This window comes from Pyrgilauda ruficollis, unplaced genomic scaffold (genome assembly GCF_017590135.1).
Source record: "Pyrgilauda ruficollis isolate IOZ18807 unplaced genomic scaffold, ASM1759013v1 scaffold122, whole genome shotgun sequence".
Lineage (NCBI taxonomy): Eukaryota > Metazoa > Chordata > Aves > Passeriformes > Passeridae > Pyrgilauda > Pyrgilauda ruficollis.
The window spans coordinates 4,378-69,867 of record NW_024510544.1 but is presented as its reverse complement, the minus strand read 5'-3'; the positions used below and the strand labels follow the sequence as shown (position 1 = coordinate 69,867).

The window sequence follows — 65,490 nt, the reverse complement described above, 5'->3', positions numbered from 1 at the left end:
GCTCGCTGTCCAGGGGACAGTCCCGAGGGGGCTCCTTCTCCGTGACCTCCACGTCCTGTAGAGGGACAGAGGGCTGTGAGGGGACACTGGGGTGGATGGGGAAACAGCCCTTTTGCGTTGGGCGGGAAGGTGAGATTGGGGAACAGGTCCTTCATATCCTTTCTGAGAACATGGCAGAGCCTCCTCACACCTTCTGAGGGGACATGGCAGCGCCCCCTCACACCCTCTGTGGGGACAAGGAAAAGACCCTTTCACACCCTCAGGGGACATGGCAGAGCTCCCCTTACACCGTCTGTAGGTCAAGGCAAGGACCTTTCACACCCTCAGGGGACATGGCAGAGCCCCCCTCACACCCTCAGCGGGAGCAATGGCAGAGCCCCTCATCCCCAGGGAGAAGATGGGGACCCCCTTCCCATTCCCACCGAAGGGAACCCTGTCCCCGGCTCCTTCACACCCTGAAGGGAACACGCAGCCTCGTCCCACTTGAGGGGGCAGGATGGAGGACGGAGGGAGCGCTACAGGAACTGGGGGTCGCTAGGGGCTCCAGGGAGGGCTCCCGCCGCGCCTCACCGCGCTGCCCGGGGCCGTCTGCTTCTTCTGGTCGCGGAACCAGCTCTTGAAATCCGTGCAGGCTCGGCATGGCTTCTTGGATGGCTCCCCCGTCGTACTGTGCGGGACGGAGAAAGGGAAGGAGCCGCTGTCGGTGCCCGGGAAGGGCGCGTAGCCCCGACCCGCACGGCCCTCGCTGGGCGCCGCCATGCTGGCGCCGCGGTGCAGGACGGGCCGGGGCGGCGCCATTCGCGCCCGGGCGGCGTGAGGGGGCTGGGACCCGGCACGCATCCAAGTGCCATTCCTGGTGTATTTTTACCGAAACACAGCAGCAAATTCTGTGTTTAAATATCGTGTGTGAGGAGAACGCGACACTCCCGTGTGTGCATCCTTGATTTTTCGCTTCACATCGCCCTTGGGATGTGGTGGAGCTGTGCTCACCAGCACAGCGGGAGGCTGAAGGGGGTCTCCTTCCTCTCTGTGTGAGGGGGCTCCGCCATGATCCCATCGCCCTTGGGATGTGGTGGAGCTGTGCTCACCAGCACAGCGGGAGGCTGAAGGGGGTCTCCTTCCTCTCTGTGTGAGGGGGCTCCGCCATGATCCGCCCGAGGGTGTGAGGGGCTCTGCCATGATCCTCCCCGAGGGTGTGAGGGGCTCTGCCATGATCCTCCCCGAGGGTGTGAGGGGCTCTGCCATGATCCTCCCTGAGGATGTGAGGGACTCGGCCATGATCCTCCCTGAGGATGTGAGGGACTCGGCCATGATCCTCCCTGAGGATGTGAGGGGCTCTGCCATGATCCCCCCCGAGGGTGCGAGGTGACTCGGCCATGATCCCCCCCGAGGGTGTGAGGGGCTCTGCCATGATCCTCCCCCGAGGGTGTGAGGGGCTCTGCCATGATCCCCCCCGAGGGTGCGAGGTGACTCGGCCATGATCCTCCCCGAGGGTGTGAGGGGCTCTGCCATGATCCTCCCCGAGGGTGTGAGGGGCTCTGCCATGATCCCCCCCGAGGGTGCGAGGGGACTCGGCCATGATCCCACCTGAGGGTGTGAGGGGCTCTGCCATGATCCCCCCGAGGGTGTGAGGGGCTCTGCCATGTCCCACCCGAGGGTTCCATCCGTGGGTGTCATGTTCCCTCAGTGAGTGTCCCCTCATTGGCTCCCAAATGAGCACAAAAAATATGTATAAATATGTGTTCCTGTGAGGTCTGGAGTGTCTCTGTGATGAGGAGAGACTGCAGGAGCTGGGCCTGGTCAGTCTGGAGAAGGGAAGGCTGAGAGGGATCCATCAATCCATACCAATCCCTCCCAGGGGTGTCAGAGGATGGTGTCAGACTCTGTTCAATGACAGGATGAGGAGCAATGGCCACAAACTAAAACACAACAAGTTCCACCTGACAGGAGGAAGAATCTCTTTCCGTGACAGGGGAAAGAGCAGAGCCCTGACATGGCAGAGCCTGGAACAGCTGCCCAGGGAGGGCGTGGAGTCTCCCTCAGGAGCCATCCCAAACCCACCCAGACACGGTCCGGTGTCACCTGCTCCAGGTGACCCTGCCTGGGCAGGGGCTGCCCTGGATGAGCTCTTCCAAACGGAACAATTCTGGGATTCCAGGATGTGTAGATACTGTGTGTGGCAGAGCCCATGGCACACAGCAGCTCTTCTTCGTGCCAGCAGTGCTGGCAGGCACCTCAGCCTTATCTCCAGCAGGGTCATACAATCAACAGGGTGATTTTATGGACAAACAAGTGGATAACTCCATTCAACTCATGCTCGTTTATAGCAGCACGCCCATATGAAGTTCTCCATGTTTTTAACACCTGTCACATGCTTGTAAATCCATACTGAGGGAGGATTTTCCTCTTTCTGGGAGTGTTGGCACATGTCACACCAGGGCAGGCACTGCCTGGGAGTGGCTGGGCTCCTTGGGGTGATGGAGAGCCAGACCTGGTCCCAGGGCCTTGGTCTTGAGTGGATATTTAGCATTTTTTCTTTTATTCCCAGAGAGCCACAGGCTTGTGAGCACGTGAGGGTGGTGACCTGGGCAACTGTCCAGCCTGGCATCAGACTTTGGAGCTTGCTCTTTCAGCCCTTGGAAATGTTAATTAGCTGTGGCCTTACAGAATTCTTAATAGAGGTCAAAGAATGAAAACTTGGAGAGCAGCACAGACTTGCTCTCATCCTTCTTTTTGGCTTGATTCTGTCATGCTCTTAAAGGTTTGAGAGTATTTATTTGCAATTTCTTAGGAATATTTATGTGCTGATTTTTGTTAGGAAGGGAGAATGAGTACATGAGTAACTGGTAGGAACTGCTGGAATGGCTTTGTCTAAAGTTGTAGACAACTATAAAGATAAATTTCACACGCAAAGGGAAGATCAAGTAGGGACAGCAACGTTTTTATGTCTGTTTTCCTTGCCCACCAATAAATGTTTTAACTGATGCTCATGACCTCATTAATTTTTGTGAAGTCAGGAAAAAAGAGAATGAGATACTGAGGGAATTTCCTCTAGAGCTTTATTGTTTGGTCTTCAAGCAATTAAACAGGTGCAGAGATGTTTCCAAGACACAGCAATCTCCTGGTTTGGTTGTTAGCAGACTTTGCTTCCTTGATTGTGATTTAATTTGTGGATTCAGTTAAAATATCATCATTTTTATTGAAAAGGAAAAGCTTTGAAGGAGGCTGTTGGTTACAGAGATTTGTGCTCCACGTTGATCCCCTCGCCCCTTTCCTGCTCAGCTCTAGGAGCAGAGCTGCCTCTTTAGGAAAAGGTCCTCCCAATTTTCTCCACTTGCCTTCAGGTCCAGCATCAGCTTGGATTTCAAAGTTAAAAAATGGAGAAATGCTCCAATTCAAGTCAGAGCAAGGAAATTCACTTTACTGTCTCTAAATGATTCTAAGTGCGGAGCCAAATTATTTCCATCCAAAGGAAGGAATGTGGTGCAGAGCCGAGGAAGGATGAGGGAACATTCCCTCCTGCTCCCCCTTGGACAGCCCTAACCCACCCAGCCCTCTGCTCCCAGCACTGATTTAGGAGCTGGAGTGTGCTAGAGCCTGTTACCAAACAAACTCCTCACATAAATTCAATTTTGGGGAGGAATCCTTCCCCGTGAGGGTGGGCAGGCCCTGGCACAGGGTGCCCAGAGAAGCTGTGGCTGCCCCTGGATCCCTGGCAATGCCCAAGGCCAGCGTGGACAGGGCTTGGAGCACCTTGGGATGGTGGAGCACCCTGGATTGTACTCCTGCAATACAGCAGGAAGCTGGGTTGTATTTACATGTAAGAACGTGAGCCTAAAGTCTGACCAGTGATAAATCAGCAGCAGGAATTAGTCATAGAGTTGTTTGAGAAATTACAGCCAACTAGGAAATAGCAATAACAAAAAAAAAGATGTTCATTTCTAGGTAAGTGAATCATATTGATCCTCTCTGCCTGTGTATAAGAACTTTACCACCTGTAAAATTTCCCAAAAGTATGAATTTATCCCCCAGATAGCAGGAAGAAGCCTGCAGCCCCCCTGGCAGGGAATTGGTGAGATGTCTCAGTTCAGATCCATCCAGAACTGTTGAAATGTGTTCAGAACAGTCTGAAGTGTAGGACAGCACAAGGCACTGCCTTGCTCAAATCTGGGCACCTACACCTGACACTGAGTTTGTTCTTTTAAAGTTGGTGCCATTTTTATGTGTGGATCCTCTTGCTGATTAAAATGAGAATCCATGAGTAATGGTGATGGCAGGGGCAGGGAGAAAACCAAATTATTTCTGCAGATTGGTTTAGGTGGCCCTGCTTGTGTTGTGCTCCAATCTATCTCCTCCTTCCCAGACCCACTCCGAGCATCCCTGGAACAGTTCTTCCATTCTGAGGACAAACACAGCAAAATTGGGGGTTCCTATTGTCCTCTTGAAAAACAAGAGTCTTCAGTGAGCAGCTCCTGTTGCCCTTGGCTTTGCAAAAGGGGAGTTGCCCCTGATTTGGGCCAATTCCTTTTTTCCAGAAGGAGATCTAAGGAATTTAACAGGAAGTCTCCTTCAGTAGAAGAGGTTTTCCTCAGGCAACAGCTGCTATGTTTGGACTCATTAAGAATTAAACCCAAATGAAAGAACAATTACTTCTACATTGCTCTTCTCCCACCAGGCTTTTGAGTGAAGGTCTGGTTTTCCCTGCTTTCTGAAGGGGCCAAGGGACACAAGTTGCTGTCTTTGCTCTGAAATACGGGTGGACTTTTAGCCAGAGCTCCTGGTGCTGGTGGAATCCCCAGGAGAGATAAGGCTTTGCATCTCTGCTCCTCGATGGCCGTGGGGAATGAGGAAAGGGAAAGAGTGGGATGAGCATCTCTGACTAATCTGGAAGGAACACAACGGTCTTGTCTCCGATCAATTTACTATATTTAGCATGATGTAAGAACAGATTTTCCCCAAGTGAAAGCAGTATTTCTCCATGTTCGCTGGTGCTTGCTGCACTTGCTGTTGGCTGTACTGGTGTTGCTGGGATTTTCTCCCACCAGATTTTGGAATGTGGGCAGGCTGAGCAGTGCAGAGCCTCAAACCCCCTTGGAAACTCCACCCTCCTTTTCTTCTGCCTTCACATCTCATTCCTGGGTCACAGCACGTCCACAAAACACTGGCCTCATGCCATGCACTCATCAAACACCGTGTTTTCCTGAGAAAATAATTCAGGGAACCTCCTCTTCTTGAAGCAGCTTAAGTTACATTCTCACCCTTTCTGGAAGATTCCTTCATGAATCACACTTTTGTATTTTGCATAACCTTAGGAAAACATGTCACTTTTATACAAGAACTGTGAAATTATTTCAACAAGTGCTTGGTAAACAAGAGCCCGTCTGCTGTGCGTGCCCCAGGCAGCGAGCAAAGCTCCTGAGACAGGCAGAGCTCTCCCTGGGCTGGCCGGGGCCACCCCAGGGGCTTTGCAAAGAAAATGACACCTCGGGAGTGAGGTTTGAGAGACTTTGATGCAATGCTGTGATTTTCAATCCTGAAATAAAGCTGCCTGTGAGGAGTGAGTGCCCCCCTGCACTGAAGAGGGATGTGATGGAGTGGGAAAGGGCTGAGCTGCTGCCTGGGCTCAAAGAGCTCCTGAATTGGGTCTGCCACAGAGAAATGCTTTACTGCCTGCAGCAGCTGCTGGAATTAGGATAAAATGAAATACTTTCTTCTGGATTAGTTACTGCAAAATCTCTCATCCCAGCCTGTGTGAAAGTTCAACTGCTTCCTTTGTTCATGAGGTGAAGGAGACTTTTGTCAACTCCAGTGTCTGGGTTTTCATTATTCTTTTTAAATAAAGGTCTGTGTCTCTATTTATTAAAAGTCTAAAACCTCTTTGTACTTTTAAAATCGGCTTTTAGCATCTGGGCTTTTCATTAAAGGTGCTGATAGGTCATGTGTCATCACAGGTGACCTTCAAGAACAGTAAAGGGCAGGTTTTGATCCTGAAGGTGAGCAAGGGAAAGATGAAGCTTTTCCCCCAGCTTTGTTCCAGGCCCCCCTTGGCTGTGCCCACAGCTCCTTTCTGTCTCTCTTCCTCGCGGCTGCAGTGTCCTGAGGGTAGTTTGAGGACTTTTCCTCTCTTTGCCTTTCCTGTGGCGGCCACAGAAGGAGAAATCCCTGATGCAGAGTCCCATACATAGTCAGCCATGAGGGGCACAGGTCACTCAGCAGCCCAGACACGACTTGTGTGTGGGAAAGATGTTCAGAACACAGCTGCTCCTCTCCAAGCATTTGAGACATGGCTGTTTCTTGTTGGACCTGGAAAATGGCTCAAGAGGAGCTGGAGAGGAGCTGCCTTTGGCTGCCCCTGAGCATCTGTGCACTCAGATTCTGCTTCTACTGAAATTACTCCTCATCCACACTGAAATGAATAGAAAAGCAGAGCATCAGTCTTTATTTGTCATGGAAGAGAGGCTGATCTTGGCATGGAAGTACTCAGTGGGACAGCCCTGGTGTCTGTGGGGCCTTCCTGCACCTCTGGCTGACCTACTTCATCTTCCCAGCCATGGGCAGTCTGGGGCAGGCAGCCTGGTGTGACTCCCTGTGACAGTGCCTTAGTCACCTGCCGTGACACAAACGTGTTTCTGTCCCCAGAGGAGCAGTTTGTGGCTGGAGTGATGCTCCTTGAGCAGCAGAGCTGCTCCTTGGTGGGGTGCAGGAGGCTCTCTTGGAGCAGACTGCAAAATTATGGGAGTCTTTATGGAAAAATCCGTGTTTCCTGCATCTTGGCAAAGCTGGGCAGGGCAATCTTACATATTGCCTGTTAATTTACGATCTCTTTGGCACCTTGTAAAACAACCAAAGGAAAATTAACTGCTGCCCTCAGAGCTGTGTAAATAAATATAGATTATAAAGCAGCAGCGTCCAGTAATTCTTGCTGAGTATCACTTTTTCTGAGCAGAACCCTCCTCTTCTGCCATTAATTATTACCCATGAGGAGGCACTGATTTATAGCAGGATGACATGGAAACTGTAGAAGATACAAAGTAAACTTGATAATGCTGGAAAAACAATGTTTGTCTTGTTTTTTATAAGCGAGTCCAAATGCATCCAGCAGAGAAGAGGAGTTATGGGTTACCCATCCTTGCTGACAGGAATGGCCCCGCCATGGCTGGGAGTTGTGGAGAGCTTTGAGGAGCACTTTACCCTTCCAAGGGCCATCTGGCCCAGCCTCCTTCTGGTTTCGTAGGCGGTGTCACTGCAGATGTGACGTGGCTCCTGAGGTCATTCTGGAGCAGGCAGTTTCGTGACATCACATTTGACACCGCCAGGACACCGATACTGCTGTGACAGCTGCAGAGCCTGACCTGAGCCCTCCAGGTGACTGCAGAGGTGTTGGTATGTCAGAGGAGTGGCAGGCTTTTCCCCTCCCTCCCTGCACCTCAGTTCTGTGTCACAGAGTCCTTCACTTCCACAAAACTTTTTCTCAATAACCAATTATTGAGTTTTGAGCAGTTTTGCTCATATTTGGTTTTATACAACACCACTATCACCAGCAATCTCCCAGTCAGTCCAATCTTTTCCAGAAGATCAGCTCTGCGAGCTGCAGGGCTGGTCCTTCTGCCTCGGGTGACTTGTAAACCCCTGTGTAGCTTCACCTTCCTGTTGTAACATTCCATTAGATGTTTTCCACACCTCCCTTTCTGCTTGAATTCCCTGAGAATGATGAAACACAGAAAAACCAAGGCTGTTTCCTACTCCTCTGGTTTTTATGGCATCCTCAGATCAAGGTGCTCTCTGTGCCTCCCCAGCTATCTCCTCATCCTGCAGTTTCTCCAAAGCTTTCCTTGTCTTTGGCTTTTTCCAGTCAGGATAAACGTGTTTAAACCTTTACGTTCTTGGAAATACGTTGTCATTTGTGTTTGCTCTGAGACAGGAAACCAAGCCAAGGTGCTTCATTGGGAGTCTTGGTCCCAGATATTTCCAAGAGCCACATGAGGATGAGCTTGGCCCTGGCTTGGCTGCCAAGGAGAAGCCAGTGAGTGCAGGTTTGAGAACATGGAGTCAGCAAAGGGTTTTGACACCTCAGAGACTGGAACTTTCTAAATAAATCTGCTGGATGAAGTGATTTCCTCTCACTCCATAAAATCCTCACTCTTTGATCTGGGGAGACTCACCAGCACGTGGTTTGGCTGGAGGATTTATAAGAGAGAGATGGAGGGTCTGATTCCAGGGCTGTGGAGGGCAGGGAGCTGCTCCACATCTCTTTTCCACAGGGCAGCTCCTGTGCAGCTTCCTGAGCCAGAAAATGCCTTGGAGAAGCTGTTGGAGAGCTCTTCTCTCCAAAATTCACACTGGACCAAAGTGCTCTTTGGATAACTTTCCCCTTTTTAATGCAGGACAGATATCCAGCAGCAATAAACCCAAGTGCAATAAACCTGCTTTCATTGTCTCCACAAGCTGCCGCCCTGCTGTGTGAGAGCAGCCTCCCGTGCTCCTGGATCACAAACCAAGACCCTCCTGATTGTACATTCCAGAAGGAATCTGGTTTGGCTCCCTGTTCCAGCTCTGGGGGTTTTTTTTGGTAGATGAAAAATCACCTGCAGCCATTGCTGAGGGTTTGAGACACCAGGTGTAGCTGGGAAATGAAAGGGAGGCACGGCTGAGCCCCTCAGTTTGGGTTCCAATAATTATAATGATAATGATAAAGATAATTATAGTGATAATGGTTCAATTGAGGGTTTATCAAAGAAGAGGCGGTTTGATCACACAGTGCCCATCAGCCCTGGGGTTCAGGGAGAGGACAGGCTGGCCAAGGCTGGAATTATCTCTCCTGCTGTGCCTCTGGGCAGTGGAGCTGCTCCTTAGGAAGAGCTGCTGGCTGCCCTGGGAGGGTGTGGACGCCTGGCCGGACACAGGGCAGAGCACTCAGAGCTCAATTTCCATCACATATTTACACCTGAGGAGCTTTCAGTCTTTTAGTTACATCCTGGGGATGTGTCTGTTCATTACATCAGCATCTCAATGGAGATATTGATAAAACAGAAATCTATTTAACAAGACCCTCCTGATTGTACATTCCAGAAGGAATCTGGTTTGGCTCCCTGTTCCAGCTCTGGGGGTTTTTTTTGGTAGATGAAAAATCACCTGCAGCCATTGCTGAGGGTTTGAGGCACCAGGTGTAGCTGGGAAATGAAAGGGAGGCACGGCTGAGCCTCTCAGTTTGGGTTCCAATAATGATAATGATAAAGATAATTATAGTGATAATGGTTCAATTGAGGGTTTATCAAAGAAGAGGCGGTTTGATCACACAGTGCCCACCAGCCCTGGGGTTCAGGGAGAGGACAGGCTGGCCAAGGCTGGAATTATCTCTCCTGCTGTGCCTCTGGGCAGTGGAGCTGCTCCTTAGGAAGAGCTGCTGGCTGCCCTGGGAGGGTGTGGACGCCTGGCCGGACACAGGGCAGAGCACTCAGAGCTCAATTTCCATCACATATTTACACCTGAGGAGCTTTCAGTCTTTTAGTTACATCCTGGGGATGTGTCTGTTCATTACATCAGCATCTCAATGGAGATATTGATAAAACTGTCAGAAATCTATTTAAAGTAACTCGGCAGGTGGGACAAAGCAGGAAAAAAAATATTTGCAACAAATATTACTCACGTTTAATGGTGCCTGTCTGTGTTTTACAACCCACGTTCTAAATCAGTCTGAGCTCAGCCCGAGCTGCAGGTCCGTGTGATACAGCCATAAAAACCTCACCTGTCTCCCGGAAATATCTCGGGGCAGGTGCTGCAGCCCCTGTGACCTTCTCTAACCCAGCGCTGGCAAACAGCTCCGCTCCCTTCCCTTCCCTTCCTTCCCGGCACTGGTTAGTAAGGATCTGATAAAAGACTCTGTTTTTCCTCCCCGGCTACCTGAACTATGTCCCGCCTGCACCCGGCAGCATTTGCATGTTAAAAGCGGGGGGAAAGGTAAAAGGCACGCGGCAGTTTGGCAAATCGCGGAATTTCTGCCCGGGCGCTGGGCGGAGGAGGAAGCTCGGGAACACCTCTGCCCTGCCTCCTGCTCCGGGCTATTTAAACTCGGCAGTCGGACTAGAGCCGCATCTCTGCTCCCTCCAGCTCTCATCCCTCCCTCTCGCATCCCTCTGGATCCCTGCGAAGGAGGAGCAGCAGCCGTGGGGAAGATGAGCTGCAACAGGTATCCCGTGGATGTGAAGGCTGTCGGCTTCATGCAGTGCAGGAAACAGAAGGTACTTTAATTTTTATTCTTTTTTTGGGGCTTTGTTTTCTTCCTTAAATATAATTTACAAATTAGGAGACTAGAGGATTTTGAGTTACTCTTCCAGGGATATGTTTGCTCATTCCCCATAGTATTGGGATTGGAGCCTAGGGGTCTGGGATAAGGGGACTTGTTTTTTAATGAGCTTAATGTCTTGGGGTTTGCTCTCTTTTTGTCACAGCACCATAAGATTCTCCTGGTTTCAGCAATGATTACCCATTTGGGACTATGAAATTAAAGACATATTTTTGTAGGTTTAATGTTTTATTTAATTTTTTAATGTGATATTAAAAGCCTCAACTAAACCACAGCAAATGCTGATTGTCTGGAAGCATTCGAAATTGAACATTATGATTAAACTGCTTTTCTTTTCCTTTTCTTTTCCCAGAACTACATGATATTTGTGTCCTGGTCAGATCAGAACAACATTCTTATCTACAGGACGTTTGAAGACTTTAAGAAATTCCATGTAAGTGAATTTTCAATTCCTGAAATTTCAAGGTTCCTGTCCTGGGGAGGGGAAGGAGCCTGGCCACGTGTCAGCTGTGAGGAATCACTGTTCTCTCCTTCTCCCTGCTTTTAGAAAGAGCTGAAGAGAAAATTCCCCACTGAGAGTGGGTCACTGAGGAGTTTGCCCAGGTTTAAAGGTAAGGACAAATCTCTGATGAACCAACAAACACAAGAGTGATCAGGGACAGCCATAATCCATGACAGAGACTGAAGCCTCTGAGCCTGACCTTCCTCTGGAACAGATCAGGGGCTCACTCCTGCTCCTGCCATGGCACCACTGGGTCACATCAGCTTGTTTGGGTCTAGTACTGACTTAAAATGACCCAGAAAGGCTTTTTTAATAGATAGCTGCACTTGGCAAATTAATGCTACACTTCAAATATTGATCTAGAGCTTCTTGAAACTTCACATGTGAAAAAAAGAGACATTTTAGATGTTAAAAAATCCTATCAGGAGCTGGTAAAAATGACAGGGAGGCAGGGACAATGACTTTGTACAGTTTGGGCTTGGGCAGGAAGGGTGGGAGGTGAGGGCACCTGCTGTTCAGGGAAAAGATGCTGCTCCCAGGGATCCAGATCCATTGCTGTCCTATCCCAACTGTGCCCTTGTTATTTTGAAGGAATAACTATGCAGCAGAAAAAGGGTGGGAAGCTGAACAGGTGCCTGGAGATCCTGAAACTGCTGGAAACGTATTCCCAGGAGCTGCTGAAAACAGATGTGAAAATCTCCCGGGGTGAAGAGGTGAATCAGTTTTTCAAGGCACAGACTCAAGACCTCGATCCCTCCTTCCCTGAAAACAGGTATGAAACATGAATTGTATTTTTTTGTTTGTTGGTGAAACAGAAATGTTATGGATATGGATAGAAGGGAAACACCAGTTACACTCCAGGGCAGCTCAGCTGGGTGCTTTTAATTTTGTTTCTGATGCCTGAAGCTGTTCTCAGCCTACTGCAGAAATGATTTTACCAAAATCAATACTAAACTCAACCTCTCATGTGAGTTTTTGACATGCACCTTTACTTTCCAGTGTGGTGATCATGCCATCAGTGTTCAGAAGGGAGAAGAGCCCCCAGCCCCTCTCCATCACCCTCCCTCAGGCGTCGCAGAGCTACCGCTGCATCGAGGCCTTTGAAACCAAAGACACAAAGAACAAACCCTTCACAGTGGCTCAGAAGGAGATTGTGGAAGTGCTCATCAAGGACATGACTGGTAGGTTTGAGAGGATTCAGTGCTGGGGTGGATGGGCAGATGGATTCATAGTTAGGCAAATGCTGAGGTAGTTTCAGAGGTTCAGGTGTTTGCACTTGTGTGATAGTGAATGTCCCTCCTGTCTCTTGTGTCCCCTACACAGGGATTACTGTCATGTCTTGACCTGCAGGCTGTTACAATCTGGGTATTTTTCCTCTTTGTAGGCTGGTGGCTGGTGGAGAATGCAGACAAACAGATAGCCTGGTTCCCAGCCTCGTACCTGGAAGAGCTTGATGCCTGTGAGGACATCCAGAATGCCTTCAGCTCGGACGAGGAGGGTAAGTCTGTTCCTCCTTCAAAACATGAGTTCTGCAAATCCCCACCATTTTACCCACTGCCTGGAGTCCCTGCCTGGACCTCTGACTTTTCTGGTTGGCTCTGCCACCACCTGTGGGTCATGGAACCATGGAGTGGTTTGGGTTGGAAGACACCTTAAAGCCCATCCAGTTCCAACCCCAACACCTTCCACTGTCCTAGGTTGCTCCAAGCCCTGTCCAACCTGGCCTTAAACACTCCCAGGGATCCAGGGGCAGCCACAGCTTCTCTGGGCAACCTCTTTCAGGGCCACTACACCCTTTTTGTAAAAAACTTCTTCTTTATATCCAACTTAAATGGATCAGACTGGGGTTCCTGAGCAAACCAGTCACTCTCAGGGACAGCTGCCTTGCAGCTGGGCTGGTCTCTCACAGGGATCAGAGGATTTTCTCCACAAGGCAGATCTGACCTCTCCCTCTCTCTGCAGGCAGCCTGTACTTTGTGGTGCAGGCCTACGAGGCTCAGAAGGCAGACGAGCTCTCGCTGAACCAGGGGGTGGTCGTGGAGGTGCTCAGGACATCCCACAACGGCTGGTGGCTGATCCGGTGAGGAGGCTTTCCCAAAGCCCTGGCTGCCCGAGGGAGCTGCTTGCTGTTCTCCCCGAGTGGGATGCACAGGAGCTCCCTGAGCTGGATGTCCTTGGCTGGGGATGCTTTCCCTGTCCTCACACCCCGTGTACAGCACGGACCTGCTCCCCAAGTGCTCCCTCCCCTTGGCCCGAGGTGCTGGAAGGGTTTTCTCAGTGTCGTTTCCATCCCTGCCCTCAGGTACAACGGCTGCACCGGCTACATGCCCTCGCTGTGCCTCCGGCCCTACCAGAACCCTCACCACAAGCTGCAGACCATGCTGAGCTGCGGCCTCCCCGCCTGCACCCCGGGCCTCAGCTCCCCTCAGCCGCGGGGCCCGGCCCGGGCGGAGCACGGCGGCTCTCCCAGCAGCAGATCCCGCTCTCTGCCGCGGGCCAGCTCCACCCCGGAGCTGGATTTGGGTTCGGACAGCTCCTCGCTGAGCTCGGCGAGCAGCAGCGCCTGGAAAACCGACTTGTCTCGGTCCCTGCCCGAGGTGGAGCCGGCCAAGAGCTCTCCTGGCCCGAGCCGCGGGCCGGCCACGCACAGCGGCAAATCCCCACACCTCAGCGCCAGGGACAGGAACGACTCCGGCTTCGTGGAGTCCTCCGCAGCCGAGCTGCCCCTCGCCGACCCTGGGCTGGCCGCGGGTGTCCCCAAGGTGCCAGCCCGTCCCTCCGCCCAGGAGATCCTGCAGCGGTGCAGCACCGTCACCAAGCGCGCCGTGCAGCAGTCGGCTCCCCGGCCGGCCCTGCCGCTCCCCAGCCGGCATTAGTGGCCCTGGGCAGGGGACACGGGGACAGCGCTGACACCCCGCTCGCTGGAGTCCCCTGCGAGCCGTGGGCAGCGGCTCCGGAGCGTCAGGGCTTGGGGCTGTCCCTTCCCGAGGGACACACACACCTCCACCACCTCCGGAGTGTCAGGGCTTGGGACTGTCCCTTCCCGAGGGACACACACACCTCCATCACCTCCGGAGTGTCAGGGCTTGGGACTGTCCCTTCCCGAGGGACACACACACCTCCATCACCTCCGGAGTGTCAGGGCTTGAGACTGTCCCTTCCCGAGGGACACACACACACCTCCATCACCTCCGGAGTGTCAGGGCTTGGGACTGTCCCTTCCCGAGGGACACACACACCTCCATCACCTCCGGAGTGTCAGGGCTTGGGACTGTCCCTTCCCGAGGGACACACACACCTCCATCACCTCCGGAGTGTCAGGGCTTGGGACTGTCCCTTCCCGAGGGACACACACACCTCCATCACCTCCCTGGGCAGCTGCAGCTTGCCCAGGGACCAGGGAGTTACTGGGACAGGGCTGAGTGGGGTCACAGCCAGCAGCTCCAGAGCTGGAGGTCACTCGGAGCTCCGGGAGCTCTCCCCAGGCAGTGTTTCTCCTCCCTGCAGTACAGCTGGGTTATTCCCCAAGCCAGGATCAGCTGGCACAGGAGTGGCACCAGTGCCTCAGTGCCACCAGAGTGCCTCAGTGCCCCCTGGCACCCTGAGCTAGTCACGGGACTGGGGAGGGATGGGATGGGGCACCTGTGTGATGGTACTTACTGAACTCCCTATTTTATAGACTTTTTTTTACTTTTTGACTTTTGGTGTTGGTTTGGGATTTTTTAATAGGTTAGTGGAGAGGCCATGAAATATAGGGATGGACTGGATCTGCTGAATGGTTGAGAATAAAAAACCTGCTGGGGAGAAAGCTCATCCCTGCTCTCTCCAGCCAGGTCTGTGCAGGCACAGGAACACAAGCAGGGGAGCCACAGCTGGTGTCCCACCTGGGGATGGGAACAGAGGTCACTTTTATGGACAAAACATTCCTCTTCACAGGGGACTGGCTAGTTACTGAAACTCACAACAATTCTAATCCTAAACTCATTTGCTAGAAATGAGTTAGAAAAAGAGTTATAGGAAAATTAAGACTTTTCTCTACACTGATGGCTTTAATTGTACTTATTCTCCCAGGTATCTGTTATATTTTTATAAAGAACTTGAAATTTGTTTATGTTGTTTGAATTTTATACATTTTTGTCTATGAAATAAAATACATGTAAATATCTCTGAAGCCTGCTTGTGTTTTATGCTTTAAAAATTTGCTCTTTGGGGAATTTAAATTGTGCTTCTCTTCCTCCCTGGTGCTAAATTTTGGGTGGGCACGGGTGAGACCCCTGCCTTGGTCCAGGCTGCTTTGCCCAAGCAAGATCCCAGCTCCATGAACCCTTTAAATCCCAATTGCTTGTTGGGATTCTGCCCTTTTTTAATCCCAAACTACCTGCTGTTTGTGAGTCTGAAAATTCAGGGTGTGAAAACACAAACCCCAGCTTGGCCAAAGAAATTACCATTTCTATTGTGTTTTCCTTTCATTCATCCCTGAGGAGATTAGATGTTAAGACTTTTTTTAGAAATTAAAACATTTATTATAAAATACAGGAACTAAAAATCCTGGTGAGAAAGAGCTCTTTGGAAAGAGCAGTTGGTGGCAGGTGGGTCACAGAGTGCCCTGGTCCTGCTGGGCCACCTCTGCCAGCCTCATGTTGTGCCACATGAACTCGACGAAGGTGGAGGCCTGGAGCAGGCGGCTCAGCCTCTGGAAGTGGCGCTCTGCAGGGAGGCAGGGCTCGGGTCACAGCGGAGCCACCAGAGCCCGGCCTCGAACGTGGAGCCAGGCTGGGAGAGCTGGGAATGCCCAGCCTGGAGAAGGGAACACGCCAGGGATACCTCCAGGGCCTGAAGGGGCTCCAGGAGACAAGGGATGGAGGGACAGGACACAGGGAATGGCTCCCACTGCCAGAGGGCAGGAATAGTGGGATACTGGGCAGGAATTGTTCCCTGGGAGGGTGGCAGGCCCTGGCACAGGGTGCCCAGAGCAGCTGTGGCTGCCCCTGGATCCCTGGCAGTGCCCAAGGCCAGGCTGGACATTGAGGCTTGGGATGGGGATCCCACCCTGGGATGGTGGAAGGTGTCCCTGCCATGGCAGGGGTGGATTACCCGACCTGTCCCTTCCACCCCAAACCATTCCACAATCCCTGATCCAAGCCAGCCCCCCCAGGCCACGCCTGTCCCCACAGGGCCTCACCCGTGTAGGGCAGCAGGGACTCCACGGCGGATTTAATCCCCGAGAACTGCAGGAGGGTGTCGGGCGCCTCGTGCTTCAGGAGCGTCTCCATGACGGCCTGGGCCTCGTGGCAGTTCCGGGAGTTGGTGTTCCACGTCACCAGGAACGCCAGCACGGCCTCTGTGGGGGAAGGAAGCCTGGCCAGGCTGGCACACAGCAGAGCCCGCACTGGGAAACATCCCGGGGCTCTCACAGAGGTTCAGGTGCCACACGGACATTCCCCATCCCTGCAAGTGCCCAACACCAGGTCCTGGTCTACTGGAAGGTGTCCCTGCCCACGGCAGAGGGTGGAACTGGACAATCTCCCAACCCAAACCGTTCCAGGATTGTAGGATTCTGATTTCAGCCTGTGACCTGAAAGCTTTCAGCGCTTCAGTCGTGCCACAAACCTTTCTGATCCTTGCGGAGCCGAACAATGTTCTCCTCCAGGTGCCTCCTCCCCTCAGGCTCCTTGAGGATGGCTGGAGAGAGAAACGACAGCAGGGACACCCTGGGTGATGGCACTCAGGGAAAACTCAGGCTTTCAGACTAATTACTGGACTTTGAAGCCTTGAACTAGCTGGAAGAGGTGTCCAGGAAAGGAGAGAGGGCAGGAAATGCCTTCAGAGCACGCCCTGGACTCACCCTTGACCACGGTCAACACCGTGTGAGGCCGGTCCAGGGAGATGGCCAGGCCCAGAGCTTTGAGGTATCTTTTCTCATGGAGAAGGTTAGAAAGCTCTTGCTCTCTGGAAAACAAATCAGGGGTGAGAGTGAGACCAATCTTTGGGTGCTGAAAAAACCAAAACTACAGAAAAAGCAGCAGATTTGGCAATAACAGTTAAGAAGTTTGTGGTGCTCGTCAATAAATGCCCTCACGCCAATATTGGGATCAGGTGGAGCTGGATGGCTCCAGGTGTGGACAGTTCCACTGCACAGTTTGCCTTTCACAGCTCTTTATGGCACAAGATCAACTCACTTCATAATCTGCTCCTCCTGTTTAGCCTGTGCTTCTTTCTCCTCAATTTCAGTCACATCCTGTTAAAAAAAAACAGGATAGAACTTTATCAAATCCTGCTTTAATATACAAGGGTTTTGATTTAGCCATCAAGTGATGTTTGACATCACTTGTCTTTTGTGAGACAAGTTTCTGCAGCAAAATCTCAGGGTCAAGTAATTTAAATGTTAAATCCAGCAATTCCCAACTTCCGTCCAAAGCTCCAGTGCTGGGGAAATACAGGATGGCCAAAAAAACACCCCCAAACCCCAATTAGGTCAGCAAGGCTGACCTAATTTCAAACTGCAGACAAGGAGAACACAAGAAAAACAAGCCACGAGACCCTGAGCTCTCCAATTACCCCGATTATTAACCCAGGGAGGAACCAGCCCCCTGCTGTACCTGCCACAGGGTGATGCAGGAGTCACTGGAGGCTGTCACAACCATGTCATCTTTCTTGTTGGAGTGAAGGCCCCAGATTTTATCCTCATGGCCATCTAATGTTTTCACACACTCGTTTGTTTTAATTGTCCAGAGTTTTAAGAGACCATCGGATCCACTTTTGGAAGAGAAACACAACAGAAAGAATCACTGGACAGATCCGTTCTTACTCTGTCCCACCTCACATATCAGATGGACTTGTCCCATCCCAATTCCTTCCAAAGAGGAGCAGAGTTAACCAAAAATGTGGAGGGCAAGATGCACCCTTAGCTTTGTCTACTGAGTTTGTCCCAACCCAGCAGTGCCACAGCAGCCACATGCAACCCACGGGACACCTGGAGAGGAGGAAGATTAAAAGAAAGCCTGGCCTAAACATGGTATCTTCCTATAAATCTGTCCAAAGATTCTTTGGACACAAGAGTCATTCCTCTTGGTGCTGAGGATGAGCTCAGACATTCCCTTAACTCTGAAACCAGGCACAAACCTGCTGAGCAGCTGAGCCCCTCGGCTCACAAAGATGATCTTCAGCACTGAGGCATCGTGGCCTTCAAAGGTCTGCAAAACAGAAAGGAAGCTCAGCAGTGCCAGGCCTTTGGAGAGACCCCAAGGATCCCATTTACTCACAAAGCCCAAAGGAATAAGCCCCAAGTTTTGGAAGGATCTTTAAGGAACCCCAAGGTTTTGCCCAGGGCAAGAGGCAAAGTTCTCATCACCTTCAGACAGCTGAAGTCCCGAAGTCCCCAGAGCTTCAGGGTCCCATCAGCCGAGGAGGTGGCCAGCACCTGGTCCACAGGGGAGAACTGCACACACCAGATGCCACGTTTGTGCCCAGAGAAAACCCCCAGGAGGGAGCAGTCGGAGCAGGACCAGAGCTTGGCCAGGCGGTCCTGCGAGCCCGTGGCCAGCAGTTTGTCATTGGGGGACACTGCCACGCTGTTGATGTCCTGGGGAAGCCACAAGAGGAGGAGGAAGAGGGTCAGGCCTTGGCTGTGGGACATGGAACAGAGGAAGCAGTGCAGGAGGGAAGCTGAAGCACTGAAAGATCAGGTGGAGCTGTACCTTGTCATGGCCCCTCTCAGTGACCCTGGCATGGAGGGGCTCTGGACTGGAGATCAAGGCTGCTTTTGCTTTGGAAGTGAGGGATTCCGGGATGTTCCAGATCTTGATGGTGCAGTCCTGGCTGCTGGTCACTACAAAGCTTTCCTTCAGCCTGAGAGCAATGAAACCATCAAGGGCAGGGAAACAATTCCGTGGTTTCTCCTCCCCGACTGGGATCTCCACACTCAGCCACTGCTGGGTGTGGAAAAGTGGTTTCATGGCTTTCCAAGTTCTTTCATTTCAGAGACTCCCCCATCCCTGGGATATCCAAGGCCAGGTTGGACAGTGGAAATGTCCCTGCCCGTGGCAGGGGGTGGCACTGGATGACATCTGAGGCCCCTTCCAACCCAAACCATCCCATGACCCCTTCACACTCAGGCACCACGAGAAGCTGGGAGCAGGGATGAGAAGCAGCCCAGCTGGGAGGGGGCAGCACCCACCAGGACGTTCCCCTCCCTCCCTCCCTGCCCAGTCTGTGTTACCTGGAGCAGGCGACAGCGCCCACGCCATGGGCATGGCCCAGGCCCTGTGCCACACAGGTCACCCTGCCAGCCCTGCCCATGCGCCACACCCGCAGGCTTCTGTCCTGGGGGAAGGACAGAAATGCCTCAGCTTTCTGGGGAGGCAGCAGGTCCCTGTGCTTTCACCACATCCCTCAGCCCCACTGGTCACTGGTGTTCCAGCCTGAATTCATCTCTGTCATGGCAGGTGGCAAGATCAGCCCCCACTCTGGGGCTCCAGCATGGAGGTTTATCTCTGGTTGTCTCAGAGCTTTGGTTTTTGGGTCTGTCAGGGCTCTTGGAACCTTTTCCCTCATCAATCTCACAGTAACAACTTTTCTGTACTCTAACACCAGACCAGGATGTTTAGAGAAGGAAACATCTCCTTCAGGCCAATAAAACACAACCAATTTTCCCAGGGACAATGTTAAAAAGGGATAGAGGGAGAACCCATTTGGAGCATGCAGCAGGGATTGTATGAACAAAAAGCCCTTTCTGGAGTTCCTAAAAAACCACAATTTTGCCCACAAGGATCACTAGGAATGCAGAGTTTCAATAAATGGAGAACAGTGACACACCTTGGCACAGGTGACAAACATCAGGCCTTTCCTGAAGACGTCCAAAGCCAGGATTGTCTCTAAAAAGAAGAAATAAAAGCTGGTGGGTGCAGAGCAACGCTGAGATGGGACAACAGAAAGGGGTGAGTTAATGAGCCCAGTTAATGAGCCAGGGGACAGGTCTGGGACACGGGTGGTCCCTAAGGACTGAGCCTGTCACACCCCTGCACCTTCAGCTCCAGTTTAAACTGATCTCACTGCCAGGGACAGGGACAAAGGGACACATCCTCTCTCCACACAACTCCCAAACCTGCTGTGATGCTGCTCCACCAAGAACTCAGGGACTGCTCTGCACCAGAGCTCCAGGAGAAGCTGGATAAAGGAAGAGCTGCCCATGTCCCCCAGGGCAGCGCTGTCACCCACCTGTGTGGCCGTACAGGATCTGGCAGTGGGACGTTGCCAGCTCAAACACTTTCAGCTGGGGGCTGTTGGTGGCCACAACGATGTGAGAGTCACCAGGGCCCAGGAACTTCACATCCAGCACCTCCTCGTTGTATCCTGCGAGCTGCAACGGAAACAGCCCAGGAGGGAAAAGGCAGCTGAAGGAGAGGTGGGAGTGCCTGGTTTTCATTTCATACTGGGTGTAATTTCTACACACAGGAGGCATTTCTGGCTAAGTCTGCTCTGTTTTGTTGTTCCTGTGTCAGTCTCTCGCAACATTCCCCCAAAACCAGTGGAATTCTGTGGCCCCATGGAACAATCCCAGAACAGGCTGGAGCCGAGGCACCCTCGGTGCTTCTTCCAGCAGCACAGCTGGTCCTGGAGCACGGACAAAGGGACAGGGAGGCTGAGGGCTGTCACCTGCTTCCTGAGCTGGAGGCTTTGAGCATCATAGAAGACGATGTTGTGCTCCATGGACACGGTGAGGATCTCGTTCCTGGCGGGCACAAACTGGCACTGGGAGAGGCTGCGCTCGCTCGGCTCCTCCCGCAGCGCGAAGGGCACGGCCTGGCTGTGCACACAGGCACCCGTGGCCACCTCCCACACCCTCAGGATGCCTGGGAAAACAGGAGAAACTGTGGCACAGCCACTGCTTCACACAGTGGATGTCCAGGGAACATCATCCAAAGCACGGTGGGAAAAGCCATGCAGCCCCAAAGGCGAGACTGGGCAAGATGCAGTGGCTGGAAAAGCCTCGAGGTTTTGCTTCTTCAATCAAACTCATCGAGTTTGAAAAGAGAGATAAATGTGTTTGAGTAGTAAATGGATCTGTGCCTGCTCTATCCTGCTCAGCCACCCTGCCAAGGAATTCAGGAGCAGGCTCTGCTCTCCACCCAAGGTTCCTGCCACATGGAGAACACACAGCCTGGGAATAACAGCACTGAAGTGACTGAGTGCCACCCTTCAGGCTCCAAAAGTGACACTCACCTTTGCTGCCAGCTGTGACAAAGTGCAGCCCTTGTTTCTTCACGCCCAGCTGAGAGAAATCTCCCTCCTCAGGCAACAACACAGCAGCTTCCACGGTCTGCAAGAGTCAGAGAGGCACAGACCCAGAGCTGAAACCCCTGGGAAGGGGAGAAACCTGATTTCACAACATACAGACCCTGAACAGGGAGACCATGGCCGAGAAATGACAGAGGGCCTCAAAGGAAGGAACAAAAAGCAGTTTCACCTCGTAGACAGGGACGGTTCGTTTGCTCTGCCTGCTCTCCAGGTCCCAGACCATGCAGATCTTGTCACGGCCAGAGCTGCAAACAAAAAGCTCAGTTTTAGTGCTAAACCTGTTCAGCGTGGCTCTGGGTGCAAATTTGGCACTGTGGGAGCTCAACACCTCTCTGGAGAGGCCATGAGAGAGAGCAGCAGCATTCCCTGTGCCAGCAGATGATACTCCCAGGAACAAAGGCAGGTTGGATGGGGCTTGGAGCACCTGGCACAGTGGAAGCTGTCCCTGCCATGGCAGGGTGGCACTGGATGGGATTTAAGGTCCCTTCCAACCCAAACCATTCCATGATTCCAATGCACACCCACTGAGCACTTGCACCACCCCTTCCCCTCTCAGCAGAACCCACCAGACCCTCCAGCATCCCCCAGCGCTGCAGGAGATGAATGGATGGAGGTCCCAGCCCTGCCAGGAGGTACCTGAGCAGGCTGTTCCCATCTGCAAAGGCCAGCGAGGTGACAGCACTGAAGTGTCCCTCCAGCACTGCCACACACTTGCTGGAGCTCAGGTCCCAGATGCGGATCTTGTAATCGATGCAGGAGGAGAAGAGCTGCAGGCGGGAGGCGTCAGGGTGGAACTCCACCAGGCTGGGCAGGAGCAGAGGACAGCACAGGAATAAACCCCCGACCTTTGAGTAATGCCCACCCCACAGCAGGACAGCTTGGGTGGGCCCAGAGCATCCTGGTCTAGGGGGAGGTGTCCCTGCCCAACAATTCGGTGATTCCTTGAAAATTCTTGAGCAAACTGTTTCCTCTCTGGGCAGAATCAGCCATAACCCTGCTCTCAAGAGCCAGGAAGAGCCCAGAACCTGCTGGGAATGTTGCATTAACTCAAGAACTGCACCTCAATCCCAGTATCCCAGCACAGCCAAGGACTGACAAACAGCACTGCTCCTTACTGAACCACTCCAGAGGATCCTTTCAGGTTGTGTGTGCAGTAGTGTTTGACCATATCCCAGACCTTGATGGTGCTGTCACAGCCCCCTGGGAAGAGAAGGACACCTGGGACTGAGCTCTGGAGGACAGAGCCGTGGGAATCCAGCAGAAATCCCGGCTGGACACGGCTCTGGGCCTCAACCTCTGCTGGCCGTGCCCTGGGAGCTCTGCAGGAGCAGGAAACGCCCTCTGTGACAGATGTGGCTCGTACCTGTGGCCAGCAGGGTGGCCGTGGGGTCGAAGGCCATGGTGGCCACGGGCGCGGTGTGCACGGCTCGCCACGAGCGCTCACAGCTGGGCTCCCGCCAGCGCCAGCGGCGCAGCAGCAGCGCCCGGCTGCCTGTCACCAGCACCTGGGACATGGGACAGGGGACAGCCTGAGCACAGGGACAAGGGACACAGGGACAAGGGATAGCCTGAGCACAGGGACAAGGGACACAGGGACAAGGGACACAGGGACAAGGGATAGCCTGAGCACAGGGACAAGGGACACAGGGACAAGGGACACAGGGACAAGGGATAGCCTGAGCACAGGGACAAGGGACACAGGGACAAGGGATAGCCTGAGCACAGGGACAAGGGACACAGGGACAAGGGACAGCCTGAGCACGGGCTGGGTTTGGGCTCCTGTCAGTGCCACGTGGCACAGGGAGCTGCTGGGGAGCTCAGGCTCTGGGCAGGCATGAGTGTGACCCACAGGGGTGAGTGTGACCCAGGGCTCTGAGTGTGACCCACAGGGGTGAGTGTGACCCCCTGAGAAGGCTCCCAGGGGATCTCAGGAAGCACACAGGGCACGGAATGGAACCATGGAATATCCCCAGCTGGAAGGGATGCACAAGGATCATCGAGTCCAAGCCCTGGCCCTGCACAGACACCCCAAAATCCCCCCCCGTTCCTGGCTCAGCCTGTCCCAGGTGCTCAACCCACCTCATCATCAGGGCTCAGCACGAATGCTGTGACATCCTCTTCCTCATCCTGGCAAAACAGAGGGGAATGCCACAGTGAAACCATCCCTGCAGAGATCTCAGAGCTCCCTTCTCTGAGGGCTCTGCTGACCCTGAGCACAGCTCGGGACCACCCGAAACCTGTGCTTGGGCCGTTCCCACCCTCCCTGCACTCCTCGCTCCTGGGAGCTTTGTATCCACAGGGAGAAAACCCTCCGGGAGCCTCGCAGACCGCTCGGGAGAGGCCGGTCCCGGTCACCTGCTGGAGGCTGTGCAGGAGCGCTCCGGTTTCCACATCGATCACGTTGACTTTGCTCCCACAGGGGCAGAACATGAACTTCCCATCCCGGCTAATCTGGGGAAAAGGGATCGGGAACGTTAGAGCCAGGAGGCGCGGCATTGCCAGATGTCCCTCCAGAGCCGGGATTACCTGGATTCGCCCTCCTTTGTAGAACGGCTCGATCTTCCGCGTCGCGGCGTAGCTGGAAGGGAAAGAAACGCGCGGAGAGGCTCCGTTAAAGCGGAGCGGCGGCGGCCGGGGGGCTCCGGTCGCGAGGCGAGGCGAGGCCCGGCCCGGCCGCTCGCTCGCCCTCGCAGCCCCAGCCCTGTCCCGCCGGTCCCTCACTTGCTCTTGAAGCGCACGGGAACGGCGGCGGCCGGGTCCGTGTCCGCCATGGCCGCGGCCCACGTGCTTCCGGGAAGTGAGGGAACACTTCCGGCCCCTCCAGTGACGTCACGAGGGGCGCCACCAGCGCCACGCGGGGAGCGGCTCCGGAGAACGGGATGGAAATTCCCCGTTCCTCCGAGAAAGCGGCCACAGCGCGGCCCCGAGCAGCTCCTCCGCCATCCGGAGCGTTCTCCAGCACAACCGCCCCAAGGAAGCGTAAAATAGAACTCCCTGACCACAGCGAGAAGTAGAACTCTTGACAATCAGAAACAAGCGAGACGCTCCATCTTTTAAGCACTTCATCTTTATTGCACATCAAAACACAAAACCGAATCGTTCCCAGCTGTGACTCCCGCGTCGCCGTCCATCGCGGCAGCCCCGAGCTCTTCACAGCTCCTCGGGGACGGGCTGGCCGCGCAGTGTCAGCAGCGCACGGCGGGGCGCGGCTCCGGCGGCCCGGAACGGCACCTGGGGCGGAGAACAAAACTGAGACCCGGCCCCGGAACCCGCCGCGCCGCTACCCGCCGGCACGGCGCTTATGGGAACATGGGTTTCATTCCCCACACACAGCCGTGGGCAATAAGCTTAATGTTCCCGATGCTCTGGGCGCCGTTATCTCACCCGGGGCCACAGCAGACCCCGACTGATTTTCAGACCGCGCCGGGCGCTACCGCGTCCCCCGGAGCGCCTTCCCGGGACGCTCCCTGCACCCCACCGGCCGGGCCGCGGTTCGGGCGGCACCACAACCATGTCCCGGCAGAGTTTTACAGCGGCTGAAGGCGCAGGGGAGGAGGGAGATGCGGCAGTGCCGGCCCGCCCGCCCGCACCCGCAGCTCCTCACCGCTCGCCGCCGCGCCGCGCTCTGCGCGCTCCGCCCGCGCGCGCCCGGAGTGCCCCGCGAGCCGCGCCCGCCCCGCGCGCTGTATAAACAACACAAACTGCCCGCTCCGCCCCGCGGTGTATTCCTCATCCAGCGCGCAGGGCCCGCGCGGCTCTCGCGAGATGCCCGCGCGGTATAAATAGCGCGCGCCGCCGCAGCGCGGCCTTCTACGCTGAGGGATCACGTAAGTATGGCGGGAGCGGCGGCGGCACCGGGCGGCCCGGCCCGGCCCATCCGGCCCCATCCGCGCCCGCCGCCGCCCGCCTGATGTACAGCTTTGTTCCAGCAAATGGCGGACGACGCCGGTGCTGCGGGAGGAGCGGGAGCGGCCCGCGGGGGCTTCCGCGGTGGATTCGGGACCGGGCTGCGGGGCCGCGGGCGCGGCCGCGGGAGGGGCCGCGGGAGAGGCCGCGGGGCCCGCGGAGGTAAAGCCGAGGATAAGGAGGTGAGTGGGGAGCGGGGACGGGGGCGCTGCCAGCCCCCAGGACGGGGCAGCAGAGCCGCGTCCCGGCGGGTGCTGGCCCCCGGTGACTCTTGCCCGCTGATTTCTCTGCCAGTGGATTCCTGTCACCAAACTCGGTCGCCTGGTCAAGGATATGAAGATCAAGTCTCTCGAGGAGATTTATCTCTTCTCGCTTCCCATCAAGGTGAGTTGCTATGAATATAGAAGTGAAGGGTCAGGGAGATGCTCCAAGGGGTGGAGCCAAGCAGGGGTTGTTCATCTGGGGAAGGGAAGGCTCCGGGGACACCTCAGAGCCTAAAGGGGCTCCAGGAGAGCTGGAGAGGGACTTGGGACGGCATCAGATAGGAAACTGGGAAGGAGTTGTTTCCTGTAAAGGTGGTGAGGCCCTGGCACAGATTCCCAGAGAAGCTGTGGCTGCCCCTGGATCCCTGGCAGTGTCCAAGGCCAGGCTGGATGGGGCTGGGAGCAGCCTGGGACAGTGGCAGGTGTCCCTGCCCTTGGGAGGGGGTTGGATTAGCTGACCTGTGACCCCAAACCATCGCAGGATTCCGTGATTTCTGTGTGCTCAGTGCTGACTCTTGCAGGAGTCGGAGATCATCGATTTCTTCCTGGGCTCCTCGCTGAAGGATGAGGTGCTGAAGATCATGCCTGTGCAGAAACAGACCCGTGCTGGGCAGCGCACCAGGTTCAAGGTAACCCCCTTTCTCTGGATCTTCCTGTTCACAACTTCCCTTTCTGCACTTCCAGAGTCACTTTAATCACTCCAAATGTCTTCTACTGTCACATCTAGTAAATAATTATTTTGTTGTGAGGATCATTAGTAGCTTGTTAAATGTATTAAATTTAAAACATCAGTGATGTTTGCAGATGTTCCTTGAAGCAGCACTGGCCCAAAAGTTGGGCTGCAGGACTTTGAAACTTTTTAAGAAAATTTTTCTGACGCTGCCAAATTCTTGCACAGCAGCATCGGGTTTTCAGGGAAAAGTCTGGGGTATAAGCAGGGAATGTTGTTGTGAAATCGTGGGGAATTCTGACCAGAGTGAGGCTGCAGCAGGGAACTGAATCCCAGTGCCTGGCTGGTTCTGCCTGAAGGATGAACTCTGAGGGCAAAAGCGGGTTTTTGAGAACTGTGTGTAAGGTTTGGGGTGAGCTGTGAGCTCCTGCTGAGCACACCCCACCCTGGCCAGAGCGGTGAAAACTCTTCTGCTGCAGGCCTTCGTCGCCATCGGGGACTACAACGGCCACGTGGGGCTGGGGGTGAAGTGCTCCAAGGAGGTGGCCACGGCCATCCGCGGGGCCATCATCCTGGCCAAGCTGTCCATCGTGCCCGTGCGGCGCGGCTACTGGGGCAACAAGATCGGCAAGCCGCACACGGTGCCCTGCAAGGTGAGCGTCCCGCTGGCCCGGCCCGGCCCGGCCCGGGGCTGCGCTCGGGGCTGTGACCCAACGTGTCCCCGCAGGTCACCGGGCGCTGCGGCTCCGTGCTGGTGCGCCTGATCCCGGCCCCCCGCGGCACCGGGATCGTGTCCGCTCCTGTCCCCAAGAAGCTGCTGATGATGGCTGGCATCGATGACTGCTACACGTCAGCGCGGGGCTGCACGGCCACACTCGGCAACTTCGGTGAGCTCCGGGGCTGCCACGGCTGGGGCACAGCAGCTCCGTGTGACAGTGGGTCGTGACTTGTGCTGACAGCATGGTCAGTCCTGCTGCAGGGTCTGTCAGTTAGTTACAGAACTGGGGTTCAACACTCCTGAATCTCCCAATCTGCGCGGTTGCACCTGTGTGCCGTGGTGTAATTGTCGTAACTGGAGAGAGAGAGCAACCTGAGCTTTGTGGGTTCATCAGAGGGGCCCTCCCTGGTCTCCCTGATCCTTGCAAAATTCCACATTTTCGTAACTGGGGGATACTGGAGCTGTGGGTTGATCAGCGGGCTGGTTCTGCAGCCATTGAGTGGCAGTGTGTGACTGTGTGACATCTCTCTGCAGCTAAAGCCACCTTCGATGCCATCTCCAAGACCTACAGCTACCTGACTCCTGACCTCTGGAAGGAGACTGTCTTCACCAAGTCTCCCTACCAGGTAAGAGCATTTGGGTAACTTAGAGCTCAAACCTTCCTGCCCCTAAAATTTAAATTTCTGTACCCAAAGCCAAAGGTTTGGTAGCTCTAAAGCAGAGCCACCCCAGCCCCAGTGCACACGAGGGATGGAAGGGAGGGGTGCTGAGGAACCCGTGAGGGGCTGGAGGGAATAACCCCGTTGTTCTTTGCAGGAGTTCACTGATCATCTGGCCAAGACCCACACCAGAGTGTCGGTGCAGAGGACCCAGGCAGCCGCTGTGGCCACCACCTGAAGGGTTTTGTAGCAGAATAAAGTGATCAGAGAACCAGGAATCCGTGCTTCCTGTGATGGGGGTGGTGCTCGGGGCAGGTGGGTTAAACCATGGAATGGGAGGGTTGGAAAGGACCTGGAAGCTCCTCCAGTCCAGCTCCTGCCATGGGACACCTTGCAGTGAACAACGCTGCTCTGAGCTCTGTCCAGCCTGGCCTTGGGCACTTGGAATTCAGAGCCAGGGCAGAGCAGCACACGGAGTGTTCTGGAGACTCGTGGAGGAGAGGGCAAACCCCAGCAGTGGCAGCCCCAAGAGCCTGGAGCTGAGCAGAGCTCTTCCAAGAATGAATACAGAGCCCAGCTGTACAGATGTCTGTTTATTGTGGAGGCCAAGGAAGCAGCATGCACTCGGATACCAGCACCGTGGAGGGAGGAACTGTTGTAGCTCTACTGATTCTCTTGAGCTGCTTTCCTCTCCTCCATCATCCTGTGCTTCTGCTTCATCAGGCATGTCCGTGCATTGCCATGGTAACCCAGATCACCGTCTGAAAAAGAAAGGAGATGCCTGAGCAGTGCCTCCCACTGTTCCATGCAGTGGGATGTGCTTCCAGAGCCCCTTCCCTGGGTTTAGAGCCCTTGCCCCGTGTGCTGCTGCCACACTCACATCTGTCCTGGTAGGCCTTGGTGACCTGTGCCAGCAGCTCCATCTCCTTGGCACAGTTCTGGAACTGGTTGGGCCCTTCCCTCTGCTTGCACGCAGCCATCCTTTCCCGGACTATCTCCACGATTTCCTGATCAACCATCCTGGGGAGAGATGGTGAGGAATGCAACAGCAGACACGAGAAAAGCTGAACCGAGGGCTGAGGACACCCTGTGCAATGTCAGCTCTGGGACTTCCAGCATCCTAATGCCACCATGCCCAGGTGTGCTGCAGGGACAGCAGGACACTGATGTGTAATGGGTGGGCTGGAGGGGCTGCCTCAGCTCCCCAGCATCCCCCAAAACGCTGCAGGTCCCAGAGCTGTGTGCTCTGCTGTGACCTCGCCTGGGGACAGTCCAGGGGCAGCCTACCTGTCCCTCCTCCACTGAGCCTCGGCCTCGTAGTAGCACAGGTAGTCACCCTCCAGGCACTGGCTCAGGTCAGGCACACGGCGGAACTTCTGGTGGTAGTAGTAGAACTTGTTCTTGTTCTGCCACCGCTCGACCAAGTCTGCAGGGACAGCCCGGTCACACGCAGCCCCAGCGCTGGCACTGCCCGGTGCCACCTTCCCCGGCAGCAGCAGGGGGGCCACACTGCCCAGCTGTGTGTCTGCCCCTCTGTGCTGTGCCCCGTGTCCTGTCCACGCTGTGTCACTGTGTCCCTCCATCCCCTGCACCTCCTCCCAGTGTCCAAGGTGTGTCCTGATGTCCCTGTACCTGTCACAGTGTCCATGACATGTCTCGTGTCCCTGTCCCACTACCAGTATTGTGTTCTTGTCTGTGTCCCATGTCCCTGTGTTTGTCCTCCTATGCAAGCTGTGTTCTTGTCTGTGTCCCGTGTCCCTGTGTCCATGCTGTGTTCTTGTCCATGTCCCTGTGTCCATGCCCTATGTCCCTGTGTCCATGCCCTATGTCCCTGTGTCCATGCTGTGTTCTTGTCCATGTCCCATGTCCCTGTGTCCATGCCCTATGTCCCTGTGTCCATGCTGTGTTCTTGTCCATGTCCCGTGTCCCTGTGTCCCAGTGTCCTGTCCCTCTGCCCGTGCCGTTCCTATCAGGACCAGTGTCCCTGTGTCCTTGTGCGTGTCCTTTGCCTGTGCAGGTGCCCGTGTCCCCCCGCCTTGGCCCCGTGCCCCGGTGTGCCCATGCCGGTGTCCCCGTCCCCGCGCCGCTGCTCGGCTCCCACGGGGACGGGGACGCCGCTGGGGGGAAGGATGTCTCGTCCCGCCGGTACCTCGGATGAAGCTGACGGGCGCGTCGAGGACATAGTTGAAGGCGGTCTGGAAGTAATCGACGGGATTGGGCACCGACGTAGTCCTCTCGGAGACGGGGGTGCGGGTCGGCGGCACCTTATACGCCTCCCAGTCGTGATCCTCCGGCATCGCGGCGGCGGCGGGGAAAAATGGCGGCGACCCCTGAGGGGGCGGGAGCACGGCAATATGGCGGCGACCCCGAGGGGGCCGGGCGCGGGAATATGGCGGCGGCCCCGGGGCACGCCGGGAGTTGTAGTGCGCGAGTCCCTCCTCCGGGAGGGGATCCCAGGAGCCCGGGATGGGGCGGGTCGGCAGAGCCCACAGTGTGTCCCGTTTGTCCCCATCCCTGCTCACAGGGCCATCCCGACTGTCCCCATCCCTGCTTACAGGGCCATCCTGTCTGTCCCACTCCCATCTATCCCCATCCCCACTGTCCTCATCCCTGCTCACAGGGCCATCCCGTCTGTCCCCATCCCGTCTGTCCCCATCCCTGCTCACAGGGCCATCCCGTCTGTCCCCATCCCGTTTGTCCCCACCCCTGCTCACAGAGCCATCCCATCCGTCCCCATCCCATCCCGTCTGTCCCCATCCCGTCTGTCCCCATCCCATCCGTCCCCATCCCGTCCGTCCCCATCCCGTCTGTCCCCATCCCGTCCATCCCCATCCCGTTTTTCCCCTCCCGTCTGTCCCCCTCCCCGCTCACAGGGCCATCCCGCACACATGGCGCAGGGCTGGGAGCAGATGCCTTTGGGATATCCCCAAAGGGAGGCTCCACACCCTCCGTGGGATCTGTGCTCGGTCACTGCACAGGGGTAAAGTTCTGCCCGGTGTCCAGGTGGAGCTGCCTGGGATCGGTTCTGCCCTGGCTCTGGTGCCATTGCTGGCCCCCGAAGCAGAGCCTGGTCCCTGCTCTGTCCCTGCCCGCACACAGGGACACCGGGCCCCTCTCAGCCATGGAAGGTGTCCCTGCCCATGGCAGGAGCTGGCACTGGATGATTTTTAAGGTCCCTTCCGATCCAAACTGCTCTGTGATTGTGAGATGTATTGTCTCTGTTATGTTTGCCCAATTATCCAATCACAAATAAAATGCCAAACAAAATTAAATGTAACAATAATTTTAATGAAATTTAAATGAAATAGTTTAAAATATATAAAATTGAATACATTCAATAAATGGGCAGTATAATTTGGTTATAATAAAATATAGTCTGGTTCGGGTAATGACGCATAAGCAAAATTACCGCGGGGTACGGAGCGCGAGGGCCGTGGGACCCCTGCCACCTCACGTACAAGCTTGCCAAGCCCAAAATTCCCCCCTTTATACTGTCTATTATCAGCATCCCCTCCTATTTTCGATTCATCACACTGGTGTCTCCACCCTCATCTTCATCTTCACCACACATGCGCCACCATCTTTTAGGGGGTCACACCACTCTTTGGGGGTCGTCCAGATGAAGGCCGCTCCTCTTCCTCAGGTGTCCTTTATTTCACCTTTGGGTTACACATGCGCACCAAGCTAATAGCATATATGCCAAAACCAAAATTATATAAGCCAATATAATAAATCTTATAAATTAACATATTTCTGAGTTCCACCCAAGTTTTCCCTCTTTCAGTTAATTTTAGCAAGCTTTATCTGACTCCTTTCCCTGCCTCGAACATCTGCAGAAGATAATGGGGGGGGTGGACCCTTCCCCTCCGCTTTCTTAGCTTTTTACCTTTTTAACCATTTTGTTATCTCCAAATATTGATTACTATATCCATATTGATTACTGTTTCAATTTTATCAGCACGAATCACACCTATTTATCACATCTCAATCTCCTTTTCCAGTCAGGATCACAATCCTGGGCTGACAGAGAGATTCTCAGCCTGTGCTGGGGGTCCCTGGCACAGGTGTTCACAGCTCTGGGGGTGTGGTGCCCCTTTTGGAAACTGCCCCAATTCAGGAAACTGCCCTAATTCCCCATTCACATCAGAGTTGTTCAGGAGGGAGAAGCGTAAACTGAGCCAGCAGCAATTGACCTTTATCCCACCACAACTGTCGTGTCCAACCTGCCAGGAATGAAATGAATATCGCGGCGGGTGAAGCGAGCGGCTAAATTTGTGTCTTCAGACCCATACCCATCTTAAGTATTAATCTGGGGACGCACTTCCCGACAGCCTCTCTCTGCTGCTGCCCCGGCCTGAAGACGTCCCATGGTTGGTACAGCTCTGCTGGAGCCGCTTGTGTGCGAGGGTCGGCGAGCAGGGCTGGGTTCTGCTCCTGGTGGTGCCACAGGAACGGGGTCAGAATCCTCAGAGTTCCCCTCAGGCTGGAAAAGGAGCTTGTTGGAAAGCACAGCCGGGCACTGGGACTGATCTGAGCTAGGAAGGAGCTGCAGTGGGTGCAGGACTAACCCTTTGCTGCTTGTGGTTGAGGTTTATGTATTTATCTCGTCTGGCTTTCAAGGTGCCTTTAGAACCTGTGCATGTTCCTGTTGCCCATTCCTCTGGGCATCCTTTCCCCTGTTTTCCCTACCCATGGCTGTGCTTGTTTTGTGCCATTTGCCTTGGTGACATGAAGCCCAGGAATTCCAAGCAGGTCTTTTTGGTGCTACAGGATACAAAATAAATTATTATCATTAAGAGCGCAGAAGGACAGACCTAGTAAAGAATGTATTTCTCCTTCAAAGTCCTTCAGAAGAAGCTGAAGGAGGGAGATTAGGTTAGGTTTTTTTATTTAAGTGGCATCATTTGCCCAGAAATTTAGTAAATTCACACTGACAGGGAGTAGATTTGGAATGGGTGTTAGGAAGGAATCCTTTCCTTGCTCTGGGTACAGGGTGCCCAGAGCAGCTGTGGCTGCCCCTGGATCCCTGGCAGTGCCCAAGGCCAGGCTGGACGGGGCCTGGAGCAGCCTGGGACAGTGGAAGGTGTCCCTGCCATGGCAGGGTGGCACTGGATGGGCTTTAGGGTCCCTTCCACCCCAAACCATTCCAGCATTCTATGCCATTTTTCCATGTACGCAACAAAAGCTTGAACAAAACCCTGCCCTGTTAGGACTCAGTGAAGAGCCCGGAATCTCTGTGGCATTCCCATCTGAAAGGAGGGAATTTTTTGTTGTGTTTATCGTGTCTCCCTTCTCCCCACTTGCCGGGGAGCTGAGAGTGCAGCCTCCCTTTGTGGTTCCCCTCCGCAGTCCCACCGCAAGTTCTCGGCTCCCAGGCACGGCCACCTGGGCTTCCTGCCCCACAAGCGGAGCCGCCGGCACCGAGGCAAGGTGAAGGCCTGGCCCAAGGATGACCCCAGCAAACCAGTGCACCTGACAGCTTTCCTGGGCTACAAGGCTGGAATGACCCACACTGTGCGGGAGGTGCACCGGCCCGGGCTCAGTAAGGCTTGGCACAGGGGGAGGGAAAGGGGGGAATGGGCTCCTTGGGAAAGGCTCTTTGTGGAAAGGAGTGGTGGAGCCCACAGTCCTGGGTTAAATCCTGCCTGTCCAGACCTTGGATGGTCAAAGGCCAGTGTGGAACTCTCCCCACTGGGATGGTGAGTGGTGGTTTGGGAGGGTGGGAGGCTGGGGCTGGATGAGATCAAACACCACCTCGCCCCCAGCACTCTCTGTGACAGCGGGAATCCTCCAGGGAGTGATCCCAGAGGATGCCAAGCACCCCTTCCCTTTGCTGCCTTGCAGAGATCTCCAAACGGGAGGAGGTGGAGGCCGTGACCATCATCGAGACCCCACCGATGGTGGTGGTGGGGGTCGTGGGCTACATCGAGACGCCCAAGGGCTTGAGGAATTTCAAGACTGTTTTTGCTGAGCACATCAGCGATGAGTGCCGGCGGCGCTTCTACAAGAACTGGTACGGGCTCCCAAAAAGGGGATCAAACCCTGCGACTGCCCAGGGAGGAGGTGGAGGTGTCCAAGGCACCCCTGGATGTGGCCCTGGGCTGGGGGATAAGGTGGGGATCAGTCACAGGTTGATGGTCTGGGAGGGCTTTTCCAACCTCAGTGATCCTGGGATTCCCAGAGTTGGGGTTTCCTGGGGGGCTGCCTGTCTCTGGCAGGAATTCCACATGCTCTCCGGGATGCCCAAACAGCTCAGCTCCTGTGGAGTGAAACTGCTGCCTATTTAGTCATGCACAGGGATGCTGCAGACAGCCCGACGCTGAGGAGCAGCGTTTGCATATGTAAATTTATTCTAATAGCCGAACCAAGTTAGCTCTCTCCACAATATCATATGGCAGGTTCCTTTTCCCTCTTGTAGCTCGGGCTCCTCAGCTCCAGTTAACCAGAATCTTGAGCTGGACTGAAACCAGATTTGCCAGGGGGAAAATTGATGCAGAACGTGGCCCCTGGCCCTCATAAATATCAACAGCCCTCGGCAGAGAGGGAAGTGGGAACACGAATTTCCTCGCTGTAGGAATTGGGTCTCCTGTAACAGCGCCATGGAGACCCACCCACCACACGCCTCTGATCCCCGTTTTCTCCTGTCAGCCCTTTTCACGGCTCACCCCTCTTCCCACCCGAAGCCCTTGGCAGTCAGGTGAGGCTCAGGTAGCCACAGGTAGCAGGGAAGTGCCTGTGTGATTTCCTGGCTGCAGGAATCTCCTGTGAGTGCCATGGAGACGAACCCACGCCAATCCTCTGATCCCTGCTTTCTCCTGCCTCTGATTTTGCGCCTGTTTTGATGGTGCTGAGTCAGTCAGTGGGAGACAAACGCATTCCTCATGCGGAAAGGTTTGAATTACCCTTGAACAAGCCCTTTTCACGGCTCATTATCCACCTCCCTCTTCCCACCCCAAGGTCCTGACGGTCAGGTGAGGCTCAGGTATCCACAGGTTCCTTGTGCCTCCGAGGAGGTGGCTGTCAAGGTGACCTGTCCCCTCTCTGCGCTGTCACAAGCCCTTTATCAGCCCTGATGGGTGTTAACCACTTCTGTCCTTAGGCACAAGAGCAAGAAGAAGGCGTTCACCAAGTACTGCAAAAAATGGCAGGATGAGGCTGGCAAAAGGCAGCTGGAGAAGGATTTTGCAGCCATGAAGAAGTACTGCAAGGTCATCCGTGTCATTATGCACACACAGGTCAGAGCCTCCCCCTGGCATGGGCAGGGGGCTCGGGGGGCTTCCTCAGCCCCCTGGAAATGGGACCAGGGGGTGTTTTGGTGGGGTCACAGAGGCTGAGAGAGCAGAGGGTGTGAGATGGTGATGGGAGGTGCTGGCTGACCTTTCCAGCTGCCTCCTGACCTCGCAGTGCCCTCCCAGAGCTCCTGCTCCAGGATTGCCATGGGGCTGTGGTTTGGGATCACTGGGGAGCCCCCACATCCCGATGGGAGCCCGCACACCCCGTGGAGGAGAGCAGGAGGAGAGCAGAGCCTGAGTCCTGTGTCAGCAAAGGACCTCGGGCCTCATGATCACCTCAAATTAGCAACTGGTGTCAAATGTTTTGGGCAAAAATAACCCCACGGGCAGCCACAGTTTTGCCAGATGCTGATTGCTGGATACACGTGGGACTCATTTTAATGCTGATCCCTGGAGTTAAGGGCTGCTTTGGGGTCTGGGGGAGAGCTAAGCTGGCTCAAGGCCAGACAGGGTCTCTGGGCTCAAGGACAAGGAGTTGGCTCTATAAAATCCCAGATACAACGAGCTGCTGACCCAGGGCTGCTGTGAAAGGGGGTGACTGTGGCAGAGAGGTGAAGCAGTGGCTCTGCTCACCCCTGTGCCCCTCACTGTCTGTGGGGTGAGGGGCCACATGTCACCCTAAAGCACTGTGTGCTGCAGATGAGGCTGCTGCCACTGAGGCAGAAGAAGGCCCACATCATGGAGATCCAGCTGAATGGAGGGACAGTGGCTGAGAAGGTCGACTGGGTCCGGGAGAGGCTGGAGAAGCAGATCTCTGTGCACAGTGTCTTCAGCCAGAACGAGATGATCGATGTCATCGGCGTGACCAAGGGCCACGGCATGAAAGGTACAGGGCTTTGGGGCTGTCCTCCTCACAGGGCTCTGCCCATCAGGTGGTTTTGGGGCAGCAGAGTGTTAACCACGCTGAGAATCCCTAACTTTCTGTAGAGAGAGTAGCAAAAAGCCTCAGGATCTTAAGCAGGACATCCAGTTCTGTTGTGGCAGGGCTCGGTTTCCTTATTCTCAGGGATTCCAGCAAGGGAAAAACTCAACAGGGACACCTTTGATGCAGATACAGAGGAGCTGACAAGGTAACCTGTGGTGGAAAGGTTTTCCCTGAGATTAAGGCCAGTGAAGGCCTCCTCCCAGGAGGCTCAGAGGCACTGTCAGTAGATAAAGCAACCAGGTCTAATGGGGGATGTCTAATTGGAACTGGATGGTCTTTATGGTCCCTTCCAGTCCAAACTGCTCTGTGATGGTGTGAATGTCTCACAAACCCCACATGTGCAGGGCTGTGGGTGTCCCTGGGTGTGTGCATGGAACACCTCCTGGTCTGATCAGAGCCCTGGGAAGTGAGAACAGCTCCTGATCTCCTCCCAGCATGGCCTCCTGTGAGAGCTGCAGGAGAGCCATGGGACCGTCCTTCAGGAGAGTGGTGGGACTGTCCCTCAGGGAATGTCCCTCAGGAGAGCCATGGGACTGTCCCTCAGGAGAGTAGTGGGACTGTCCCTCAGGGAATGTTCCTCAGGAGAGCCATGGGACTGTTCCTCAGGAGAGTGGTGGAACTGTCCTTCAGGAGAGTGGTGGGACTGTCCTTCAGGAGAATGATGGGACTATCCCTCAGGGAATGTCCCTCAGGAGAGCCATGGGACTGTCCCTCAGGAGAGTGGTGGGACTGTCCCTCAGGAGAACGATGGGACTGTCCCTCAGGGACTATCCCTCAGGAAAGCCATGGGACTGTCCCTCACGAGAGTGATGGGACAGTACCTCAGTGAATGTTCCTCAGGAGAGCCATGGGAATATCCCTCAGGAGAATGATGGGACTGTCCCTCAGGGATAGTCCCTCAGGAGAGCCATGGGACTGTCCCTGAGGAAAATGATGGGACTGTCCCTCAGGACAGCCATGGGACTGCCCTTCCCCAGCCCCAGCCCTGCCTGCTGACCCTGCCCTCTGTCCCCACGCTCCCAGGGGTGACCAGCCGCTGGCACACCAAGAAGCTGCCCAGGAAGACACACAAGGGCCTGCGGAAGGTGGCCTGCATCGGGGCCTGGCACCCGGCCCGCGTGGGCTACTCCATCGCCCGGGCTGGCCAGAAGGGCTACCACCACCGCACCGAGATCAACAAGAAGGTATGGGCCATATCTTCAGCTCCCTCAGGCCTCCCATCCTGTCACATCCTCCTCCCCACGGTGCCCTCAGCTCCCTGCATCCTCACGGATGTTTCCCTGGACATCTCCATGTCTTTCCTGGTGGTTTTCCGCTGCTCGAGGGCACAGCGTGGTGAAAACCACGTGAACCTGTGGGGGATTCTGGCAGCCCGGGAAGCTCCTCAGCAAGGGGCAGGAGAGTCTCCATCTCCACTGCCTGTGTGTTCCCAGATTTACCGCATTGGCCACGGGATCCACGTGGAGGATGGCAAAGTGGTGAGGAACAACGCCTCGACGCACTACGACATCACCGAGAAGACCATCACGCCTCTGGTGAGGGCTGGGGGGTGACAGGGCTGTGCCCCCCCGACTCTCCCAGCCAGCTCTCCTGCTCACCAACCCCTCTGCTCTCCCCACAGGGTGGTTTCCCTCACTACGGGGAGGTCAACAATGACTTCCTCATGCTGAAGGGCTGCGTGGTGGGCACCAGGAAGCGCGTGCTCACCCTGCGCAAGGTGAGAGCTCCAGGCTGGGATGGGCTGCAGCTCCCCAGGTGCACATTCCCCACCTGGAGAACCCTCCAAGTGCTGGGCAGGGACACTGGGTGGGTTCTTGGTGCAGTGTCAGCAGGTGGATGGAGCTGGAGAGCTTCAGAGCTCTGGGGGCTGTGGTTCATTTCAGAAATTAAACCTTGGTTTGTCACAGAAAGGTGACAGTGGAATGGGCTGCCCAGGGATGTGGTGGTGGAGTCCCTGGTGTTTAAGGACAGACTGGATGTGGCACTCAGTGCCATGGTCTGGGTGACAAGGTCAGGTCATAGGTTGGACTTGGTGATCTCAGAGGTTTTTCCAGCCTGGTTGATTCTGTGATTCTGCTATTCTACCATTCTGTCACAATTCTGGGCAATGCTGAGCAAAGAGCAGCTCTGCAAGCTCTCCACCACCTGAGCACCAGGGTGTTGCTCTGAGAACACAGATTTTTGAGGAGATATTTGTTTAGAGGATATTCCAACCCTGCTTCCGTGAGACCAGCTCTCCTGACGTTCTGTGACCGTTCTCCTGATGTTGTGGCTGTTCTTTCCCAGTCCCTCCTGGTGCACACGAGCCGCCGGGCCCATGAAGCCATCGAGCTCAAGTTCATTGACACCACTTCCAAATTCGGCCACGGCCGCTTCCAGACAGCTCAGGAGAAGAGAGCTTTCATGGTGAGTTCCTCGGGCTGCCTCCAGCTCCTCAGGGGGCCACAGCAACTGACTGACTCCAACCAAGCCTCTTCCAGGTGTCCATGGGCAGGGAGGTGGAACTGGATGAGTTTTATGTCCCTTCCGACCCAAACCATCCCAGGATTCTCTAATTCTGTGATTCTGTGGTGTGTTTCTTGATACAACAACAGCCAAGTGAATGTTGGGAGACTCTCTTGCCTAAAGGCAGCCATGAATTCAGTTCACAGAGCAGAAATGATGCTAAGGAAGAACAGGATGGTTGTGTGTGATCCAAGACAACTCAACCAGCAAATAAAAGACCATATGGGCAACCAGCTCCCATTCACCATGGGAAGTTTTAAACAAGCAGTTAACTTGGCAGGCACTGTCTTGGCCATATGGTGCCTTTCACTTGGGATTGTGCACTGCTTTGATTTGTTTGGAATGATTTATAGCTTTAATGTTCTCAGAGGAAAAAAAGTTTGGGTCAAATTCAGATGCAAATTTGTGGTGCTTTTGTCAGAAGCTTTCAAGAAGGCCAAGCAGTATATTTTTCTTAAATCCAGGGCAAAAAAATAATATAATTAAATAATCCAAACACAGCAGTTTCCTGAATAGTTTTGCAGCCTTCACCAGGCTGGTGTGAGTCTGAGTCTGAAGCGGAGGAGGCACTGAGTAAACCAGGAGAGGGAGAGGGAGAAGGGAAAGAAACAACTGCCTGTGTCCCACGCAGACGTGAACTGGGTCTGGATCTGGCCTGCCAGCCAGAAATGCCATGTGAAGCTGGCTAAGCCTCCTTAGTGCTGGCAGGGGGATTGGTTAGGCACTGCCTTTGCAGAGCTCTTTAGAGGTTAAGCTGATTTCCTTCAGCTCAGTGTCAGGAGCCTGTTGTGTCACTGCCAGCCCTGAGCTGCTGTGACGAGGAGCTCGGTGACAGGAGGAGGTTTGACCTGGCTGCAGCTCTTTTCTTTGCCATTTTGCCCCATGGATTCTGTAGTATTTTTTCTGGAAGTTGAGGGACATAAGTAATTCCTGCCACCTGCTCCCATAGGATTGATTTGCTGTGGGATAACCCCATTTTTCATCTGCTGGCCTGAGCTGCCTTTCTAGCTGCCACAGCCCAGACACAGCCATGCAGGCCAGGTCTGTGAGTCCCTAAATCCAAATTCTCCTCTCTGCTCTCTTCCAGGGCCCCCAGAAGAAACATTTGGTGAAGGAGAAGCCAGGTGTGCAGGAAGAGCTCTAAGGACAGAGATCCAAGGCTGCCTGGCTGGGCACTTGCAATAAAGGGGCTCCAAGCCACGCCTGCTCCTCTCTCCTTCTGGAGGGGTCTCTTGCCTGTTCTCAGGCTCCTCAGCAGGTGGGGATAGGAAAAGTGGCATTTGGGACTGTCACACACAGACAGGGACTAACTGGGACAGCCAAGTGCCTGCTGTGCCCTCTGGATCCTCCCTTTCCTTTCCTCAGTGAATTTTTCCCTCTCACCCAAATCACCACGGAGTCTCCCCTCCCTCTCACCCAGCAGAGAGCAGAGCACATTCCAGCACTTCTGCCCCGGTTTCCACTGGGAATACTGGGCCTGCCCAAGACCTGGCTCTGCCCAGGCTCCCTGCCTGTCCCCTCAGTGCCTCTCCCACACACCTCCAGCTCCGCTTTTGCCAAGCTGAAGGTGCAACCCTTCTCCCTACTCAAAGCCCCCTGATCCTGGCTGGAATCCTGAATTTGTGCACAACAAGAGGGCTGCTAGGCAGGGCTGGGCAGCGATGGATTTATTCACCTGGGACCCTCCCCACCCGTGCTTGCCTTGCAGCCCAGCTGCCTGTGGGGAGGGGGGATGCCCCGGAGCTGGGAATTTTGGATCAGCGGTGATCCCAACTCCTTCGGTGCCATGATCCAGGTGTCCTGCACCCTCTTTGGAACCAGACAGTGGGAAGCCCAGCCCTCCACTGTGCAGAGCTGCCTGCTTGACCAGGAGTCCTGGAGCGTGGCCGTGGGATTCCTGGGTCTCCAGCAGCCTGGCTGTGCCCCGGAGGTGTGCTTGCAGGATTTGAGGAGGCTCATCTGCAGAAGCAGAGCATGAGGATGAATCCAGGCACAGCCCTGGGTGCAGGCAGTGGCCAGGCCCGGCTGTCCCGTGTCCCAGCGAGGTCCCTGAGCCCTGGGCAGTGTCCCTGCCCCTGGGGTTGTGCTTCAGAGCCTCCTGTCCCCCTCGGCTGGCGGGTCCCGGGGCAGTCCTGTGGTGGGGGGCCAAGGATCCAGGCCAGAGCGCATGATGGGAATGATGAGATCGTCCATGTTTGGCATCACCAAAATTTTCTACAAAGAGGAATCCAGAATAACAAATCAGTGGGTCTGAACACCACGAGGACACTCCTGGAGGTGGCTTGGCAGGAGCCAGGCCCAGGTCAGGGACCAGGGCTGTGAACTGGAGGTTCTGGGCTCCCACCCCCACAGCAGCAGCCCCAGTCAGTGGGTCTGAACACCACGAGGACACTCCTGGAGGTGGCTTGGCAGGAGCCAGGCCCAGGTCAGGGACCAGGGCTGTGAACTGGAGCTCCCACCCCCACAGCAGCAGCCCCACGAGGGTCCCAGCTCTGGATCAGGGTGGGGACAAGCAGGGACAGTTTTTCTTTGCCCTGGCCACCTCAATGGCTGCAGGGGTAGTCACAACAGAGGGGAGGGACAAGCATTTTGAAACTATCCAAATGGGTGGCTTTTGGGGGGCCCTAAGTATGTGTTGGGGACATTTCTGCTCTTTGAGCAGAGGTGAGAGGTTGAACACAAACCCTTGGGAAGGCAAATCTCCCAAACATCCCCAAACCAGAATGGCCAGGTGGATTCAGCCCTTCTGGGGGGTGCCTGCCTGGGACTGCCTGACACCCCAAACCCTCCCTGCAAATGATGGGAGGAAATCACTCTCCCTCAGCCCTTGAGCTGGTTATTTGGGTTCTGCATCTTCACTGCTCCAAGCTGGCCAGACCAGACCAGGGGCTGGCTTTTTGCAGAAACAACTGGCCTGAACTGAGGCTGACTCTCCCTGATGGCAGCAATGCCCAAGCCTCAGCAGGGTTTTGCTGAGCCCCTGAGCAGCAGCCCAGGCACCTGAAACTCGTGCTTCAGCTTCTTCTCGATCCACTCGGTGACATGCAGGAACGTCACCTCCCGCTCGCCCAGCTTGGGGCGCACCTTCAGCTCCAGCTGCGGGGGCACTCGGAAGCTGTACCTGCGAGGGGAAAGGAGACAGGCAGAAAGCATCACCTGCCAAAGATGTGGCACAGCCACTGCTGGCTTTTAGGGAGGAGGTGACAGCTCAGGGTCCCCAGATCTGTGCTGGCCTGGGTGCAGCCTCAGAGGATTGAGCCTGAGGTCTGTGAGCCCCTTTGGGGAGCAGCCTTGGGCTGTTGGTGCCAGGATGAGCCCAAAGCCCTGGGGGCTGCTGAGCTGGCTGCTCACAGGGGGCAAGGGGCGCTGGCAGCAGGATGTGCTGGGGGGAAGGAGAGCTGGTACCAGACACGGTCGGTGGGTGGCGGGGGGATGTTCACGGCCAGGGTTCCTGCCAGCTCCTGCACCTCCACTGTCAGCAGCAGCGGCGTGTTGGACACCTCCTCCATCTTCTTCTTGATGAACTCGTTCTCCGTGGCCTTCTGGAAGTACTTGGACTTGGCGATCTTATCCACGAAGCGCAGGATCTTCCTGCTCGTGCTGTTCCCGCTGACGTGCCTAAAGCAAGAGGGGCGCCAGCTCAGCCCTGCTGGGTTTTGGGGTCCCCCAGCCCTCTGTCACAGCACCCTACAGGGACACAGCCCCCTTTGGAGGCTGCCACGATGTGCTGTGTGTGTCCTGCCGGGGACACTGTCCCAATGCCCCCGTGCTGACGTGGCACCGTGCGTCCCCAGCCCCTCCCCGTGCCCCCCGTGGCACAGACCCCCAGCACCCCCGTACCCCTCGGTGCCAGGCGGGGGGAGCCGCTCTCCCGGGGCTCCCAGGGGCTCTGCACTGGTGCCATCTTCCTCGTCGGAGGAGCCGGCGCTGGACGACTCCGCGTCGCTGTCTGCCAGCAGGATCAGCCGTGGCCTGGCCCTGCGAGCCCCAGGAGATCACAGGCTGCTCTGGGACAGCGGCCTCGCCCCACTGGGGCAGGAGGAGCAGGATGAGCCCATCCATGGGCACATTCCTTACCCCTCTCTGCCTGCCTCTGCAGGGCCGCTCTCCTCTGCAGAGCTCTCCTTCCCCAGCTTGCTGAGGTTCATCTTTGTCTCCAGTGTCATCTGCAAGGAGCCGCTGTAGGTGACCTCCATGTCCACCCAGAGCCCTGCCAGGGAGAGGGACAGGGCGAGATCAGGTCAGCACCACGGGGCTCAGAGCTGCTTGTGCACTGCCAAGTCCCCCAGCTCTGGGAGCCGGGCTGGCAGCTCTGTAAAGCCATCCTGGAGCCAGCACTGGGGTCCCTGTCCCTCTGTGGGGCTCTTACCTCGCTCATTGATGGTGGGGTTGGAGGCACTGAGCACTGAGGGGATGGATGTGCCCATGTCCAGCTCTGTCAGCGTCAGCTCGTTCATGAAATACGGGAGCTGATGGAGGGAACCCCCATAGGGGACAGTCACCACTCTCCGTGGGGCCTTGGGAGCAGGGCTCCCCCGAGTGACCTGATGCTCCTGCCTCTCACCTTGATCTTGCTCAGCTTCTTCTGGATCTTGTTGGACACCTGCTCTGCCCAGTATTGCTCCCGCAGGAAGTCCCAGAAGATGCGTCCCACCAGCGCGTTCATCCAGGCCATGCTGGCCGTGTCCTCGTGGGAGGGGACAGCAGCTGCCAGCCCCTGCAGCGAGGTGGCCCCGTGAGCAGTGGGACCTGCTGTCCTGTGCTGCCTGCCCCAGGGCTTGGCTGCTCAAACCACACACTGGAAGCAGCTCCATCAGCCTCCAGCCCCGCTCCCAGGGCTGGGTTTGTCCCACTCACCTTTGTGGGCGTGGGGCTGCCCAGAGCTCCATGAGAGGGGCTCCTCTCCGGGCTGCCTGCCCCCTGTGCTGGCACAAACCGGGCCATGTAGGTGCTGTAGTCCAGGTAAATCTCCTCAGTGCTTCCCGACGTGTCCCTGGAGGGATCCGTGGCTGGGATGTCCTCGGTGCTGCCCCCGCTGCTGCTGCCGCTGCTCTGCGGAGCCCATCCCGTGCCTGGGCATGTGGAATCACAGAATCATTTCGCTTGGAAAACCCCTCTAATGTCATCAGCCCAACCATGCCCCAGCACCGCCCAGGCCAGCACCAACCCGTGTCCCCAAGTGCCACATCCACGTGGCTTTAACTCCCTCCAGGGATGGGCACTCCACCCCTGCCCTGGGCCTGGACAGCCCTTTTTTTGTTGTTGTTTAATTGTTCCTCATATCCACTCTGTTTGGTCAGGATGGCACCAGGGGTGACATGGTGCCTGTCCATGACACCAGTGACGTGCCACCCCCGCTGTGCTGACGAGCTGAACCCTCTTGGCTACACTCTGCTCTCCTCCATGTCCCTCCACGCTCACTGCTGCCCACCAAGGCATCGTGCTCCTGGATCAGTCCTGGCCCAGAGCAGAGGCCGTGGTGGCTGCCCCTCACCTGCCCTGGTGTCACCGTGGCTGCTGGCTGTCCCACGGGAGGCTTGCACGAGGTGCTGGTACCACTCCTCCTTCTCCCGCCCCGTCCGCCCAAACAGGTACAGGCACCTGTCCCTGCCGTCCCCCGGGATGTCCTGCCCGGCCACCGCCACCTTCCTGGTCCCCTCCTCCCCCTGCAGCTCCGTGTCCCGCTCCTCGCTGCCCTCTCCCTCCGCCGGCTGGGCGAGGAGCACGCAGATGGGATATTTCTTGTTCCACGTCCGCTTTCGGGCCAGGCTGGGGGGGCACAGGAAGACCTGCAGCACCGAGAGCGGGGTGAGCCCGGGCCGGGCGCGGGGGGTCCCCGGGGGAGGCTCCTGGGGACCTCCGGGCTCACCTTGGCGTCCGTCAGGTCGTAGCAGCGGTGGCTGACGAAGACGGCGTCCAGGATGTCCTCCTCGAAGGTGGCTCGGCGCGGGATGTTGCTCTTGGGGTAGGACAGCTTGAGGGTGGCCCCGTCCAGCACGGCGAGCACCGAGTGCGTCAGCGACGGGTGGAAAAGCTCGGGGTCGTACACGTGCAGCTGGTTCATCCAGCCCTGGAAAACGGGGAGCGGGAAGCCCGGCTGCTCCCACTCGCCACGGACACCTCCAGCCCCTCATCCCGGACCACCCCTCTCCTACCTGGAGGTGGGGGGCTTCCCGCGGCTCCCCCAGCATCAGCTTGGGGCGTAGGCGGCCCCACGGTCCCCGAGCGGCCGGCGGAGCCTTGGGCACGAGGAGGAGGATGGCGAGGAAGCCCAGCAGCATCCCGCAGAGCAGCCCCACGCAGAGCCCGGCGGCGTAGGGCGGCAGCGGCAGCACCAGGTAGCCGTAGGCGAGGAGGGCGATGGAGGCGAGCGCTCTGCCCGGCACGGAGCCCCCGGACCGCGCCGCCGCCGGCTCCTCGGCCGCTGCCAGCGGGGGCTCCGTGTCTCTCTGCGCCACCTCCACCACCTGGATCACGTCCCCGTAGGAGCAGATCTCGTAGCGGCAGTTCAGCGTGGGCTCCCAGGGCGTCCAGTCCCGCAGCCCGCGGCGGCTCCCGGCCCCGCGGCTGCCCCCGGGGCTGCCCCCCGGCTCCCTGGCCCGGCCCGTGGGGCTGCTGTCCTCGGCCATCAGGCGGCTCAGGCGGCTCAGGGGCTCCTGCACGGCCTCCGACAGCCGCCTCCTCGTGTCCTCCAGCCTGGCGTCGCGCAGCCGGAGCAGCGCGGCTCGGCTCTCCGACGGCGACACGCTGGGCGACGATGGAGCCGTGCGCGACTTGGCCGGGCTCAGCCGGGGATGGGGGACCCGCGGGAGGTCGGCCAGGAGCATCCCCCCGGGCTGGGGCGAGGGGGGACGCTTCGTGTCCCCGTCGGCCGTGGGAAGGAGCCCGCAGCCATCCCGGCCGCCTCCGTCCTCCCCGGTGCCGCCGGCGTGCGGCGTTGGTCCCTCGATGTCGCCGCGCCGAGGGGAGCCCGGGCTCGGTGCCAGGGCTGGAGAGGCGTCTGCTGCCACCGCAGCCTGGTCTGCCATCGCTCGCATCGCCGACGGCACTGCCGAGGGGCAGGGAAGCAGCGGTCACAGCTGGAAGGGCCCCGTGTCACCGCGGACACAGAACATCCCTGCTCCGCTCCTGCCTCCCCATGGGCATCGCCCCGGGGCATCTCCCGGACCCTCACCCCGCCTGCCAGCCTGTTTTGGGATGGCTCCTAGGCTGAGCTCCGTGGCTGCATGTGGGAACACGCGTGTCCAAGGAGGATCAACCCCAGCCGGGCAATGGAGCTGCCAAACAGGGGGATTTTCCACATCGGGATATTCCACTGCTCCCAGTGCCAGCCCAGGGCTGCCAGGCCAGCGGGCAGGACTCCCTGACTCCTCTAAAAGTTCCTGGTTTGGCCCCTGCTTCGAGCACTGCATGGATCCAAAATGGAGCCAGCCCAAGCTGTGGCCCCAGTGCCCAGGCAGCAATCTCTGGCTTCACTGGGGGTGCAGAGGACAAAACTTTTTCTAACACGAAGTTTCCATTGTCCTGAGGGGGTTCATGGCCTCAAAGAAGTGCTGTCCTGTCCCCTGTCCTGTCCCCACCAGCCACCACCACCCCTCCCTGCTGCTCTCCTGCCCCAGCCGTGGCTGACCTGCTCTGATCCATGTCCCCTTTGTGATTTTGGGAGGGAGAAGGGATCTGCAGGACGGGCTCTGCAGGGCCAGCGTGGTGCTGAGTCAGCTCCCAGTGGGTCCCTGGGGTGCTCAGCCCCTCCCTGCCCCCTTCCCCTCACAGCAGCCCTGCAGCAGCAGCAGGAATGCATCCCAGGGACCCCGGGGCTGCCGCCCTGGATCTCCAGAGCTCCTCAGTGCCAGGAATTAATCACAGCCTGTGCCGCAGCTGCCTCCAGCCCCCTTTATATAATCTCAGCTCTTGCTTCGCTTCTCCTTTGCAGGAGCCACTTGTTAACCCCAGATCAGCCACGTGTGGTTGTCCCGGTGGTCCCAGCCCCTGGCACAGAGCCTGGCTGGTGCTGGTGGCACTGCTGGCACCACCAGCAAGGCACCAAAACAGCCAAAGGAGGAGTGAGCAGGGCCTGAGAGGAAGCTGCTTCAGGGGAAGGTGCCCCTTTAAGGTCCCTTCCAGCCCAAAGCACTGCATGGTTCTGTAAAACAGCCAAAGGAGGAGTGAGCAGGGCCTGAGAGGAAGCTGCTTCAGGGGAAGGTGCCCCTTTAAGGTCCCTTTCAGCCCAAAGCATTCCATGGTTCTGCGATTCCAAGGATTCTGTGAGCCCTCCCCTGACACTGGACAGGGCCCTGCCCACCTCCCACCCAGCACTGCAGCCTGGACCATGCCCTCACCACGCAGGGCTCCCAGTGGCCCCCCGTGTCCCACTCCCAGTATCCCCAGTATCCCCAGTGTGCCCAGCATGCCCAGTATCCCCAGCATGCCCAGTATGCCCAGTATCCCCAGTATCCTCAGTATTCCCAGTATCCCCAGCATGCCCAGTATCCCCAGGATGCCCAGTATGCCCAGCATGCCCAGTATGCCCAGTATTCCCAGTATCCCCAGCATGCCCAGTATCCCCAGGATGCCCAGTATGCCCAGCATGCCCAGTATCCCCAGTATCCTCAATATTCCCAGTATCCCCAGGATGCCCAGTATCCCCAGGATGCCCAGTACTGCCCAGCACCCCTGGCTGCTCCTACCAGAACACCCCTGGGCTGGTGCTCGGAGGGTCCCTGCCAGGTCAGGGGGACAGTGTCTCCCCAGTGCTGGCCTTGGTGCTCCTTGTGCTCCACTCCACCGTGCCCAGCTCTCCGTTCCCACCGCGCCCGTACTCGTGGGTTTTAAAAGCTAAAAAAAAAAAAAAAAAATAAAAAAAAAAAAAAATTTTTCCCCAAAAAAAGTCTGTTTCCTGAGAGACCATTAGCACCGTGGAAGACAGAGATAATAATAGCCTGGGTTTGTATGGGAGTTCTCCTCTGGCAGGGATGGTGAGTACAGAGGGGGTTACACTGCTGCTGCAGCCACCTCTGGGGAGGGTGGGGACAGCAGGACAGACCCTGCTGGCTGTCCTGGCTGGAATGGCAGCACCCGAGGGGCAGGTGCAGCCCTGGAGGAGGCTTTGCTGCTCCTCAGGCTCCAGGGAGCCAGCACTGAGCGTGGAGGTGCCCCAGCACTGGCCCCTCCCAGCCTGCAGCTGGTCCCCAGGCTGTGGCCCTGCAGGACCAGGGGCATCTTTGTGCTCTTTGCAGGATAAATCAGACATGAAGGTCCTTGCAAGTGTTGTCACGGGGGCAGCTGGGTGGGCTCGGTGGGGTCACGGGGCAGTGGGGTGATGCTGGCTTTGGAGGGGTGATGCCACCCCTGCCAGGACATCCCTGAGAAGGATTGGGGCTGAGTGGGGTGTGTGCTGAGGGACACCCAGCCCAGCACGGTCACATCTGTGCAGGGCAGGGACACAAGAGCCCTAATGACAGTGTCCCCCCTCGCTGTGTGTGCACACACCAGGGCCATGGCCATCAGTGAGCCTCTCCCTGGATTCCAGCTGCAAAATTCCACTCCTTGCTCCCAGATTTGGTTCAAATTCAGGGCTTGACACGACCTGACAGAGACAAGCTGTGACCCAGCTTGGGCTGGTGTCCTGGAGTGTCTCCCCCTGGAACATTCCCTCACATGGCAGCAGCCTGGCACGGTGGGAGCTCCTGGGGGGGCACCGCCTGCTTGGTCTTTGCTTTGGTTGTAGGATCAGGGAGTTAATTGAAATATCAACTTCATTAACTTCTCTCAGTCCTCGGTGGTTAATTAGGGTGGCAGTGGTGCTGCTGGCGGGGACGTGGCACCACAGCAGCGCTTTCCTCAGCCAGCCAAAGGAGCTGGAAATCCCTCTCTAATTATCTGCACAAAACACCGTGACAGAGCCCGGCTGTGACTCTGTCCCTGCATTATCCCGGGATCAGGGAGCACTGGGGTGGCTTTGAGGGAATTCTGCAAGCTCAGATGTAACTTTGGCCAGTGGCGGGGCAGTGTGGGATCCCAGCTCCATCCTCTGCTCCCAGTTCCACATCACAGGGGTTTTACTGGTGGATCCTGGAGCGGGTTTTGTGCTCCTGGGGGAGCAAGAAGCCAGGTGGGCTTTGGAGGGCTTTGGAATGCCTGAGAGCCTGCCAGCCCCAGGAACCACTCCCAAAGCCTGTCCTGCGCATCCCAGGGCTGGAGCCCAGCCCTGCCTCTCTCTGGGCTCTGCCTCACTCCCGTTCTCAGCCATTCCCAGTCTCTGCTCGTCTTCCAGGGGCTCTCAGCCGTGGGGAAGGACCCAGACACTTCCCACATCCATCCCATTCCCGCCGGCACAGCCTCGCCGCAGGAATTGCAGGGAGCAGCAGTTATCCCATGGATGATGCTGCCGAGAGCTCCTGGCAGCTGCAGCTCCTTCCACCGCCTGCAAATCCACACCCCTGAGGTGCGCGGGGCCCTGGAGTCTATTTGCAGCTTTCCCTGACATCCCGCTCCTCTGATCTCGGTGGATCTTACGGGAGGCGCTTTCAAAGCAGCGCATCCCCCTCCTCCTCCTCCTCCTCCTCCTCCTCCTCCCTCCCGTGCGGTCCCCGGCCGTGCGGAGCCCCTTCCTCCCCCTGCCCCGGCTCCTGCCCCGGCTCATCAATCCCCGGGGCTGCGGCGGGAGCTCAGCCCGCCCGGGATGAAGCCTGAGCTAATTCAAAGCGGCAGCATGCAGAGGGCAGCCCCACGCCGGGGTCCCGCAGCCCCGGGGCAGCTCCGGGCGCGTCCCTTGGCATTCGGGAGCCGGGATCCATCCCAGCGCAGGGCCAGGGCAGCACAGCCAGACCCCGCGTTTTGTCTAAAGGGCACCAAGATTTTTTTTTTTCCCCCTCTTCCACCAAGGAAGGTGCCGCTTCCAGCAGAGCCTAAGCCCGGGGACTCATCCGGGAGAGAGGTTTTGGATAAACTACCCGAGCAGGGATTTGCGGTGCTGATCTCAGGAAGGAGAAGGGAGCTGCAGCAGCTCAGCCCCTTTGGAACCTGCCCAGGTTCACCTTCAAAGCCCTCACCTTGCCACATGCCGGGCTGTCGCCTCCTCCTCCTCACCGGGACCCCCGAACCCACCGCGGGCCCCGGTCAGACCCCGCATCCCCCCGGGTGACCCCGCTCTGCTCTCCCGGGACAGGGTGGTCCCTGGGGTGGTCCCTGGGGTGCCCGCACCCATCCCCGGAGCGCCTGAGGGACCCCCGGTCCCATCCGCCCCCAACCCTGCTGGGGACACCGGGGCTGCCCGGCCCCGCCGCCCGGCCCGGGGCCCCGCAGCGCCGGTACCTGCGGCAGGCGGGGGGGCCGGGGAGCCGGGAGGGGTCGGTCGGTCCCGGTGGATGAGAAGGACGAGCAATGCCGGGGAATCGGAGCGGTCCCAGCGCCGGGGGAGGATAACGGGGGGTCAGTCCCGGTACCGGGGGTACCGGGGAAGAAGAGCCTGTGCCCGCGCCAGTGACGGTGCCGGTGCTGGTGTCAGTGAGGCCGGTCGGTCCTGGTGCCGGGATCCAAGGAGCGATGCTGGTGCCGGAGCGGTGCCGGTTGCGGTACCGGCGGTGAAGAGCCGGTACCGGCAGCCCCGCCGCGGTCCCGCTGCCGGTTGCAGATGCCCAGAGCCGGGCTGGCGCCCGCCCCGCTCGCACCGGTGGTGCCGGAGCATCCGCAGCCCCGAGCCGGCTCCGCGCTCCGCCCCGCGCCCCCCCTGCCCCCTGCCCGCGCTCCGAGCTGCGGGTCCCGGGGGATGACGGAGGGGTTCGGAGCGGGGTCCCCCCGGTACCGGGACCGCTCCGGGACCGCGCCGGTACCGCCGGGCCCGCAGCGCCCTCTGCGGGCGGCGGGGCGGGACCGGGGGAGGGACCGGGGAGGGACACGGGGGTGGCCCGGTGTGGGGAGGGACACGGGGGTGGCCCGGTGGATGGGCGTGGCGGAGGCGCGGCCGGGGAACGGAACGGAACGGAACAGAACGGAACGGAACGAGCGGCGGGCGCAGCCATGTCCTTCTGCTCCTTCCTGGGGGGAGAGGTGTTCAAGGATCACTTCCAGCCGGGTGAGGGGCGCTCCCCGCGGGCCCCGGGGGGTCCCCAGCGGGGCGGGCAGGGGGTGTCCCCCCCCAGAATCTCTTCCCCCCCCCGGGTGAGCGGTTGATGGGGGGTTAGGGGGGGTTTCCTTCTGCCGAGCATCCTCCAGCCGAGGGTCCGGGCGGGGGTCCCCCCTCTGCGGTGCTTGCTGGGGTCCTCCCGACGGGGTGGGGGGTCCCGATAGGGACTCGGGGGTTCGGTCCCTGTGTGAGCCCCTTGTGGGGATCTGCCCTGCGGGAACCCCTGTGGGCAGTGGGAGTGCTGCCCCTCCACCCCCTGCCTGGCCCTGGGGGTGCCCTGAGATTCCTGGGGTTGCCCTGGGGTTCCCTGGGGGTGCCCTGGGGTTCCCTGGGGGTGCTCTGGGGATGCCCTGGGGATTCCCTGGGGGTGCTCTGGGGGTTCCCTGGGGGTGCCCTGGGGATGCCCTGGGGATTCCCTGGGAGTGCTCTGGGGGTTCCCTTGGGGTTCCCTGGGGGTGCTCTGGGGGTTCCCTGGGGGTTCCCTGGGGGTGCCCGGGGGTCCGGCAGCCGTGCTGTCCCGCGGGTGTCCCGTGTCCCCATGCTGACGTGTCCCCGCGCTGTCCCCCCGCCGTGCCCTCCCCGCAGGTATTTACGTGTGTGCCAAGTGTGGCCATGAGCTGTTCTCCAGCCGTGCCAAGTACGAGCACTCGTCGCCGTGGCCAGCCTTCACCGAGACCCTGCGCGGGGACAGCGTGGCCAAGCGCGAGGAGCGCCCGGGGGCGCTGAAGGTGCGACCCCCGAACCCCCGGGATGGGACAAAAACACCCGGGGCTGGGACAAAAACACCCGGGGCTGGCTCTCCGTGAGCCCCTGGAAAGCCACATTGCTGTCAACCTCTCTCCTTCCTTCCCCAGGTGACGTGTGGCAAGTGTGGCAACGGGCTGGGCCACGAGTTCCTCAACGATGGCCCCAAGAGGGGCCAGTCCCGCTTCTGAATATTCAGCAGCTCGCTGAAGTTCGTCCCCAAAGGTACCAGAGGTGGCTTGGCCCCTGTCCCAGCGCAGGGAGTTGGTTTTGGGCATGCTGTGAGTGCTGCACTGCTTGCAGCAGCCCTGGCCGGGCTGATAAGGCCAGGGAGCTGCTCCTGGGGTACATCCAGCTCACTCTGCCCAGCTCGGGGCTCCCTGATCCCAGCTGGAGCTCCTGGGTAAATCCAGCTCACTCTGCCCAGCTTCTGGCTCTGAGCAGCACCCAGGACTCTGTGGCTTTGAGGGGTGGCTGAGTTTTGGGGGGTTTCTCTGGGGGTGCAGAGCGAGGGCAGGGAGTTTCTGTGCTGGCACTGAGGGGCTGGGGGGGGTTGCTGGCACTCCCTGGAGAAGTTGTCAAAGGAAAAACTCTCAAGGAAAGGCCTCAGGAGGCCAAATTCCAGGCAGCAGCACGGCCATGAGCTGCTGGCCTGCTGGTCAGGCTGTGGTGGTGGGGATCATGTGTAGCAAAACCCCAAATAAAAAGGGCTGGATGTTCTGGAGGAAGAAACACGAGCCCTGATTGCTCCTCCCCTGTTTTTAGGTAAAGCTGACCTGAAGGAGAAGTAAGTGAGCTGCTGCACCTGCCACTGCCCTGGGCTAATCCTGCCTCCACTGCCTGGGATGCACTGTCTGCCAAGGGGACCCACAGCAGGAGCAACCCCAGGGATGCTCCTGGTCCAAGTTTGCCCCTGATTTCCTGGTCACGGTTTCCCCTTGATTTCCCTGTCAGGGTTTTATTCCCTGATTTCCCTGTCAAGGTTTTATTCCCCGATTTCCCTGTCAGGGTTCCCCTGTTTTCCCTGTTGCAGTTCCCCTTGATTTCTGTCACGGTTGCCCCCTGATTTCCCTATCCCAGTTCTCTCCTGGTTTCGCTGGTCCGGTTCCCCCCTGGTTTCTCTCTCACAGTTCCTCCCTGGTTTCTCTCTCACGGTTCTCTCCTGGTTTCCCTGGTCCAGTTTCTCCCTGGTTTCCCTATCCCAGTTCTCTCCTGGTTTCCTTGTCACAGTTCCTCCCTGGTTTCCCTGTCAAGGTTCTCCCTATCCCAGTTCTCTCCTGGTTTCCCTATCCCAGTTCTCCCCTGGTTTCCCTGCCCCAGTTCCCCCCAGGTTTCCCTGGCCCAGTTCCCCCAGGTTTCCCTGCCCCAGTTCCCCCTGGTTTCCCTATCCCAGTTTCTCCCTGGTTTCCCTATCCCAGTTCCCCCCAGGTTTCCCTGGCCCAGTTCCCCCCAGGTTTTCCTATCCCAGTTCCCCCAGGTTTCCCTGGCCCAGTTCCTCTCTGGGGCTGTTCCAGCTCCATGCCAGGAGCTGCAGTGCCTGTGCTGAGCCTGGGAGCCTTTGCTGCTGACAGTGTCCAGAGCCTGGCAGGCACTGCTCAGTCCAGGAGGCTGTGCTGGCACTCCCAGGGAGTGAGGCAGGATTAGCTGAGCTCAGGGTCAGGGTTAATCCCTGGAGCTATTCTGGGATCATGCTATGAAGTGCCCTATATAAACCCTTCCAGGGTGCTGGGGCAGGGATGTTTGATGGTCCCACTGGGCAGCATCCAGGTGTTTTCCCCCCTGCCCACCTCCCACCCTGCAGGGACGGTTCCACACCAGTGTCCTCGGCTCTGCCCTGGCCTTACACCTGACTCAGCACTGTGCAATCAATTCCAGGGGCACTCAGAGTCCTCCTGGCCCTGCTCTGTGGGAGGGAGGCTGGACCTGTGCCCAGGGGCTGTGCTTGGCACTGCTCAGGCTCTGGGAATCGTGGCTGTGCTGCCTCAGTGCTCCCAAGGGCTGCCACACTGATTCTGCTGAATTCCAGTGCCTCATTCCTGCCTGTCCCAGGAGCCAAATCCTCCTCTGGAATGGGTACACCAGGATCTTTAATGAGGGAAGAGGCTGTTGCTGACCCGTGGGGTTTTGGGGGCTGCGCTGTGGGTGCAGCTCCACTCAGGGGACACCTTGGGGACTTTTCTCTCCACGTGTTTTCCCTCAATCCCACGGATCCAGGGGCACCAGGCGAGGTTTGCCACCCCTGGAGCTCACTGCTGGTCTCTCCATGCTGAAATAAAGCACTGATTCACTGTGTTGGAGTGTTGAACACGCTGGGAATGGCATCCCTGGGTTCCTCTCTGCTCCCTGGCTGGGGGCTGGGGGCTGGGTGTGGGGGGTGTGTGCTTTTACCTGGAATCTCTTCCCATTTCCCCAGGTTTGCCATTGGAAAGGGGGTTGGGGCTTTCCCAGAGCCAAAACTCCACTGGGAAGGTTTCCTTTCACTCCACTTAGCACTTTTTCCTAAATTAAGGCATTTTTGGCTTGTCCCAAGGGTGTTCTTGGCACTTCCTGGGCTGTCAGGATTTTCTGGGCACAGGGAGATGAGTTTCTCACCAGAGTTCCCCTGCAGGACTGGAAGCCACAACCCTCAGTCTCACACGGGATCTTCACCCCCTTGGAGCTGGATCCCTGAGCCTGGAGACTTGAGCTGGGCTTTGCCAGGCTGCAGTTCCCTGCTCCAAGGGGGTGAAGTCCCCTCTGGAGCTCTCCAGTGCCAGCTCTCCCCCCACTGCCCTCACCTCGGGTCAACCTCCAGCTCTGATCATTCACCAGGTTCCAGTCTGAAGGTCCAGTCTGCCTTTTCACTCATTAATCCTTGGGTTTTAGGGCATTGAGGGGGAATTCTTCCCTGGCAGGGTGGGCAGGCCCTGGCACAGGTGCCCAGAGCAGCTGTGGCTGTCCCTGGATCCCTGGCAGTGCCCAGGCCAGGCTGGACAGGGCTTGGAGCAGCCTGGGACAGTGGGAGGTGTCCCTGCCATGGCAGGGGTGGCACTGGGTGGGATTTAAAGTCCCTCCAACCCAAACCATTCCAGGATTCTCCAGGCCGGATGACATCTACGTGAGCCCTGCAGGTGTGGAAGGAAGGGATTTTTGGAGTGATTTCCCACAAGGTGCTGCAATGGGAGGAAACCCTGGGAGTGCCAGCACTGAGGAGATGGCAGAGCCTTCTCCCCATTGTGGGCAGCGTGTGCCAGGGATCCAGCCGGGATTCCAACATCCCTGCCCTGCCCAGCAGCCCGTGCCAGGGATCCAGCCGGGATTGATCCATCCCTGCCCTGCGCAGCATCCCGTGCCAAGGATCCTGCCAGGATTGCTCCATCCCTGCCCTGCGCAGCATCCCGTGCCAAGGATCCTGCCAGGATTGCTCCATCCCTGCCCTGCGCAGCATCCCGTGCCAAGGATCCTGCCAGGATTGCTCCATCCCTGCCCTGCGCAGCATCCCGTGCCAAGGATCCTGCCAGGATTGCTCCATCCCTGCCCTGCGCAGCATCCCGTGCCAAGGATCCTGCCAGGATTGCTCCATCCCTGCCCTGCGCAGCATCCCGTGCCAAGGATCCAGCCAGGATTGCTCCATCCCTGCCCTGCGCAGCATCCCGTGCCAGGCATCCAGCCGGGATTCCAACATCCCTGCCCTGCCCGCAGCGGATCCAGCCGGGATTCCAGGCTGCCTTGCAGTTTGTGGATGCGGGCACGGGAGGGTGCAAGTGCCTTTCCCAACCCTTCCAGGGAGGGAAGGGAACGGAAGGAGGAGGATGCTCCTGTGGGATCCCTGCACCCACCCCTGCAGCAACAAGGAAATACCCCCGGAGCCAAAACCTCCCCCCGGGATGGTTTAAACAGGGGTGGGGCATTTTCATGGAAATCTGTCTGGAGAGGGGATTTTAGCAGGAATATTGAAGACCTGAGGGTGGAGAGCTCCAGGCAGCACCTGGTGCTGAGGATTCAGGATGCAATCCCGCAGGAGGAATCCTATCCCATCATCCCATCCCATTATCCCATCCCATCCCCCAAGCACCCTCAGCCCTGGGCACACACGGTCCTTCCCCGGACCCCGGGGCACTCGGAATTCTGCTTTTCCCCCCTCACTGCATGGCCCGGACATTCCCTGTGCCATTCCCCCTGCTTTAATTATCCCACTAATGACAGCTCTGCCTTAACGAGAGGATTTTCCTCAGTCGGGAGCAGCCGCCCCAGCCCGGCTTTAACGACACAAATTAAATTACGTTTCCAGGCCGACGCAAACTTCCCTGATTGTTTAAGAAATCGCTCATTTCCTCCCCCGTAGCCTCCAGCTGACCTCCCTTCTGAGTTTTGTGGGTTTTTTTTCCCCCGAATGCCACGCACGGGACCTGCCCCTGACCCTCCCCGGGATGGCTCCAGCCGCCGGCAAAGCATCCAGAGCCCGCCAAGATTTAGATTAATTCTCCAATAAGACAACAAGCCCTATAGAAATGATGTTATCCGAGGAAAAGGCAAATGACCTGGAGGCACTCGGAAGCTCTAATTACCGCTGCTCCTCGGAGCCAGCGCCTGGCTGCTCCTGCTCCTGCACCCTGGAATTCTCAGTGCGTTTCCAGAGGCTGCCCAGCATCGCAGGGATGGCTCCTTTCATATTTGTGTGGTTTTATTGAATTTTATCCTCTGATCCATGGTTTTTCCTGCTCCTGGAATTCTCAGTGCGTTTCCAGAGGCTGCCCAGCATCGCAGGGATGGCTCCTTTCATATTTGTGTGGTTTTATTGAATTTTATCCTCTGATCCACGGTTTTTCCTGCTCCAAAAGGCCAAAGCAGCACTTTTGGGGGGTTACACATCCTTCTGGACAGGAGCACAGCCTGGCTCCGTCACTCCCAGCAGACTTTGTCTTCGTGCCAAGCTGTGCCAGCTCCCACCCCCTTGGTGCCCTTTGGCATCAGTTTGCTTCTAAGGGATTATTTGGGTTCTTTTGGGGGCTGTGAAAATGCAGGTGTTGTGTTAATTACAGGAAATAAAGGGATGGAAATGAATAAAAATCCTACCCCATGGTGATTTCCCGGTGGCAGGAGGAGAGGAGCCTCCATCACCTCACCTGTCCCAGCACCTCCAGCTGCAGAGAAGCCAAGGTTTATTCCAGCAACAACAGCTTCACCTCCCTATCCCAAACCCCAGCTCTGCTTCTTTGGGGTCTGTCGTGTGTGTTAATTAGGGAGATAATGACTGGAGACACCCAGAGCGAGTCTGAGCACGCCAGAAAAATGTTTAGCCCGAGGAAAATTTTAATCCTTTTTTTTTTTTTTTTTTTCCCCCTTCCCTGTCTGTCGAGATCTGACTTTTTAAGGCAATTAGTGAGGGTTTAGTTGTTAATCAGTCATACTTAGACACTTGCTTTGGGGTCTGATCTCCTGCTCCCAAGTGAGCATCGCCTGGAATCACGCCTGGAATCACCAGCTTCATTTTTGATGTGGGAAATGTCTGTTCCAGGTGGGAAATACCTGTCCCAGGTGTGTTCCTGTGCTCAGCACCAGGAGCTTTAGGTGGGATCACGGGAAAACTTTTCCATGGAAGAGATTTTAAAGGCCTGGAGCTCCTGGAGGAGTCAGCAGCCCTGGAGGAGATGGTGGCCCTTGAGGGTGTGAGTTAGTTGTGACCACGGTGGTGCTGGTTGGACCTGATGAGCTCAAAGGTCCTTTCCAACCTCGACAGCTCCATGATTCCATGCCTGGAGAGCCCTGTCCCTCCTCATCCCAAGACATCCCAGGTGTTTGAGGGTGGCTTCCTTGAGGGTGTGCCAGGAGCTGCCTGGGGTGGCACTGACCCCCCTGTGCCGTGGGACAGAGCCAGCAGGGGACAGTCACAGCCCTGCTGTCACACCCAGCCCGGAGCTGGGTGACCCCAAACCACAGCACCCCCTGGAAGGGCTTGCCAGGGAGGATTGTGGATATTCTCAGTTTAGCTGAAGAAAGAAGAGAGATTATTTTGCTCAGGCTGAGCCTGAGAAACTTAAGGAAAAGAATTAAAACAATTATTATCTCTCTTTTTGAAATTGTTTATAGATATATTTTAGAGTGTGTTATTTGTAATTCACTAATAGAGTGAGAAGTTTTTACTCTGAGACTAATCAAGTCTAAGCTTAGTGAGTTGCATCATAAAAAGATGTGCTACTCTCTATTAAATGTTCTTTATTCACCTTCTGAAGACTAAACTCTTTCTTTCTGTCCCTGACTCAACAGAGACAGAGGATGTTCCAGGCTGTGCCAGCACCACTCCAGCCCCGTGCCAGCATCAGCCCAGCCCTGCCAGCATCAATCCAGACCTGAGAGCACCAGTCCAGCCCTCCCAGCAGTGCTCCAGCCCCACATCAGCACTTTTCTGTCCCTGACTCAACAGAGACAGAGGATGTTCCAGGCTGTGCCAGCACCACTCCAGCCCCGTGCCAGCACCAGCCCAGCCCTACCAGCATCAATCCAGCCCTGTGAGCATCATCCCAGCCCTGCCAGCACCAATCCAGCCCTGTGAGCACCAGTCCAGTCCTCCCAGCACTGCTCCAGCCCCACATCAGCATCATCCCAGCTCCATGAGCATCATCCCAGCCCTGTGAGCATCCTGCCAGCCCTGAGAGCATCATCCCAGCCCTGTGAGCATCCTGCCAGCCCTGAGAGCATCATCCCAGCTCTGTGAGCACAATCCCAGCCCTGAGAGCATCATCCCAGCCCTGTGAGCACAATCCCAGCCCTGTGAGCATCCTGCCAGCCCTGAGAGCACCATCCCAGCCCTCTGAGCATCCTGCCAGCCCTGAGAGCATCATCCCAGTCCTGCCAGCATCATTCCAGCCCTGTCAGCATCATCCCAGCCCCGTGAGCATCATCCCAGCCCCATGAGCATCATCCCAGCCCTGAGAGCATCCTGCCAGCCCTCTGAGCATCCTGCCAGCCCTGAGAGCATCATCCCAGCCCTGTGAGCACAATCCCAGCCCTGAGAGCGTCATCCCAGCCCTGTGAGCATCCTGCCAGCCCTGAGAGCACCATCCCAGCCCCATGAGCACAATCCCAGCCCTGCCAGCATCAATCCAGCCCTGAGAGCATCATCCCAGCTCTGTGAGCCCCAGCTCAGCCCTGCCAGCATCAACCCAGACTTGAGAGCAACAGTCCAGCCCTCTCAGCACTGCTCCAGCCCCACACCAGCACCATCCCAGCCCTGCCAGCATCATGCCAGCCCCATGAGCATCATCCCAGCCCCATGAGCATTATCCCAGCCCTGCCAGCATCAATCCAGCCCTGAGAGCATCATCCCAGTCCTGTCAGCATCATCCCAGCCCCGAGAGCATCATCCCAGCCCCGTGAGCACCAGTCCAGCTCTGCCAGCACTCTCCCAGCCCCGTGAGCATCCTGCCAGTCCCGCGGCTGCCCCGTGGCCACCCCGGAGTGCCAGCACGCCAAGCCCGGGCTGCGGAGGGCGATGCCCGCCGGGGCTCTCTCCCCACGTGGCTGCTCCTTTCAAACCATCCTGCGCTCGACTGTCTGCAGCAGTGATTTGTTGCTTGTAAAGCCGCCGTGATTAACTACAGTTTAGCCTCCTGGTTTCATGTCTTATCATGTTTCATCTCACACAAAAGACATTTACAGACTATTTTCAACTTCAAAGCGAGTGCTTCTCGCGTGACCATTAGGGCAGGCAGATATTTAAGCAGAACCTGTATGGCATTAGTGTCTCTTGATGTTCCCCGCTGAGTGAGGATGGATGGCTGCCCCAAAAGGCAGCTTTTTCCTATTGTTTTATGCACCAGTGATTAATATTTCATGTTCCCACTGTTACAGATTTGCTGGCTGGCACTGGCCTGCCCTGACAGTGCTTTCTTCATGTCTTACATGTCCAGCTTTTGTGCTCTTGGACACGGGGAGTGCGACTCTTGGCAGGCTCCTCTGGGCTTATTGAAGCCTCCTGCCCGAATTTTTTTAATTAAGTTTGTCTTGGTGACGCTAGGGAGGGTGGTGTGCTCTCCTTCCCCACCCACACCTCCGTCCTGTCCCTCAAGGAGCCCTTGGCTGCCCCAGATTTTGGGGGGTGCTGTGCCCTCTGTGCCTGCCTGGCTGTGTCCCCACGGGGTGGGAACAGCAGGGATGGCAGCAGGGAACGGATCCTGCAGCAGCCAGAGGGTGAGGCCGGGTCCTGCCCGGCAGAGATGAAGGCTGAGAAGCTGCTGCCATCCCTGGTGCCACCCCCTGTGACACTGCTGTCACCCCAGCTCCAGAGGGAGCCTTTGCAGGGGATCCACCACCCCTTCCACACCACAATTCCCAAAATCCCCACGGAATTCCTGCCCAGCCTCGTCAGGGCGGATGGAAGCAGCCCAGGACCCAATGCTGTGCTTGTGAGCCCCGCTGGAGTTTGCCAGAACAGTGAATTCGAACAAACCCAGGCACCGGGGGCAGGCTCTGCTTATCCTCCAGCCCGGAGTTCATCTAATTCAATTAGCAGCAGCGGTAAATAGAGCCCGTTTTAATTCACATGCAGGGGATGTTGTGGCTTTATTCTTTCGTTTCAGGAGTAGGGGAGCTGTGGGAATGCTGCCAAGAATTTCTGCAGAGCCCACATTTGCTCCGGGTGCTCAGAGGTCACCTCCAAGTTATGTTTGGGATGAGGTGGGAGCTTCCCGGAGCACCTGGGAGGGTACAGGGATTTTAAACTGCGTCATCATTAGGCGGAAAAGAAAGACTTGAAAGCCACCAGGAGGGAATAAATGGTGGAGTTTATTTAAAGAGGAAAAGCTGCTCTTGGGAGCGGTGCTGGGGCCATGTGTCTGCAGGGCTGTGCTCATTCCTCCCAGATTATTTTAAATTTGAGCATCTTTTCTGCATCACAGTCTATCTTTGTTCCCCTCTGACGTCTCAGGGTTTTATGGCCGGGGCTGTTGCTGCCAGCTCTGCTGGAAATCAACTCCCCTGCTTTGAACCCAATCCCGCAGCATCCCACCCAGAGCTGAACTCCACATCTCTTAATCTCGGATTAATTTCAACTGCTGGCTCCGGTGGGTGCAGCAGCGAGGCTCTGGCAGGGCTGTGAGCCAGGCAGGAGGTGCAGCCTCCCTCCATCCATCTGTCTGTCTGTCTGTCTGTGTGTCCAGGTGTGGGGTGCTGGCCCCCAGCGCTCCCTGCTGCCTGTCGGGGTGAGCTGAGCCCGGGCAGAGCTGGGCTGCTGAGCCCTTTTCCAGGGAATTCCGGCTGGACAGGGGCAGGGTGTGTGGGGTGCAGAGGGGTTTGTGGGGTGAGAGGAGCAGGGTGTGTGGGGTGAGAGGAGCAGGGTTTGTGGGGTGCAGAGGGGTTTGTGGGGTGAGAGGAGCAGGGTGTGTGGGGTGGAGAGGGGTTTGTGGGGTGCAGAAGGGCAGGTTTTGTGGGGTGCAGAGGGGTTTGTGGGGTGAAGAGGGGCAGGGTGTGGGGTGGAAAGGGGCAGGGTGTGTGGGGTGGAGAGGGGTTTGTGGGGTGCAGAAGGGCAGGTTTTGTGGGGTGCAGAGGGGTTTGTGGGGTGGAGAAGAGCAGGGTTTGTGGGGTGGACAGGGGCAGGTTGTGTGGGGTGCAGAGGGGTTTGTGAGCTGGAGAAGAGCAGGGTTTGTGGGGTGCAGAAGGGCAGGGTGTGTGGGCAGGGTTTGTGGGGTGCAGAGGGATTTGTGGGGTGCACAGGAAGGGCAGGGTGTGTGGGCAGGGTTTGTGGGGCTCAGGTGTGAGGCCGGGCAGGGCTCAGGGGCTCGGAGCCTCCCAAGCGGAGCAGGGGCGGTGCCGGGCGGGGATCAAACGCAGTGAGGAGGGGCTGGGATTTGCCAACACCCGCCGAGGGGCGAGAGGGATCGGGGCGAGACGGGTCCTGTCCTCAATCGCAGCTGCTCACGTGTGTGAGTCGCCCAAATATGTCAGGTATTTGTTTAATTTCTCCGTTTGAGGCCAGCGCCGTGTCCTGATGCTTATCAAGCCTGGACCAAGGCTTCGGGGAGGATCTGTGCTCTCCTGGTAATCTAAAACATCATTTAGATCCCCGAATTTGGCTCAGATTGAACCTCTCTGTGTGGGTCACTGTTGGGGCAGGATTGTTTTCACCCAGGGTTGTGCAGGGGCTGACTTTGTGCAGGGTGGTGGGGAACGGGGGGGATATTTTGGATCTGGGGAAAGTGGGAGCATCCAAAGGGAGCTGGGGACACCTGGGCCAGGCTGTGAGCGCATCCCGATGCTTGCCAGGCTGCTCCCAGCATCCCGGGGCAATAACCCGCCTGGCACCGCGGTCCTGCTCTCCCCGCAGCCCACGAGGAAGCCTCGGTGGCTGCAAACCATAAAGCAGTCTGTAAAATTAGCGGCTAATTAGCAGCGGCTGCGGGGAGCATCGCACCGCGGGCCGGCCCAGGCACGGCGTGAGCCCCGCTCCGGAGCCGCCGCCTCGTAACTGCAAATTTAGGGCAAAACAAGGGGTTTGTTGCTACAAACCATACGAGGAGATGGAAACACTTCCCAGCAGAGCTCTGGCAAGGCGATATCTGCCTCCGGGCGGCCACGGAGAGATGCGGGCTGGGACAGGGGCTGGTGTCGCATGCCACCACGTCTATTGTCCCCTGCGGCACGGAGGGACGGGCTGGCACAGCCCCAGGACAGGGAGGGGATGGACCAGCAAAGAACCAACCAAAAAACCCCCACGGAACAAGAAATAACCCCTGGGCACGGGTTACTGGGTAGGGTTGGGTTTTCCCTTCCCTCTGCTCCGAGCTGGGCAGCGCGCAGGGGCCGAGGACTGCGAAGCATTTGCTGCAGAATTTGAGGAATTTGGAGTGAAACCCCCAAAGAAATTAAGGACAGATGGGTTTGAGTGGGGGGGAAAGAAACTCAAATTCCTCCTGCTGCTCGGTGCCTGCCTCCAGGGCACTGCTTCATCCCTGCTGAGAGAGGGATGGAGGGATGGAGGGATGGAGGGATGGATGGATGAGGGATGGATCCATGGATGGATGGATGATGGATGGATGGATGAGGGATGGATGGATGGATGGATGGATGGATGGATGGATGGATGGATGGATGGATGGATGGATGGAAGAATGGATGATGGATGGATGGGCATCTTTCATGCCAGGCAAACACCGTGAGGACACCAGAACTCTGCACAGGGGATGACATTCCCGCAGCACCCAGGGCCATCCCCGCTCTGCCCGAGGCTGGCCCTGGTGGCCCTGGAGGGCTCGGGGCTCCTCTGGGGGTCCCTGCTTCCCATCCCGCACTGGAGCTGCTCCTCAAGCGGAGCAAAGCGAGGGACACGTGAGGAAAATGAACTTCTCCTCTTCCAGCCACCAGCTCCGGGGCTGGGCCGACCCCGAGGGCTGCCCGGGGTGTGAGCCCCATCCCCACCCCCGTGTTTACGTGCCGTAATCACCGGGATTAGGAGATTTCTGCTCGGGCTGGCGCTGGCAGAGTCACCCAACACCTGCGTGCTGACTTCAGCACCACAAATATTTCTGATGCAATTCCTTTTATTCCCCTCCTAAAGCAAACGCGATGTGTTAATGGGTAGAAACGAAGCATAATTGCTCCTTTGTGCGAAACCAGCCGGGGAAAATCGCAGCACTTCGGTTGCAAAACTGGAGCTGCAAACAGGTTTGGGGTGGGACCCACCTGGGCTTGGGGTGGCCGGGAGAGGGAACCTCCGGCGGAGATTTTGGGATGGGAAATGGACACCTCCTCCTCTCGGAGGGGCAGAGCTGAGGGCTGGGCTCGTTCCCGGCCGTGTTTGATGTGTTGCCGTGTGCCAGGCTGGGGGAAAGCAAACCCCCTCCAGATGCAGGCACCGCGGGCAGCGCCGCGGCCGGGGCCGAGCTGCGCGGCCCCAGACGAGAACAATGAGGCCGGCGGGTCTTGATTTCATCTGCGGGGTAATTGGGCTGGAAGGCTGCGATGGTAATGACTCCACATCAAGAGCTCAGATGTGACCCATCCCCGGCCGGCGGCGGGGGCCGTGATGAATGTCCCCCAGATGTTCTGCCCCAGATGTTGTCCCTCCAGGGGAGGCCAGACCCACACGTGTGCTGTTAATAACGCCGAAGATCTGAGGGTAGGAATGACCACGGGGGGCCGGGGGGGTGCTGGCCCCGTGTCCTGCTCTGTGCTTGGGGTGGGGACACTCCTGGCTCTGAGGAGACCCCTGAGACCCCAGCAGGCAGCCCTGGCTGCTCTGGGGAGGCAGAGGATGCTCTGAGGAGCTCTGACAGCCATGAGAGTCACAGGTGGGGGTGACACAAGAGACAGGGATGCTCTGGGAGTCACATCAGGGCAGATCCCAAAGCCTTGTCCCAGCTCCAGGGGTGGCAGCCACTGGGTCCTGCATTTCAGCCCCTGACTGCCCCTGGGCTGCCTCCAAAGCTCTCCAGCAAATCCTGTCTGTGGCCTGAGCTCCTGAGGAAGGGCCTGGAAAAGATCCAGGTCACCTGTGCCCTGGTCCCTGTGCCAGGCTGCTCCTGTCCCTCAGCACTGCCATGGGGACCCAGCCCTGGTGCAGGAGGGAATTTGGGACACACAAGGCTCTGCCAGGGTTCCACCCCCAAGGTGTGATCCTAAAACCTGTCCTCAGCATTTTGGATTTCTGGGCTCTCCTGGTTTTAGCTGTGCCCAGGAGCTGGTGGTGGCTGAGACCCAGGGTGGGGACAGCCATGTCCCGGTCCTGAGCTCCCTCCAGAGATGGCTGTTGGCTCTTCCCTGCTCCAGGGGCTCCAGGGGCTCTAGGGCTTGATCCATGAAGGGAACATGCATCACCAGGAGGTTTCGGTCCCTAACGGGGCTTTCCCCGGGGGGTGAGGGATGCCGGAGGTGTGCGGGCAATCCCGGATTGCTGGTGTGGGAGGAATTGATCCGGGGCAGATCCTGGTGCCAGAGGTGTGGGGGAAACCCGGATTGCTGGATCGGGAGGAATTGATCCGGAGCAATCCCGGATTGCTGGAGCAGAAGGAATTGATCCGGGGCAATCCCAGATTGCTGGAGCGGGAGGAATTGCAGCCTGGGGCTGGGGAGCCGAGCGTGCCCCAGGATTGCTGGAGCAGAAGGAATTGATCCAGAGCAATCCCAGATTGCTGGATCGGGAGGAATTGATCCGGAGCAATCCCGGATTGCTGGAGTGGGAGGAATTGATCCGGGGCAGATCCCGGAGGTGTGTTGGCAATCCCGGATTGCTGGAGCAGAAGGAATTGATCCGGGGCAATCCCAGATTGATGGAGCAGGAGGAATTGCAGCCCGGGGCTGGGGATCCGAGCGTGCCCCACGCCCTGCCGGCTCTGGAGCCGTTCCAGCCCTTCCCTGCTGCTGCTCCTGCCCCGCAGCCGATGAGCGATGACCGGGTGCGGCTCTGCGGGGGTAGCCGGCTCGTTCCAGCCCTTCCCTGCTGCTGCTCCTGCCCCGCAGCCGATGAGCGATGAGCGGGGCCGGCCCGGGTGCGGCTCTGCGGGGGCAGCCGGCCCTGCCCTGCCCTGCCCCTGGCTCCAGGGAGAGCCGAGGATTTGCTGAAAAGGAGGGTTTTCCACCCAGAACGTGGGGTGCTGGCTCCAGCAGGACCCCCCGGCCCTGGTGTGGCAGCATCCAGTGCTCGGGGAAATGAGGATCACAGGGTGCTGGATTAAATCCCACCCAGTGCCACCCCTGCCATGGCAGGGACAGCTCCCACTGTGCCAGGCTGCTCCAGACCCTGTCCAGCCTGGCCTGGGCACTGCCAGGGATGGGAGCTCAGGGGCTGGGACTGTCGGGGGTGAAAGTTCAGGATTCTGGCCTGACTTGGGAGCCTGATTCTGCTGCTACTGCTGAAATTCGGGTTTTGACACATTAAACTCTGAAATCTGCCTTGCCCACAGAGGAGGTTTGGCTGGGGTGCAGCTGGCCAGGGTTTGATCCAGTGCTGGGCTTTGTGTCACTCTTTGACACCACGTTTTTTTTCCTGTGTCCCAACCCCAGCAGCACCTGAAAGAAGGACACTGGGAGCCTCCTTTCTTCTTCTGATTGCCTTTTGAATCCCCTTTTCCCTCTCCATCCATGTGAGATGTTCTCCTTCAAATCCCACTTTGTGTTTCCCTGTGCTGGGCTCTGCTCCAGATGTTCCAATCCTCAATCCCACACCTTTCTCTCCCTTTGGCCACTGGATATTTGCCTGAACCTGAGCCAGAGGAAAGCTACCCCCCACCTGTGCATGGAGCTAGCCAGACCTCCACGGACTCCTAAATGTGGCCATCTGCACCTGGCAACAGGATTTGTTAATGGCAAACAAGGAAAACACCCCCTGCTCCTAAATGGGTGGAGATTATTTTTTTCCCCCTTTGGAAAAAAAAAAAAAAAAAAAAAAAAGAAAAAAGAAAAGAGGAAACTTGTAAATTATTTGATGATTTGCTTGGAAAAAGCCATTTCCCACAGAGATTGGGCACGGCCACGGGGAGCTCGTGGCTGTGACTCAGGGGAAGGAGGATGAGTCCCAGCTGCTCTCTGCTGGATTGGGAACAGCTCTGAGTGAGTCCTGCCTGCTTTGGGGATGGTTTGGGACGGGATTCTCCAGCCCAGGTGACAAGCTGG

At 57.3% G+C, this 65,490-nt stretch overlaps 8 protein-coding genes, 1 long non-coding RNA gene and 1 other non-coding gene across 12 annotated transcripts in view; 4 read left to right on the top strand and 6 right to left on the bottom strand.

Annotated features, from left to right (window-relative positions):
• GFER (growth factor, augmenter of liver regeneration) overlaps window positions 1-776 on the bottom strand; it is a 3,925-nt gene extending 3,149 nt beyond the window's left edge. The window contains exons 1-2 of the mRNA XM_041490360.1: window positions 571-776; window positions 1-55 (exon numbers count right to left, since the gene is read on the bottom strand). The exon at window positions 1-55 is cut by the window's left edge and continues 154 nt beyond it. Coding sequence (XP_041346294.1) covers window positions 1-55; window positions 571-759 — 244 coding nt within the window. The 5' untranslated portion in view covers window positions 760-776. The remainder of the gene's footprint in view (window positions 56-570) is intronic.
• Window positions 777-10,661: 9,885 nt separating this feature from the next.
• On the top strand, window positions 10,662-13,681 carry NOXO1 (NADPH oxidase organizer 1). Its single transcript, XM_041490272.1, has 7 exons — window positions 10,662-10,736; window positions 10,851-10,914; window positions 11,397-11,577; window positions 11,805-11,986; window positions 12,190-12,303; window positions 12,768-12,885; window positions 13,108-13,681. Exons 1-7 carry the CDS (start codon window positions 10,662-10,664, stop codon window positions 13,679-13,681), a joined length of 1,308 nt encoding a protein of 435 aa, XP_041346206.1.
• Window positions 13,682-15,308: 1,627 nt separating this feature from the next.
• On the bottom strand, window positions 15,309-23,889 carry TBL3 (transducin beta like 3). The gene is made up of 22 exons (XM_041490377.1): window positions 23,823-23,889; window positions 23,628-23,679; window positions 23,457-23,552; window positions 23,181-23,228; window positions 22,465-22,606; window positions 22,217-22,301; window positions 21,738-21,905; window positions 21,271-21,346; window positions 21,027-21,123; window positions 20,460-20,656; window positions 20,022-20,163; window positions 19,620-19,678; window positions 19,024-19,127; window positions 18,503-18,653; window positions 18,157-18,387; window positions 17,928-17,998; window positions 17,405-17,561; window positions 16,985-17,043; window positions 16,651-16,754; window positions 16,416-16,487; window positions 15,988-16,146; window positions 15,309-15,512 (listed from the first exon to the last, which is right to left on the bottom strand). The coding sequence occupies exons 1-22, from the start codon at window positions 23,870-23,872 to the stop codon at window positions 15,400-15,402; spliced, it is 2,433 nt and encodes an 810-aa protein (XP_041346311.1). The 5' UTR covers window positions 23,873-23,889; the 3' UTR covers window positions 15,309-15,399.
• Window positions 23,890-24,150: 261 nt separating this feature from the next.
• Window positions 24,151-24,767, bottom strand: LOC121365850. Its single transcript, XR_005957079.1, has 2 exons — window positions 24,486-24,767; window positions 24,151-24,332 (listed from the first exon to the last, which is right to left on the bottom strand). It is a non-coding gene; the product is annotated as an uncharacterized LOC121365850 (long non-coding RNA).
• LOC121365875 lies at window positions 24,399-24,523 on the bottom strand. The gene has a single exon (XR_005957100.1). It is a non-coding gene; the product is annotated as a small nucleolar RNA ACA64 (small nucleolar RNA).
• A 145-nt stretch (window positions 24,768-24,912) lies between the features above and the next one.
• On the top strand, window positions 24,913-27,595 carry RPS2 (ribosomal protein S2). The gene is made up of 8 exons (XM_041490347.1): window positions 24,913-24,928; window positions 25,031-25,189; window positions 25,302-25,391; window positions 25,792-25,899; window positions 26,420-26,593; window positions 26,668-26,827; window positions 27,193-27,284; window positions 27,475-27,595. The coding sequence occupies exons 2-8, from the start codon at window positions 25,034-25,036 to the stop codon at window positions 27,553-27,555; spliced, it is 861 nt and encodes a 286-aa protein (XP_041346281.1). The 5' UTR covers window positions 24,913-24,928; window positions 25,031-25,033; the 3' UTR covers window positions 27,556-27,595.
• A 300-nt stretch (window positions 27,596-27,895) lies between these two features.
• Window positions 27,896-29,673, bottom strand: NDUFB10 (NADH:ubiquinone oxidoreductase subunit B10). The gene is made up of 4 exons (XM_041490348.1): window positions 29,467-29,673; window positions 28,605-28,743; window positions 28,198-28,337; window positions 27,896-28,078 (listed from the first exon to the last, which is right to left on the bottom strand). Exons 1-4 carry the CDS (start codon window positions 29,612-29,614, stop codon window positions 27,981-27,983), a joined length of 525 nt encoding a protein of 174 aa, XP_041346282.1. The 5' UTR covers window positions 29,615-29,673; the 3' UTR covers window positions 27,896-27,980.
• A 1,865-nt stretch (window positions 29,674-31,538) lies between these two features.
• RPL3L (ribosomal protein L3 like) lies at window positions 31,539-39,239 on the top strand. Of its 3 annotated transcripts, none has more exons than XM_041490337.1 (10): window positions 31,539-31,687; window positions 32,667-32,859; window positions 33,162-33,330; window positions 34,417-34,552; window positions 35,249-35,435; window positions 36,558-36,718; window positions 36,968-37,069; window positions 37,156-37,251; window positions 37,821-37,940; window positions 39,127-39,239. In XM_041490337.1, exons 1-10 carry the CDS (start codon window positions 31,685-31,687, stop codon window positions 39,181-39,183), a joined length of 1,224 nt encoding a protein of 407 aa, XP_041346271.1. In that variant the 5' UTR covers window positions 31,539-31,684; the 3' UTR covers window positions 39,184-39,239. The 3 variants fall into 3 exon arrangements, with proteins under 3 accessions (XP_041346271.1, XP_041346272.1, XP_041346270.1); XM_041490338.1 differs by having other exon boundaries at window positions 31,645-31,773; XM_041490336.1 differs by lacking the exon at window positions 31,539-31,687 and adding an exon at window positions 31,896-31,937.
• Window positions 39,240-39,380: 141 nt separating this feature from the next.
• Window positions 39,381-49,860, bottom strand: LOC121365843 (testis-expressed protein 2-like). Its single transcript, XM_041490335.1, is given in 13 exon segments — window positions 39,381-40,253; window positions 41,040-41,160; window positions 41,445-41,657; window positions 41,880-42,017; window positions 42,117-42,249; window positions 42,409-42,508; window positions 42,604-42,803; window positions 42,806-43,111; window positions 43,534-43,828; window positions 43,909-44,109; window positions 44,195-45,087; window positions 46,727-46,874; window positions 49,353-49,860. Coding segments are annotated over 11 exon segments (2,715 nt in total). The 5' UTR covers window positions 45,077-45,087; window positions 46,727-46,874; window positions 49,353-49,860; the 3' UTR covers window positions 39,381-40,127.
• Window positions 49,861-49,981: 121 nt separating this feature from the next.
• On the top strand, window positions 49,982-53,199 carry MSRB1 (methionine sulfoxide reductase B1). Its single transcript, XM_041490378.1, has 4 exons — window positions 49,982-50,112; window positions 50,749-50,891; window positions 51,018-51,132; window positions 51,673-53,199. Exons 1-4 carry the CDS (start codon window positions 50,058-50,060, stop codon window positions 51,696-51,698), a joined length of 339 nt encoding a protein of 112 aa, XP_041346312.1. The 5' UTR covers window positions 49,982-50,057; the 3' UTR covers window positions 51,699-53,199.
• The last annotated feature ends 12,291 nt before the right edge of the window (window positions 53,200-65,490 follow it).

Coding starts and splice junctions, on each gene's coding strand:
- NOXO1 (XM_041490272.1), top strand. CDS start 10,662: ATGATATTTGTGTCCTGGTCAGATCAGAACAACATTCTTATCTACAGG. Junction 10,915..11,396: donor GAGTTTGCCCAGGTTTAAAG/GTAAGGACAAAT, acceptor GTTATTTTGAAG/GAATAACTATGCAGCAGAAA. Junction 11,987..12,189: donor GCTCATCAAGGACATGACTG/GTAGGTTTGAGA, acceptor TCCTCTTTGTAG/GCTGGTGGCTGGTGGAGAAT.
- TBL3 (XM_041490377.1), bottom strand. CDS start 23,872: ATGGCGGACACGGACCCGGCCGCCGCCGTTCCCGTGCGCTTCAAGAGC. Junction 21,906..22,216: donor GGATCCTCTGGAGTGGTTCA/GTAAGGAGCAGT, acceptor GCTCCTGCCCAG/CCTGGTGGAGTTCCACCCTG. Junction 20,657..21,026: donor TGTCACAGCTGGCAGCAAAG/GTGAGTGTCACT, acceptor CTGTTTTCCCAG/GCATCCTGAGGGTGTGGGAG.
- RPS2 (XM_041490347.1), top strand. CDS start 25,034: ATGGCGGACGACGCCGGTGCTGCGGGAGGAGCGGGAGCGGCCCGCGGG. Junction 26,594..26,667: donor CGCACACGGTGCCCTGCAAG/GTGAGCGTCCCG, acceptor GTGTCCCCGCAG/GTCACCGGGCGCTGCGGCTC. Junction 26,828..27,192: donor GGCCACACTCGGCAACTTCG/GTGAGCTCCGGG, acceptor ATCTCTCTGCAG/CTAAAGCCACCTTCGATGCC.
- NDUFB10 (XM_041490348.1), bottom strand. CDS start 29,614: ATGCCGGAGGATCACGACTGGGAGGCGTATAAGGTGCCGCCGACCCGC. Junction 28,338..28,604: donor GCTCAGTGGAGGAGGGACAG/GTAGGCTGCCCC, acceptor ATCTCTCCCCAG/GATGGTTGATCAGGAAATCG. Junction 28,079..28,197: donor CAAGGCCTACCAGGACAGAT/GTGAGTGTGGCA, acceptor TTTCTTTTTCAG/ACGGTGATCTGGGTTACCAT.
- RPL3L (XM_041490336.1), top strand. CDS start 31,911: ATGTATTTATCTCGTCTGGCTTTCAAG. Junction 36,719..36,967: donor GCACCGAGATCAACAAGAAG/GTATGGGCCATA, acceptor GTGTGTTCCCAG/ATTTACCGCATTGGCCACGG. Junction 37,941..39,126: donor AGGAGAAGAGAGCTTTCATG/GTGAGTTCCTCG, acceptor GCTCTCTTCCAG/GGCCCCCAGAAGAAACATTT.